This window comes from Aegilops tauschii, chromosome 3, assembly GCF_002575655.3.
Source record: "Aegilops tauschii subsp. strangulata cultivar AL8/78 chromosome 3, Aet v6.0, whole genome shotgun sequence".
NCBI classification, from domain to species: Eukaryota; Viridiplantae; Streptophyta; class Magnoliopsida; order Poales; family Poaceae; genus Aegilops; species Aegilops tauschii.
In genome coordinates this window covers 566,817,891-566,889,979 of record NC_053037.3, presented here as the reverse complement: position 1 = coordinate 566,889,979, position 72,089 = coordinate 566,817,891, and the positions used below count along the sequence as shown (strand labels likewise).

The 72,089-nt window shown below is 49.6% G+C and overlaps 2 protein-coding genes across 2 annotated transcripts; both read left to right on the top strand.

Annotated features, from left to right (window-relative positions):
• Positions 1-51,928: 51,928 nt before the first annotated feature.
• On the top strand, positions 51,929-54,288 carry LOC141020678 (uncharacterized). Its single transcript, XM_073495606.1, has 3 exons — positions 51,929-52,304; positions 52,391-53,442; positions 53,929-54,288. The coding sequence occupies exons 1-3, from the start codon at positions 51,929-51,931 to the stop codon at positions 54,286-54,288; spliced, it is 1,788 nt and encodes a 595-aa protein (XP_073351707.1).
• Positions 54,289-58,568: 4,280 nt separating this feature from the next.
• LOC141020677 (uncharacterized) lies at positions 58,569-59,072 on the top strand. The gene has a single exon (XM_073495605.1). The coding sequence runs from the start codon at positions 58,569-58,571 to the stop codon at positions 59,070-59,072; it is 504 nt and encodes a 167-aa protein (XP_073351706.1).
• Positions 59,073-72,089: the final 13,017 nt, after the last annotated feature.

The window sequence follows — 72,089 nt, the reverse complement described above, 5'->3', positions numbered from 1 at the left end:
GCTCACCGGATCCTATACTAGCCAGGATGCTCGAGCACGCACCTTATCAAGTGCCATCAGAGGGAGACGAAGGGAGGGATAAAGAAGCCAAAAGCAGGCCTCACACATTACACATCCAAACCGGGGGAATTAGTGTCTCCGCGAAGGAGGATAATCGGGGGGAAGAATCTAAAATTCCCTCTGCCCAAGGAAGGAAAAGGACTGCCTCTGAAGACTCGGAAACGAGGGTTTCCAAACGAGGGAAGAAACCTTTGTCAGGGGGCCTTGCCCCGGAGGGCGTCCTTACCGCACTGTGCCCGCAAGGGGGTCAGCCCTCCACCGAGTTGTAAGTGAATAAGAGTACTTTTGATAAATATATAATGCTTCATCTCTAAGGACAATAACCGAGACATATGTCTTGCTGTTCGGATCGTAGCCCTTCTCGACAGAGTTCATCTTCGGGGGATCTTCTTCTGGAGATGATGGAGAGCGAAACGCCTCCCCTTATCTCCCCGCCTCGAGGGGCGGACGATCCTGAGGTGTCGTCACGGAGGCTTTCTCCTAATCCGCCAGGGCCAGAAGGTAACCCCTCGACCGCCCGAAGTCCGTAGTATTCGGCTCCTAAGGAGAGCAGCAAGAAGAGTCCGGGGCTGTCCGGTGCACAACCGGACGCGCTGACGGGTCTTCTGGAGCAAGCGGCTATCTCAGAGGCGCATCGTACTTTAATGGGTACGGTGGTTGAGAGGATTTCATCCGCCAAAAGTGGATTGCATGAAGCTTTCATGAGCCTGCTAAGAGGCTTTGAGGTATGCAAAGTATGTATATTTTTACGGTACCAAACATGCTAGATGTGCTCTCCACAGATAGTAGCCTATGAGACTCTGGTTGCTGTCCAAAGGCGGCAAACAAAGGATCATAGTCCCAGGTAATGATCGCGCTGCTGACATGTGCAGGCGTCTGAGGGTCCGGAGGCTGGCCGGACTGAGTTTGCCGAACTTAGGCGGCAGCTTGACACGGCAGATGCCGACATCGCGCTTGTTAACAAGCGGCTTGACGAGGCACAAGGTATGTATTTTCGGGTGGTCAACAAATATTAAGAGGAGCATGATGCTAGTATCTATAATATGTTGTTATTGCAGATGGAGCTGCCGCCGTGGCGACCCTTTGGGCGGAACTTGCCCAAGCCAAGGAACAAGCCAGGAGAAGTGATGCGGCCGCCCTAAAGGCGGCCGAAGAGCTGAGAGCCGAACAGGCTGCTCATCGCCAGAGCGAAGATAGAATAGCCAAGATGGCTGTTGAGCTGAAGGTGTCGCCGACCGGTATGAGCTTCTTGAAAAGGAAAGCCAAGCGAAAGCGGCGGACTTGAAGAAGGCCATGGTAGTAGCCAAGGTAACCCGCTCTAATATCAGAGCGGCGAAGGAGGAGCTTCGCCAAGCCGGAGATATCACGGCTGGGAAGCCCTTTTTGTCGCGGACGAAGTTCGAAGATCCGAAGTATGCCCCTCTGGATCAATTATGGAGTGTTGCGGTCGCGTACTTGGACTTGGCAATGAGTGCTGCTGATGCGACTGAGTTTTTCAAAGATCAAAAAGATCATGAAGTGGAAAGATTGTTCTGGTCGCAGTTCGGTGCTCCCACACGTCCACTGCTGTTAAATGAAAAAATGGCTGAGTGGGCTGAGCTCCATAGATTGTCGACTTGCCATGAGGTCTGTTGTGGATCATCTTTGGCCAGAGGGACCAAGGCCGAATAGTTATTTTGGTTTAGTGCAACGATTCCTTGGTGTTGTGCCGCATATCGACGCTGTAAAGAGGTCGGCGTGCATAGAGGTTGCGCGGATGGCTCTTGCCCATGTTAAGACATACTGGGCAGAGATGGAAGCCACCGCTATTGCAACCCAGGGTCCGACCGTAGGCCAGATCTCAGCCGAGCACTATTTTGAAGAGGTCCTAGAAGGTGCTCGTTTAATAGAGGCTCAGTGCTCGAAGAGTATCATGTTCAAGTGACATGTATCCCAATTGTAAAAACAATGCTATTTTGATTATAAAGCCTGTGTTTATACTTTTGCCTGAAAGTATTTATGATGTCTCCTGTGCGGCCGTTTATGTATGTATATAACCTAAAAGTTTGCGGTCGTCGGCTTGAGACCCCACGCATATTATGCGTGGGTGTTCGAAAAAAAGGCGTGTATTCACACTTGATCCAACGTCTTGGTCCATTAAGGAGGTGATAGCGCGGCGAACAAGGCAATCGGACTATATAGCTTTAACACTTTCACTTAGCCATAGGAGTTTGACGGTGGGGCTACTATATAGCCCCTGGTATGTCCGCGCTCATCCGAATATGGGGCGCGTACATACATGACCGTGAAACCGGCCCTTCGTTAATGCGGAGGAATCGCGAAGATTCCGCTGGGTCATGGAGTGGTTGACCAGTCTCGCGCTTTATCATGACAGTCCGTTTTCGGCTTTTTCTACTGAGGTGCTCATCCAGATGAACCAGGGCACAATCGCAGTAGTTCTCCCGGTGCCACCTTAGTCGATAGAGCGGAACGTAAGGTAGAAAAACACGGGAGCCAGGCAAACCCAACTATTGACCAAAGACATGATTCGGAGCTGATGCATATAAGGCCAAACTCGCGACGCCAAACACTCCCTAAGGTACTCGGACTTTACAACATATACCGGGCTGAGTAACGCCCTTGATAATGAACCCTGAATTTCCAGGTACGTGCATTAGTCTGACGTGGCGAAATGCCAATAACGCCAGCATCTCTCTCGGTTGTGTTGAGTATCCGGAGGGTGTATAGCAACAAGAGACAGTAAGAAAGGTTTACACAGGGTCTTAATCTAAAAAGAAACCTTTGAGCGGGGCCCTGCTGCACGTCTGCGCCTGTGTCTCCGTTGTGCCGTATCCTAGAAGGGTGTAGCACGATGATTATCTGTAAAAGAAAAAACCCAGGTGAAAGTCTTCGTGCGAAAAATTGGTATTTTTAATAAACCATTAAAATGCAATCTAAATAGGGTCAAGTCAAATTGTAGCCCTTTTTACATGCGGGAAGCCCCTAGCACCACCTATGGGGGTACATCTATCGACCCAATCTCAGGTTTATCTGAGCTGTTACAACTTAGTGGTGTGCCGGACTCGTCTAGCCGTGTCCGCGGTCTTGACGACCGATCATTTATTCTGCCTGGAGAGGCCGTTCAGTGTTCGGCTGCTAGAGCCGCCACACATTCCTCCGTACGTAAGGAGCGCTTTTAGTTTCCGCTAACTATGATGATGCCACGTGGACCGGGCATCTTAAGCTTAAGATAAGCGTAATGCGGTACTACATTAAAACGAGCGAAGGCCGTTCTTTCGAGTAGTGCGTGATAGCCGCTTTGGATGGAGCGATGTCGAAGGTTATTGCTTCACATCGGAAGTTGTCGGGAGAACCGAATACAACCTCTAGTACTATAGAGCCCGTGCAACGGGCCTTTGGGCCGGGTATTACTCCTTTAAAGGTAGTATTGCTTTGGCTGATTCTTGTCGGGTCTATCCCCATTTTGCGGACGGTGTCCTGATATATCAGATTAAGACTACTACCTCTGTCCATAAGGACTCGGGTGAGATGGTATCCGTCGATTATTAGGTCTAGCACCAAGGCAGCCGATCCTCCGCGCCGGATACTAGTCGGGTGATCCCTGCGATCAAAATTGATCGGGCAGGCCGACCAAGGGTTGAACTTGGGGGTGACGGGCTCTACGGTGCATATGTCTCGGAGTGCGCTCCTCCTCTTTGTTACATGAATCATGTTCACTGTTTTGACCTTTGGTGGGAATTTTTTCTGTCCCCTAGTGTTTTGCTGGTGAGGCTCATCCTTGTCTTCACTTGGTGTCTCCCTCCCCTTGTGTTCGGCGTTTAGCTTGCCGGCCTGATTGAAGACCCAGCATTCTCTGTTGGTGTGATTTGCAGGTTTGTCGGGGGTGCCATGAATCTGACATAATCTGTCTAGAATCTTATTTAGGCTGGACGGTCCATCTCTGCTGCCTTTAAATGGCTTTTTCCGTTGACCGGGTTGAGAGCCCCTGAATCCGGCATTTACTGCCGTGTTATCTGGGCTGTCTTCATTGTTTCGACGCTTGTTTTTATTGTGTCGCGGTTTTCCATTGCAATCCCTAACTTCGGATGTGCCTGGGTCGCTGGTGCCGCTACGGGCCAGCCAACTGTCTTCGCCCGCGCAAAAGCAGGTCATAAGGCTTGTTAGGGCTGCCATTGTCCTCGGTTTTTCCTGGCCGAGGTGTCTGGCGAGCCATTCGTCCCGGACACTGTGTTTGAAAGCCGCTAATGCTTCGGCGTCCGGGCAATCGACAATTTGATTCTTCTTAGTGAGGAATCTGTTCCAAAGTTTTTGGGCTGACTCTCCGGGCTGTTGAATTATATGACTTAAATCATCTGCATCCGGAGGTCGGACATAGGTCCCTTGGAAATTAGCCCTAAAAGCATCCTCAAGCTCTTCCCAAATTCCAATTGAGTTTTCGGGGAGGCTCTTCAGCCAGTGCCGGACTGGTCCTTTCAACTTGAGGGCCAAGTATTTGATGGCGTGGAGATCATCTCCGCGAGCCATGTGGATATGAAGGAAAAAGTCCTCAATCCAGACCCCAGGGTCTGTCGTTCCGTCGTATGCCTCTATGTTCACGGGTTTGAATCCCTCTGGAAATTCATGATCCAGCACCTCATCGGTGCAGCATAGGGGGTGTGCGGCACCCCTGTATTTGGATGTGTCATGGCGTTCTGACGGTTGTAGTGTTTGGTTTTGGTTCTGTGCCGGAGCGCGCTTCCTAGATCCGTAGATGGACCTGGTTATACCTTCTTTTTGGCGCGAGTCCTCACGTAAATCGTGTGCTGACTTATGTGCGGCATCGTTAGCCACCCTATCGCGGCCATGGGGTGGTCGATCCAGCTGATCGACTCTCTTGTTTTTCGGCTGAGTGAGCTCTAAAGCCTCGTCGTCAAATTCAGGCAGCAGCTTGCGTTTTGGATAGCTCTTTGTGTGGCGACTGCCACCGTACTTTTCTTCAGTGTCGAGCACTATGTTCCATCTACTGTTGAGTGTATTTTGTGCGGGCTTAAGCCTTTGCTTCTGCTTCTTCAGACTCCTCGCGGTGGCAATTAGCCTTCTATGGAGGTTCTCTTGCTCCAAGTGCCTTTCCGGGATGATGTGTGCATCGTCGTCCGGACTGTTCTCCTCTCCGGAGACAAGTTGATGAGCTTTACCCTCGGCGTCGCCGTGATCGGGCAGCGGCTCCGTACTATGTTCGCCGTCCGCTGGCTCATCCTGCTCTGTTGCTGGGTCCATGTGGTCGCCATTTCCTTTGGAGTCAACCGGGGTATTATTCTGTCTTGCGCTGTTATCGCTGTTTTTGCCGAGGCGGGATTTGGAGCGGCGCCTACGTCGCCGCTTTGGTTGCTTCTCGAGGGGATTATCCTTCGCTGCATCCTTCCGTTCCTCGTCATTGTTTTCTTTGGGTGTATCCACCATATATATATCGTCTGATGAAGTGGCTGCCTAGCGCCATGTGGGCGGTGGTTCCTGTTCCTCTCCTGCATCGTCGTCCATATCGTCGATGTCTTCGGAGTCAAAATCAAGCATGTTGGTTAACTCGTTGACAGTGGTTATAAGTGGGTGGTGAGTGGGGAACGAATTTCTTCGTCATCCGCTTCCCACTGAAGCCGGACATATTTCGGCCAAGGGTCTCCTGACAAGGAGAGAGACCTTAAAGAATTTAGCACGTTGCCCAGGGGCGAGTGCTGAAAGATATCCGCGAAGGAAAACTCCATGATCGGTGCCCAATAAGATTCGATAGGCACGGACGCAGGCGGTTCAGAGCCCGTGGCCGGGGACGAATCCAAGTGTCCGGCAACACAGGTCTCATAGGAGGTGAAGTCAGCATTCGGCTCTATCGCCGCTGAGTGTGCGGCCTCCGTGGCGGGGTCCATCCACCTGTCCTCGGATGGCGCGATCTGCTCCGGATTGGAGGCCAGAGTGGCCACAGGTGTGATCTCCTGAACACCGTCCGACGGCAGAGTTAAGTCATGCTCATCGTGACTGTGCGGCGCACCTGACATGGGCTCGAATCCGTCGAAGATCAAGTCTCCACGGATGTCGGCAGTATAGTTTAGGTTTCCAAATCTGACCTGACGGCCAGGGGCGTAGCTCTCGATCCGCTCTATATGGCCAAGCGAGTTGGCCCGCAGTACGAAGCCACCAAATACGAAGATCTGTCCGGGAAGAAAAACCTCACCCTGGATCGCATCGTTGCCGATGATCGAAGGAGCCATCAAGCCTTTATCGCGACGGCACAGTGGAACTCTCAATGAAAGCACCAATGTCGGTGTCAAAACCGGCGGATCTCGGGTAGGGGCTCCCGAACTGTGTGTCCAAGGCAGATGGTAACAGGAGGCGGGGGACACAATGTTTACCTAGGTTCGGGCCCTCTCGATGGAGGTAATACCCTACTTCCAGCTTGATTGATCTTGATGATATGAGTATTACAAGAGTTGATCTACCACGGGATCGTAGAGGCTAAACCCTATAAGCTAGCCTATGATTATGATTGTTGTTGTCCTATGGACTAAACCCTCCGGCTAGGGTTACCCAGAGTCGGTTACAAGGGAGGAGATCTACATATCCGAACTGCCAAGCTTGCCTTCCACGCAAAGGAGAGTCCCACTCGGACACGGAACGAAGTCTTGAGTCTTGTATCTTCATAGTCCAACAGTCCGGCCAAAGTGTATAGTCCGGTTGTCCGAGGACCCCCTAATCCAGGACTCCCTCAGGCGGCTTGCTGCTGGACAGCCTTCTCCTCGGCCTCGCCCAGGGCCTTCCTCAGGGCCTCGACCTCGGTCGCGGCTCCTGCATACATTTCGACATTACAGTCAATACACAGCGTCTCCGCTTTCCGAACACACAGCAAGAGATTACTTACCTTGCTTCTCCTGCAGCTGCACTCTAACCTCGCCGAGCTCATTCTCGGTCCGCTCCACCCTCTGCCTCAGTTGAGAGACTTCGGCAGCATGTGAGGTCGCGGCCAACAGCGACGCCTACTCATGCACACATATCACGTTAGTCTCCTTCACTAGAGGATTGATCCTCTGTCCGGTTCCTCTTACCGAGCACCGGACAGTGTCTCAGGGGCTAATGACTATATGGTTTTTTTTCTGTTATTTACCTCGAAACCTGTCAACAGGTTCCTGCAGGCTATGTTCAGTCCACTCTTGGCGGACTGAACCTTCTCGATCACCGCGCTCATAAGAACACGGTGCTCGTCCATAACGGAGGCGCCTCGTAGCCTCCATCAGGTTATCCGGCGCCCGTGGATGGACAGGGGCCACCGGTGGAAACGGTGCACCCCCTCCTTCAAAGGGGGCTGCCCGCCCGACTCCGGAGCTATATGGGTCTCCGGAATCATATCTGGCTGAGGGCCAAGCTGGATGCGGCCCTATTCGCCAGTCTCCATGGGGATCGTCTCCTCCATGTGTCCGGCAGTGGAGGCTTCGCCTCGTGGCGCCTCCCGGACAGCGTCCTGGGTTCCTCCCCGGCTCGGATCGGCCCTCCAGGACAGCGCCTCGGCATCGTCCCCGGCCCCGGGGGAGTAAGTAGGCGGTGGAGACTCGCACGCCATCTCCGACGGAGCCAACGAACTTCCAGACGAGGATCGCTGGATTAGGTCGCGGGTGGGCTGCAATAGTACATCTAACTACATCAAGATAATGGAGAGAAAAGGCTGGATGTGCGCAGAAATAAGCCATGTCACTTACGATGCGGCCTGGGGCTTTGTGCGGGGGGGCGTCGTTCCGGACTACTATCAACGTCCCATGCAGTGTTAGCCGCCGGAACGCCCTTCCCCTTTTTAGGCGCCTCCGCCTCCAGATGCGTCGGAGCCACCCTCTTCTTCTTCCTCTCCTCGGGGGGAGGATTGTTTTCTTCCTCCTCCTCCTCTCCCCCGTCGTTGTCCTCAGGGACAGAGGAATGAGTTTTGTCATCTTCGTACGTCGCGTACGAAATACCCTTGCAACGGAGGCCGCTCTTGGCCCCCTTTGCCTTCTTGGCCTTCTTCTCCGACGCCTTATACGGCGCCGGTACTAGCATCTCCGCCAAGCGCGGGATGACTGGTTCTTCCGGCAGCGGAGCCGGACACTAGATCCGCTTCGCACTCTCCATCCAGTCCTGAAGGGGCGATAACAAAAGCTCAGACATCATCCTCGAAACAATTAGGTTGAGGACTCGTTCGAAATAACATACCTTGCTGGCGGGGTGTGTACAATCGTGACCACGGTCCGAATCCGTGGCCGGTGGTTTCTCATTGCCCTTGAAGAGCAATTTCCATGTGCCCTCGTGCATAGTCCCGAAGAGCCTCACCAGGGTCCGGTGCTTCTTTGGATTGAACTCCCACAGCGGCCGGCTTCGGTGCTGGCATGGAAGGACCCGGCGAACTAACATCACCTGGATCACATCAACGAGCTTGACGCTCTTGGTTACTATGCTCTGAACACGCGTCTGCAGCTCTATCAGCTCGTTAGGAGAACACCAGTCCGGACTCTTCTCGACTCAGGAGGTGAGTCGCATAGGAGCACCGGAGCGGAATTCGGCAGCCGCGGCCCAGGAGGGGCCGCTTGGTTCTGTGACGTAGAACCACTGCTTCTGCCACTCCTTTATCGTATCCACAAAGGTGCCTTTGGGCCAAGAGACGTTGGACAACTTACTCACCATTGCCCCTCCACACTCCGCGTGCTGGCCATCTACCACCTTCGGCTTCACGTTGAAGACTTTGAGCCACAGTCCGAAGTGGGGGTGGATGCGGAGGAAGGCCTCGCATAGGACCCAGGTAACCCAACCGTGCCATTTACACAGCCCTGATGAGAATCCCGTGATAAGGGGACACGATCTCTGCTTCAACAAGACGCACCAATAGCAACCGCGTCTTGAAACGTGGGACAAACGGTTCGTAATTATGACCGAACGGACGTAACGTCACATTGCAGAAAGTTGTCAGCGGATGGGACTCGTGTAAAATATATATTCTCTCTGTGGTTGTGCATAGTGTGTAACAGGTCCGGATACAATCGTCGCATCCGAAGACTATCTTGGAGTTCGGAAAAGGGGGAACCCGCCTTGCAATTCCGAAGACAATCTGCGCGCCGGACTCCTCGTCATTGAAGCCAGGTTCAGGGGCTACTGAGAGAGTCCTGGACTAAGGGGTCCTCGGGCGTCCGGCCTGTTATCTGTTGGGTCGGACTGATGGGCTATGTAGACATGAAGGCCGAAGACTATACCCGTGTCCGGATTGGACTCTACTTGGCGTGGAAGGCAAGCTAGGCGACCGATTATGAAGATTTCCTCCTATGTAACCGACTCCATGTAACCCTAGATCTCTCTGGTGTCTATATAAACTGGAGGGCATAGTCCGGATAGGGGAGATTCATTACCATATACTCATAGTCTAGGCTTCTAGGCTTTAGCCATTACGATCTCGTGGTAGATCAACTCTTGTAACACTCATATTCATCAAGATCAATCAAGCAGGAAGTAGGGTATTACCTCCATAGAGAGGGCCCGAACCTGGGTAAACATTGTGTCCCCCGTCTCCTGTTACCATCGATCCTAGACGCACAGTTCGGGATCCCCTACCCGAGATCCGCCGGTTTTGACACCGACAACTGCCATTTAGGTCATATTGGTGTAAAGCGCATGAAGAAACTCCATGCAGATGGGATTTTGGAATCACTTGATTATGAATCATTTGATACTTGCGAACCATGCCTCATGGGCAAGCTGACTAAAACTCCGTTCTTCGGAACAATGGAGCGAGCTAATAACTTATTGGAAATAATACATACCAATGTATGCGGTCTGATGAGTGTTGAGGCACGCGGCGGGTATCATTATTTTCTGACCTTCACGGATGATTTGAGCAGATATGGGTATATCTACTTAATGAAACACAAGTCTGAAACATTTGAAAAGTTCAAAGAATTTCAGAGTGAAGTGGAGAATCATCTTAACAAGAAAATAAAGTTTCTACAATCAGATCACGGAGGCAAATATTTGAGTTACGAGTTTGGCCTTCATTTAAAACAATGTGGAATAGTTTCACAACTCACGCCACCTGGAACACCACAGCGTAATGGTGTGTCCGAAAGTCGTAACCTTACTTTATTGGATATGGTGAGATCTATGATGTCTCTTACATACCGATTTACCACTATCGTTTTGGGGTTGCATTAGAGACAGCTGCATTCACGTTAAATAGAGCACCATCTAAATCCGTTGAGATGACACCGTATGAACTGTGGTTTGGCAAGAAACCTAAGCTGTCGTTTCTTAAAGTTTGGGGTTGCAATGCATATGTGAAAAAGCTTTAGCCTGATAATCTCGAACCCAAATCGGAGAAGTGCGTCTTCATAGGATACCCGAAAGAAATTGTTGGGTACACCTTCTATCACAGATCTGAAGGCAAGATCTTTGTTGCTAAGAATGGATCCTTTCTAGAGAAGGAGTTCCTCTTGAAAGAAGTGAGTGGGAGGAAAGTAGAATTTTATGAGGTAATTGTACCTTCTCTCGAATTGGAAAGTAGCTCATTGTAACACCCCGGATGTAACTTTCCATATTTGTAACTCCGACTCTTGCCATTTTCGGCTATGTGTTATGATATTCCCTTCGTGGTCGGGTTTTGTGTTCGTTTTGCAATTTGTTCATGTCATGCATCTCATACCATGTCATCATGTGCATTGCATTTGCATACGTGTTCGTCTCATGCATCCGAGCATTTTCCCCGTTGTCCATTTTGCAATCCGGCGCTCCCACCTCCTCCGGTGCACCCCTCTTGTTTCTTTTCGTGAGCGGGTGTTGAACATTCTCGGAATGGACCGAGGCTTGTCAAGTGGCCCTGGTATACCACCGGGAGACCACCGGTCAAGTTTCGTTCCATTTGGAGGTCGTTTGGTACTCCAACGGTTAACCGGGTAACCGCAGATGCCTTCTGTGTGTTGCAGCAAAACCCCCTCTCTAAACAGCCCAAAAACCCAGCAAAGTCACTTCCATGCTGTAGGTCGTTCGATCACGATCGTGTGGGCGAAAACCGCACCTCATTTGGAGCCTCCTAGCTCCCTCTACCTATTTATGTGCGAGTCCTCCCAAAATCGTTCGCAGTCCAAACCCTAACCCTATCCCTCCGCGCCGCCGGACAAGTCCGCCGCCGGCCGGACGCTCCCACGCCGCGCCGGAGCCGCCCACCGGCGCCTTCTCCGCTCCGCGCCGTCGCCTCCTCCCGCCACGGCCCCGCCGTCCCCGGCCGGCGCCGCCCTCCAGCGCCGCACGCCGCCCCGCCGGCGTCCCTGTCCAGCAGCTCCGGCGAGCCACCGGGCCGATCCGATCTGAACAGAGCCCGAGGGTTGACTTTTTCTCTCCCCACCGGAACTTCGAAGTCTTTTATTTTCACAGTATATGCCCATGTTCATCGCATCATAACTCTCTGCATATAGCTCCGCTTCGCGCGTGTAATATATTGAATTGTTCGCCTCGTGATGCTCTTAATTTTGTTCCATTTCACCATGTCCATTAGAGTCCATGTTGTTGCCCAAATCACTGGTGCAAGAGTGCTACTTGCTGTTATCTGCTATTACTTAGCAGAACATGGAGATTTGTTATTTTTGTTGCATTTAATCTATGCATCTTATGGGCATGAGCTCTACATGTGTTTTGTTGTATGCCATGCCATCTTTAGAGAGGTGTATGCCATGTATTTTTGTGATCTCTGTGGTGACTAGAACAAGCATGCAAACTAGGCTCCGTAATGTTTCTGATTTCAGAGACTTCGTATTTTCCCTGTCTTTGTCTGCTGTTATTTTGTTGCCATGTAAACTTGATGCTACAGAGAGATCCATGCATATTTTGGAGATATTCAGTAAGGATGTTTTGTAGATATTGTTGTAATTGATCCATTCCTACCCTTGGTTGCAATTATGGAGTGCCATAGCATGACTCAATCTTGCTCTACTTTTGCAATAAAATATTTCTGGCAGATTGTTTACGTTTTTTTCAATTTTGCCAAGCTTGTTGTAGTTGATTCATTCATGCTATGTACTTGCTTTTGCCATGGGTAGCTTCATAAACATGCCATATTGCTGCAGGTATGCTTGTTTTGTCATGCTTTGCTTTGTGGTGAGTGCATCAAGCTCACAAAGATGCCTTCATATTATTGTTTCTGTCATGCTCTGTTTTCTGCCAAGTCTGAAACCTGTTAACGAAACTTGCTATATTTACATGGTTTCCATCATATCTTCTGTTCCTTTTTGGCTTATGGTCAGTAACGGACTTTTGTCATATGCATCTAGTAGAATACTTTCATGCCTTGTTTTGCCAAAGTTCCTGTAGCATGTTGATTTCGTGCTCTGAACATTGCTACCTGATGTTGTTTCAGCCATGTCCAGTAATTTCACCAAGTCTGTGACCCTGTTATCTTTTGCACTTTGGCCATGCTTGTTTGAACCTCTTATGTTGTGATCTAGCCGTAGCTCAGTGTTCATCTTTTGACAAGCATCTCCTGTAGATTACTGTGATATGCTTTGTTGCTATGTTGGGGTGCTGTAGCGTTGTTACTTGTTGCATTCTAAGTGCTATCATGCTGTTAATCGCAGATTCGTGTCATTCTTGTTTTGCTTGCCATTTGCAAACCGTGCATCCGTTTCCGGTGATCTTTATATCGATCTCGACCGAAATCATCTCATCTTTCCAGTTGCATGCTTGCTTTGCCAAGTTACTGCCTTGTTCATCTTTTGTCTTCCGGAGCACGCATATGCATCGCATATCATACATGTTTTGCATCATGGTGCTTGTGCATTTCTCGTGATTGATTGTGGTTCCGTTGCTTGTGTTCTTGTTTTGGGTAGAGCCGGGAGACGAGTTCGTGAACGAGGAGCCTGTTGAGTACGCTTACAAGGATCTAGCTTTCGACAACTCTGAGAACCTTGCCGGCAAGATGACCATACCCTCGAAATCACTTCTATCTTTGCTTTGCTAGTTGTTCGTTCTATTGCCATGCTGTGCTACCTACCACTTGCTATATCATGCCTCCCATATTGCCATGTCAGCCTCTAACCATCCTTTCCAAGCAAACCGTTGTTTGGCTAAGTTACCGCTTTTGCTCAGCCCTTCTTATAGCGTTGCTAGTTGCAGTTGAAGTTGAAGTTTGGTTCCATGTTGGAACATGGATATTGTTGGGATATCACAATATCTCTTATTTAATTAATGCATCTATATATTTGGTAAAGGGTGGAAGGCTCGGCCTTATGCCTGGTGTTTTGTTCCACTCTTGCCGCCCTAGTTTCTGTCATACCGGTATTATGTTCCTTGAGTTTGTGTTCCTTACGCGGTTGGGTGATTTATGGGACCCCCTTGACAGTTCGCCTTGAATAAAACACCTCCAGCAAGGCCCAACCTTGGTTTTACCATTTGCCACCTAAGCCTTTTCCCCCGGGTTTTCGCGAGCCCGAGGGTCATCTTTATTTAAAACCCCCGGGCCAGTGTTCCTCTGAGTGCTGGTCCAAACTAGAGCCACTTGCAGCGCCACCTTGGGGAAACTCGAGGATTGGTTTTAGTTGTACGTAGTGTTCATCCGGTGTGCCCTGAGAACGAGATATGTGCTGCTCCTATCGGGATTTTTCGGCACATTCGGGTGGCTTTGCTGGTCTTGTTTTACCATTGTCGAAATGTCTTGTAAACCGGGATTCCGAGACTGATCGGGTCTTTCCGGGAGAAGGTTTATCCTTCGTTGACCGTGAGAGCTTATGATGGGCTAAGTTGGGACACCCCTGTAGGGTATTATCTTTCGAAAGCCGTGCCCGCGGTTATGAGGCAGATGGGAATTTGTTAATGTCCGGTTGTAGAGAACTTGTCACTTGACCCATTTAAAATACATCAACTGCGTGTGTAGCCGTGATGGTCTCTTCTCGGCGGAGTCCGGGAAGTGAACACGGTTTGAGTTATGTATGACGTAAGTAGGAGTTCAGGATCACTTCTTGGTCATATTTAGATGACGACCGTTCCGTTGCTTCTCTTCTCGCTCTCTTTTGCGTATGTTAGCCACCATATATGCTAACTGCTTGCTGCAGCTCCACCCAATTTCACCATCCTTTCCTATAAGCTTATATATTCTTAATCTCGCGGGTGTGAGATTGCTGAGTCCTCGTGACTCACAGATTCTACCAACATAGTTGCAGTTGCCGACGATGCCAGTGCAGATGATGGGATCGACCTCAAGTGGGAGTTCAATGAGGAACGTGGTCGTTACTATGTGTCTTTTCCTGATGATCGGTAGTGGAGCCCAGTTGGGATGATCGGGGATCTAGCATTTGGGGTTATCTTATTTTCATTTGGATCTTGACCGTAGTCGGTCTATGTGTGCATTTTGGATGATGTATGAATTATATTTATGTATTGTGTGAAGTGGCAATTGTAAGCCAACTCTCGTTATCCCATTCTTGTTCATTACATGGGATTGTGTGAAGATGACCCTTCTTGCGACAAAACTACAATGCGGTTATGCCTCTAAGTCATGCCTCGACACGTGGGAGATATAGCCGCATCGTAGGCGTTAAACTCATCACATAAAACCGTTCCCGTGATGCCTACACCAACTAGTGAGGAAGCTAATGATAATGATCATGAAACTTCGGATCAAGTTACCACCGAACCTTGTAGGTCAACCAGAGCACGTTCCGCACCAGAGTGGTATGGTAATCCTATTCTAGAAGTCATGTTACTAGACCATGACGAACCTACGAACTATGAGGAAGCGATGATGACCCCAGATTCCGATAAATGGCTTGAGGCCATGAAATCTGAGATAGGATCCATGTATGAGAATGAAGTGTGGACTTTGGTGGACTTGCCTGATGATCGGCAAGCCATTGAGAATAAATGGATCTTCAAGAGGAAAATGGACGTGGATGATAGTGTTACTATCTACAAAGCTCGACTTGTCGCAAAAGGTTTTCGAGAAGTTCAAGGTGTTGACTACGATGAGATTTTCTCACTCGTAGCGATGCTTAAAGTCTATCCGAATCATGTTAGCAATTGCCGCATTTTAGGAAATCTAGCAAATGGATGTCAAAACTGCATTCCTTAATGGATTTCTTGTATGTGATGCAACCAGAAGGTTTTGTCGATCCTAAAGGTGCCAACAAAGTATGCAAACTCCAGTGATCCATCTATGGACTGGTGCAAGCATCTCGGAGTTGGAATATACGCTTTGACAAGGTGATCAAAGCCTATGGTTTTATACAGACTTATGGTGAAGCCTGTATTTACATGAAAGTGAGTAGGAGCTCTGTAGCATTTCTAATATTATATGTGGATGACATATTGTTGATTGGAAATGATATAGAATTTCTGGATAGCATAAAAGGATACTTGAATAAGAATTTTTCAATGAAAGACCTCGGTGAAGCTACTTATATATTGGACATCAAGATCTATAGGGATAGATCAAGACGCATGATAGGACTTTCACAAAGCACATACCTTGACAAGATTTTTAAGGAGTTCAAAATGGATCGGTCAAAGAAAGGGTTCTTGCCTGTGTTACAAGGTGTGAAGTAGAGTAAAACTCAAAGCCCGACCACGGCAGAAGATAGAGAGAGAATGAAAGTCATTCCCTATGCCTCAGCCATAGGTTCTATAAAGTATGCCATGCTGTATACCAGACCTATTGTATACCTTAGCATGAATTTGGCAAGGGAGTACAATAGTGATCTCGGAGTAGATCACTGTACAACGGCCAAAATTATCCTTAGAGGACTAAAGGAAATATTTCTCGGTTATGGAGGTGATAAATGAGTTTGTCGTAAAGAGATATGCCGATGCAAGATTTGACACCAATCTGGATGACTCTAAGTCTCGATCTGGATACATATTGAAAGTAGGAGCATTTAGCTAGAGTATCTCCAGGCAGAGCATTGTAGACATAGAAATTTGCAGAATACATACGGATCTGAATGTGGCAGACCCGTTGACTATACCTCTCTCACAAGCAAAACATGACCACATCTTAGTAATATTTTGGTGTTAATCACGTGGCGATGTGAACTAGATTATTGACTCTAGTAAACCCTTTGGGTGTTGTTCACATGGCGATGTGAACTATGGGTATTAATCACATGGTGATGTGAACTATTGGTGTTAAATCACATGGCGATGTGAACTATATTATTGACTCTAGTGCAAGTGGGAGACTGAAGGACATATGCCCTATAGGAATTAATAAAGTTGTTATTTTATATTTCCTTATGTCATGATAAATGTTTATTATTCATGCTAGAATTGTATTAACCGGAAACTTGATACATGTGTGGATACATATACAAAACACCGTGTCCCTAGTAAGCCTTTACTAGACTAGTTCGTTAATTAAAGATGGTTAAGTTTCCTAACCATAGACATGTGTTGTCATTTGATGAATGGGATCACATCATTAGGAGAATGATTTGATGGACATGACCCATCCGTTAGCTTAGCATAATGATCGTTCAATTTTATTGCTATAGCTTTCTTCATGTCATATACATATTCCTTTGACTACGAGATTATGCAACTCCCGGATACCGGAGGAATACCTTGTGTGCTATCAAACATCACAGCATAACTGGGTGATTATAAAGATGCTCTACAGGTGTCTCCGAAGGTGTTTGTTGGGTTGGCATAGATCGATATTAGGATTTGTCACTCCGAGTATCGGGGAGGTATCTCTGGGCCCTCTCGGTAATGCACATCACGATAAGCCTTTTAAGAAATGTGACTAATGAGTTAGTTGAGGGATGATGCCTTACGGAATGAGTAAAGAGACTTGCCGGTAACGAGATTGAACTAGGTATGAGGATACCAACGACCGAATCTCTGGCAAGTAACATACCGATGATAAAGGGAATAACGTATGTTGTTATTGTGGTTTGACCGGTAAAGATCTTTGTAGAATATGTAGGAACCAATATGAGCATCCAGGTTCCGCTATTGGTTATTGATGGGAGATGTGTCTCGGTCATGTTTACATAGTTCTCGAACCCATAGGGTCCGCACGCTTAACGTTCGATGAAGATTTGTATTATGAGTTATGTGTTTTGGTGACCGAAGATTGTTTGGAGTCCCAGATGAGATCACGGACATGACAAGGAGTATCGAAATGGTCGAGAGGTAAAGATTGATATATTGGATGATGATATTCGGACACCGGAATGGTTTCGGAATGGTTCGGGTATATTTCGGAGAACCAATGGGTTACCGGAACCCCCCGGGGAAGTATTGGGCCTACATGCACTACTAGGGAAACCCTGGTAGTAGCGCGGGTTTTGAGGCTATCACCAGCGCGGGCAGCCGCGCTACCAATAAGGCGCTACAGCTAACTGTTAGTAGTAGCGTGGTCTATACCCGCGCTACTACTATGGACTGTATCAGCGGCGCGTTTCAGGAACGCGCTACTATTAATTAGCTGTAGCGATTTCCTGGCCCCGCACTACTGCTATATCTTTCATCATTTCCCCCCGGCTTCCTACCCCGTTTCAGTTTCAATAAACTGCAATTTCCAGATACTAGGTACTACTAGATATCAATTTCATAAAGCATTATAGGTACTAGGTAGTACTCCCTCGGTTCCAAATGACTCGTCGTGGTTTCAGTTCAAATTTGAACTAAAACCACGACGAGTAATTTGGAACGGAGGGTGTACTAGATAACAATTTCGTATATACTCAACATGCATCCTCAAGCAGTACAAGGTGATATCGACGACGATCATCATATGTAGTTCTAGATGATATCGACGACGATCATCATATGTAGTTCTACATGATATCGACGACGATCATCATATGTAGTTCTAGATGATATAGCCACACACACATATGTAGTTCTAGATGATATCGACGACGATCATCATCCCCAAGCCTGCGCGGTGGGTGAGGGAGTCCTGGATTAGGGGGTCCTCGAACAGCCGGACTATATACTTCGGCCGAACTGTTGGACTATGAAGATACAAGATTGAATACTTCGTCCCGTGTCCGGGTGGGACTCTCCTTTGCATGGAAGGCAAGATTGGCAATTCGGATATGTAGATCTCCTCCCTTGTAACCGACTCTGTGTAACACTAGCCCCCTCCGGTGTCTATATAAACCGGAGGGTTTAGTCCGTATGACAAGAACAATCATAATCATAGGCTAGCTTCTAGGGTTTAGCCTCTACGATCTCGTGGTAGATCAACCCTTGTAATACTCGTATCATCAAGATCAATCAAGCAGGAAGTAGGGTATTACCTCCATCGAGAGGGCCCGAACCTGGGTAAACATTGTGTCCCCCGTCTCCTGTTACCATCCGCCTTAGACGCACAGTTCGGGACCCCCTACCCGAGAACCACCGGTTTTGACGCCGACATTGGTGCTTTCAATGAGAGTTCCGCTGTGCCGTCATCATCAAGGCTGTATGGCCCCTTTGATCATCGGCAACGATGTGATCCAGGGTGAGGTTTTCCTCCCCAGACAAATCTTCATATTCGGCGGCTTCGTACTCCTGGCCAACTCACTTGGCCATCAGGTCAGGTTTGGAAGTTTGAACTACACTGCCGACATCCGCGGAGACTTGATCTTCGACGGATTCGAGCCCATGTCAGGTGCGCCGCACAGTCACAATGAGCATGACTTAGCTCTGCCATCGGACGGTGTTCGGGAGATCACACCTGTGGCCACTCCGGCCCTCAGTCCGGAGCAGATCACGCCGTCCGAGGATGGGTCGATGGACCCCGGCACGGAGGTCGTACACTCAGCGGCGATAGAGCCGAATACTAACTTCACCTCCTATGAGACCTGTGTTACCGGACACTTGGATTCGTCCCCGGTTACGGGCTTCGACCCGCCCGCGTCCATGCCTATCGAATCTGATTGGGCACCAATCATGGAGTTTTCCTCCGCAGATATCTTTTAGCACTTGTCCCTGGGCGACGTGCTAAATTCATTAAGGTCTCTCTCCTTGTCAGGGGACTCTTGGCCGAACTATGTCCGGCCGGAGTGGGATGCGGACGACGAAGAAATTCGTTCCCCACACACCACCCACTTAATAGGCACTGTCGACGACTTAACTGACATGCTCGATTTCGGCTCCGAAGACATTGACGGTATGGACGACGATGCAGGAGACGAACAGGAACCACCTCCCACAGGGCGTTGGACTGCCACCTCATCATATGATATATACATGGTGGACACCCCCAAAGAAGGCGATGGCGATAAGGCAACGGAGGATAATCCCTCCGAGAAGCAATCATAGCACCCGCGTCAGCGGCGCCGCTATAAGTCCCGCCATAGCAAAAGCAGCGATACCGGCACAAGACATAATAACGTTGCAGATAATGCCGAAGACAGAGACAATCCCCTCCAGCCAGGCTTCGAGCAGGAGGATGGGCAAGCTAGCCCTAAGGAACAGGTAGCAGACGAAGAGTCAGAGGATGATAATTACATGCCTCTCTCCGAAGACGAGGTGAGCCTCGGCGATGAAGAATTTATCGTGCCTGAGGATCCCGTCGAGCAGGAGTGCTTCAAGCACCGGCTTATTGCCACAGCAAAACGTCTGAAGAAAAAGCAACAACAGCTTCGAGCTGACCAAGATCTGCTAGCGGATAGATGGACTGAGGTCCTGGCGGCCGAGGAATACGAACTCGAGCACCCAACCAAGAGTTACCCAAAGTGCAAGTTGCTACCCCAACTCGATAAGGAAGCATTAAAACCTACACTACCAGCGTATGATGCGGATGATCGGCCACCTCGTGGCCGAGAGACAGAGCGGCATATCAGCCCGAAGTCCAGCCCGCACCCCGTCGCCAGTCAAACAAAAACACCAAGGGTCGGGGCAACACGCAGGACCTGTGAGACATATTGGAAAACAAAGTAGGACATACAAGATCGATCTACGGATCACGGGGGCGCGCCCCAACGCGTGACGACGATCGTCACGCCGGATATACTAAAAGCAAACCCGGCCGGGCCGAACACAGCAGGCAAGACTCGTATGAGCTGCGTCATGACATAGCCCGGCACAGAGGCACCGCACACCCCCTATGCTTCACTGATGAAGTGATGGATCACGAATTCCCAGAAGGATTTAAACCCGTGAACATTGAATCATATGATGGTACAACAGACCCCGCGCTATGGATTGAAGATTTCCTCCTCCACATCCACATGGCCCGCGGTGATGATCTACATGCCATCAAGTACCTCCCACTAAAACTCAAAGGACCGGCTCGGCATTGGCTGAACAGCTTGCCAGGAAACTCCATTGGCAGTTGGGAGAATTTGGAAGACGCATTCCTTGACAACTTCTGGGGCACTTATGTGCGACCACCGATGCTGATGACTTGAGTCACATAACCCAATAGCCAAGGTAATCGGCCAGGAAATTCTGGACCCGGTTCCTAACTAAAAAGAACCAAATTGTCAACTGTCCGGATGCCGAAGCCTTAGCGGCATTTAAGCATAACATCCGTGACGAGTGGCTCGCCCGACACCTCGGCCAAGAGAAGCCGAAGTCCATGGCAGCTCTCACGACACTTATGACCCGCTTTTGCGCGGGCGAGGATAGCTGGCTGGCTCGCGGCAACAACACATCAAGAAAGCCTGGCAATTCAGATGCCAAGGATAGCAACGGCAGACCATGTCTCAACAGACACAAGCGCCGCAACAACGGCGACAACGCCGAAGACACGGCAGTCAATGCCGGATTCAGTGGCTCTAAATCCAGTCAGCGGAAAAAGCCGTTCAAAAGAAGCAATCCGGGCCCGTCCAGTTTGGACTGCATACTCGATCGCTCGTGTCAAATTCACGGCACCCATGATAAGCCAGCCAACAACACCAACAGAGAATGCTGGGTGTTCAAACATGCCGGCAAGTTGAATGCCGAAAACAAGGAAAAGGGGCTGCATAGCGACGACGACGAGGAGCCCCGGCCACCGAACACAGGAGGACAGAAGAAATTTCCTCCCCAAGTGAAAATGGTGAACATGATATACGCAACCCATATTCCCAAGCGGGAACGGAAGCGTGCACTAAGGGACGTCTATGCGATGGAGCCAGTCGCCCCGAAGTTCAATCCATGGTCTTCGTGTCCGATCACTTTCCATCGCAGGGACCACCCTACTAGTATCCGTCATGGCGGTTCTGCCGCATTGGTCCTTGATCCCGTCATTGACGGATTTCACCTCACTCGAGTCCTTATGGACAGTGGCAGCAGCCTGAACCTGCTCTATTAGGATATAGTACGCAAAATGGGTATAGACCCCTCGAGGATCAAACCCACAAAAACCACCTTCAAAGGTGTCATACCAGGTGTAGGGGCCTGTTGCACGGGCTCAATCACACTGGAAGTGGTCTTCGGATCTCCGGACAATGTCCGAAGCGAGGAATTAATCTTCGATATCGTCCCCTTCCGCAGTGGCTATCACGCACTACTCGGACGAATCGCATTTGCTAGATTCAATGCGTTACCGCATTATGCATACCTCAAGCACAAAATTCCAGGACCTCGCGGGGTTATAACAGTTAATGGAAACACAGAACGCTCGCTCCGCATAGAGGAGCACACTGCGGACCTCGCAGCGGAAGTACAAAGTAGCCTTCTGAGGACAACCGCCAATTCGGCGAAGAAGCCCCCGGACACCTTCAAGCGAATCCGGAGTACCCTGCAACAGGATCGCCAGGCACGTTCAAAGCTCGCCTAGCAATTCGGCCTCCGTCCTAGTCCCAGTCAAGCGGCGAAATTTGTGCCGCGCGTACATAATTACGCACTCAAGATACCATGGGCATAGGAGGAGGCACGACTATGGCACGGTCCACAATGCGGCTCAACCGCCTCAGGACCCGAATATCTTTACCATTTTCTTCCTTTCAGGACCCTATTCTCTGGAAGCCCTTTCCGATAGCCTGATTATCGGACCCATTACGGGAAGGAAATACCAAGGAAGCAAGAAGCTCTGTCGTACAAGGAAATCCCCAGGTGGTCTCTGATAACGATCGATATACCTGTTTTACATACCCATACGCAGCTTGCCCTTGGATAGGACATGTCAAATAGTCCTATTTTTTGCTTATTGCACTACTTGTATACATACGCTTCGACGTATCATTTAAATAAATGTATAGCGTTAGCTTATTATTGCATTTCCTTTATTTTTCTTGTCTTCTTATTTACGACAAATTGCACCTGTACATTCCGGTACGTCCAGTGCGCCAGGGGCTTCACTGCATGAAAAGCCCGAACACTTTCGACAGTGCGGCACCCTGAACTTATAGCATTATATGCATCAGCTCCGAATCATGTCTTGGGTCAATAGTTTGGTTTGCCCGGCTCCCATGTTTTGGTACCTTACATTCCGCTATATCGGCTAAGGTAGCACTGGGAGAACTACTGCGATTGTGTCCCGGTTCTTCCGGACGAGCACCTCAGTAGAGAAAGCCGAAAACGGACCGTCATGATGCGGCGACAGCTGGTCGCAATATGAGAGGTCTCAAATCCTTAAAGATTTTTTCCGCTTCGGGCGAGGAGTCGGCCTTGTCCGATTTAGGCGTACATAGCGCCCCAAGTTCGGCCTTCCGAATACTAGGGGCTTCGCCAAAATTTAAAATTGTAGACTTCAATGGCTAAGTGAGACTGATAAAGCTTTATAGTCGGATTGCCTGGTTCGTTGTGCTGAACACCTCCTTCGAAGGACCCAAAACTGGGATAAAGAGTGATCAGGTTTATCCCGAACACCTTAGTACTAGTTACATGGCGGCAGAAGCCGACAACTGTCCAACTCTCAGATTTTATAAACGGCCGCACAGAAGGTAATATTTTAAATTAACAAGCGTTACATAGTGCACATGAACTCGTTTCATATTACAGGATCACATGAGTACATTCATTCAAATATTACATCCCTAGCACATTCCTCTGCCACAAGGAAAGCACCCTTCAGGACACTGTCATAATACTTTTCGGGGTGGCGATGCTCCTTGCCCTCCGGCGGCCCCTCTTTCACCAGCTTCTCGGCGTCCATCTTTGCCCAGTGCACTTTCACCCGGGCAAAGCCCTGCGCGCACCATCAATGCAGATGGGCCGCTTTATGACTTCAAACCGTGGACAGGCATTCACAAGCCGCCTTACAAGACCGAAGTAGCTGCCAGGCAGGGGCTCGCCAGGCCACATCCGAACTATGAGACCCCTAATGGCCTGTTCGGCCGCCTTGTGAAGCTCGACTAGATGCTTCAACTGGTCGCTCAAGGGCATCGGGTGTTTGGTCCCAGTATACTGAGACCAGAACAACTTCTCCGTCGAGCTCCCTTCCTCGGCCCGGTAGAACTCCGCGGCATCCGACACACTGCTGCGTAGATCTGCGAATGCTCCTGGAGAGCTCCGAACTCGGTTAAGTAAAAGGAAAGTTTCCTTTACATGCTTGCTTTGCATAATGAATGCCTTACCCGCCGCTATCTTCTTGACCTCCTGAATCTCCTGGAGGGCCTTTTGGGCTTCGGCCTTGGCATTTTGTGCGTTCTCGAGGGCCTTCGCAAGCTCGGGCCCTTGCGTCTTAGAGTCACGCTCCAAGGACTCGTATTTCTTGACGAAATCCTGGAGCTCTTGCTGAACCTCGCCGACCCGGGCCTCTTGCTTCTCACGCTCGGCTCGCTCCTTGGCCGCTTTGTCTTCGGCCTCGGACAGCGCCTTCTTCAGGGCCGCCACTTCGGTCGTGACTCCTAGCAAAATTCATGACGATCATATGATTTGACAACCACCTTCTTTTTTCTTTATCAATATACAGACGGGGTATCACTTACCTTTGTTCTCTTCGAGCTGCCTCTTGGTAAGGCCGAGCTCTTCCTTGGAACGCTCAAGGTCCCACTTCAGTGCGGAGACCTCCGCAGTACGAGCGGCAGCAGCCAGTAGCGAAGCCTGCTTATTCAGATAGACATATTCTGATTAGACTCCTGTGATTATTATTTGATCCGCTGTTCGGCTTTTCCTTGCGAACGCCAAACAGAGCATCAGGGGCTACTGTCTATGCTCTGACATTTTCTTATAATTTGATTACTTATCTCAAAGCCTGTTAGGAGGCTGGCACAGGCTTCAGTCAGTCCGCTTTTGGCGGACTGAACCTTCTTGACCACCGCACTCATGATAGTGCGGTGCTCTTCGTCAATGGAAGCGCTGCGAAGCGCTTCCAGCAAATTGTCCGATGCCTCTGGATGGACAGAGGCTGTCAGCACAGACGGCTTGCCCCCCTTGCGAGGGGTCGCCCGACTGAATCCAGAACCACTGGAGGTTCCGGCGCAGTATTCAGCTGGGGGCTAGACTTGCTGCCCCCGGCATTAGTGCCCATGGGAGTCTTGCCCCTCCTGCGCCCAGCGTCTAGAACGTCGCCTTGGGGCGCCTCCAGAACTACCTCCCCTTGGTTCGGTGCCCTTTGAGACAACACCGTGACGTCGTCTGTAGGGCGAGGGGAGGAGGCGGTCCGGAGTGAATCGTTGTTCATCTCCGACTGGCCCAAAGACTCATCCGAAGAGGATACGTCGATATGGGCTTTGGATGGACTGCATGATCATGTTCGGCATGATAAGAGGCAATAAGACGAAATATACCAGAACTATTATGGTGTCCGGATACTTACGACTTCGCCAGGGGCTTGTCCCTGGGTAGCCACTCCTCGTCGCTGAAAGCGGCTGCTGTGGAGCAGTCCGGAAGGAGGGTCCTTCCCTTCTTGGACCCGTCGGCCTCCCCAGATGGGGCGGCCTTCCTTTTCTTGTCTTCCCCGGCTGGGGGGGAGAATTTTCCTCTTCCTCCTCCTCGTTTTCATGGGAGGAGGGTGCTTCGGTGTCGTCGGACGATGAGTCCGACACAACCTTGCGCCGGAGACCTTTCTGTGTCCCCGCGGCCTTCTTCTTGGCCTTCTTCTCCGGCGCCTCATAAGGCGCTGGAACCAGCATCTCTGTTAAGAGAGCATCGGCTAGATCTACAATCGATCTGCTCCGCTGTCGCTACCCAGTCCTGTTAAAATGGCATGGAGGCTCAGACCCCTCACACGGTTATGCTGAGCAAAAGGAACATTTTGTGAGATATAAAACACTTACCGGGTTGGCAGGGCGCTTTGCGCTGAGTCCGCGATCCTCAGTAAAGGGAGGAGCTACCTCGGCGCCCTTGAACAACACCTTCCAGACGTCTTTGTGCGTCGTGCCGAAAAGCTCTCGTAGCGTTTGGTGCTCGGCTGGGTCAAACTCCCACATATTGAATGCCCGTCTTTGACACGGGAGGATTCAGCGAAAGAGCATGACTTGGACCATGTTGACAAGCTTCATTTTCTTGCTTATCATATTCTTGACACATTTTGGTCGTCCGGTGAGCTCCACCGATGAACCCCAGGACATGCCCTTCTCTTTCCAGGAGGTGAGCCGCATGGGGATGCCGGATCAAAATTCGGGGGCCGCCACCTAGTTGGTGTCGCGCGGCTGGTGATGTAGAACCACCCCAATTGCCACCCCTTCAAAGTCTCCACATAGGAGCCTTCGAGCCAGGTGACGTTGGGCATCTTGCCCACCATGGCGCCTCCACACTCTGCCTGCTGACCGACCACCACCTTTGGTTTCACGTTGAAGGTCTTCAGCCAAAGGCCGAAGTGGGGCTGGATGCGAAGGAAGGCCTCGCACACGACGATAAACACCAAGATGTTGAGGATGAAATTGGGGGCCAGATCATGGAAGTCCGGCCCATAGTAAAACATGAGCCCGCGGACAAACGGGTGAAGGGGAAATCCCAGCCCGCGGATGAAGTGGGTAAGGAATACAACCCTCCCATGGGGTTCTGGAGTAGGGACGATCTGCCCCGCGTCTGGGAGCCACTACGTGATGTCCGTGGCTAGCTATCCGGCTTCCCGGAGCTTCGTAATGTCCCCCTCCGTTATGGAGGAGACCATCCACTTGCCTCCCGCTCCGGACATGTTTGGAGTGGTTTTGCGGAGAAAATGCGAACTTGGGCGCTGGAGCTCGAGTGCGCGAGAATGGATGGGCAGGGAAGAAGAAGCTGTGGGTGAAAAAGAGGAGTCCTTGTCCGTTTATAAGGGCGGTACAAACTGTGCACCTCCCCACTTGCCTGGTAAACTCGCTTATTCCCCAAGTGCGGTTGGGTTACCCACACCCGTATTGATGAGAATCCCGTGATAAGATGACACGATCTCTGCTTCGACAAGACGTGCCAAGAAAACCGCCTCGCAATATGTGCAGTAGCTGGTTGAGAAAAACGGTTCGAATAATGACCGGGTCGTGGCGTGATGTCACGCTATAAAAGTTATCAGTAGATTAGGTTTGTGGAATATTCTACTCTCTACGGTGGTATGTGGAATTTGTTTTGCAGAGCCGGACACGATCCTTGTGTTCAAAATCTTCTATGGAGTATTTGGAGGAGGAACCCGCATTGCAATGCCGAAGACAATCTGCGCACCGGACTCGTCCATTGAAGCCTGGCTCAGGGGCTACTGAGGGAGTCCTGGATTAGGGGGTCCTCGGACAGCCGGACTATATACTTCGGCCGGACTGTTGGGCTATGAAGATACAAGATTGAAGACTTCGTCCCGTGTCCGGGTGGGACTCTCCTTTGCGTGGAAGGCAAGCTTGGCAATTCGGATATGTAGATCTCCTCCCTTGTAACCGAATCTGTGTAACCCTAGCCCCCTCCAGTGTCTATATAAACCGGAGGGTTTAGTCCGTAGGACAACAACAATCATAATCATAGGCTAGCTTCTAGGGTTTAGCCTCTACGATCTCGTGGTAGATCAACTCTTGTAATACTCATATCATCAAGATCAATCAAGCAGGAAGTAGGGTATTACCTCCATCAAGAGGGCCCGAACCTGGGTAAACATTGCCCCCGTCTCCTGTTACCATCCGCCTTAGACGCACAGTTCGGGACCCCCTACGCGAGATCCGCCGGTTTTAACGCTGACAGTGGGTGTTCCTGATAGTAATTAGGATGGCCTGTCCAACACGAAGATTCTTGCCAACGAGGAATCTCTTCCACCCAACCGAGTTTAAGTGTGTGCGACCGTCTGTGTCCATGTGGTAAGTACAGGTGGTGACGAAGCCCCTTGCGGTAAGGCGTAGTCCAGCTGAGCCTTCTTCATCAGGCTCGATACCACAACTCACAGATAAGTTCTTTGGCAATTTCTGAATAAGAAAAACATATCAATTAATAAATAGCCTCGCACATACTCTTGCAAATATATTTCTATTAAGTCTAGATTTCTAGACTATCAAAAGACACAGTACTACGCATTTGTACTAACTAATCATGAATTCTACTAATAAGTATATCTGGATTATCTACACTATTAATAGTTCCTTGGATTCTACACTAATAAGCATGTGATCAGACTCTACACTAAAGCATATCATCGACTAGATTCCACAAAGCATATCATTGGACTCTACACTAAGCATATCATCGGATTCACTAAGCATATCATCGGATAATTTGCATTTGTAAGTATAACAATAAAGCATATATATATATATATATCATCAAATTACTACAGTCAGTACGTATAACATACCATTTCATGCCGATCGACCATGGTACTTGTCAGGCGGGTCACGAATGGCACCCCGACCAAGTCATCACGTGGCGGAATTATGTCCCATAGGTTGCACACCTCCTCCTCGCTGAGCCTCATTCTTTGAGCTACGATGGCTTCATGAAGTGGGTTCTCATCATCTTCATCGAGTGGGTCCTCATTATCTTCATCATCTTCGTCATCTTCATCATCTTCCACCAGGTTGAGATAAATGACAGCCAGCTTGGGTCTTTCTGCTCTGAAGGAGAAGCTGATCAACTCACCACCAGTAAGACGCATGCGGGCAAGGAAACGGGCCCATCCATCTCCTCCAATCTGTGACATATTGCGTCCAGATACGTGCCCAACGTATCTATAATTTATGAAGTATTCATGCTATTATATTATCCATCTTGGATGTTTAATGGGCTTTACTATGCATTTTTATATTATTTTTGGGACTAACCTATTAACCCAGAGCCCAGTGCCACTTTCTGTTTTTCCCTTGTTTCGGTGTTTCGCAGAAAAGGAATATCAAACGGAGTCCAAATGGAATGAAACCTTCGGGAGCGTGATTTTTGGAACGAACGTGATCCAGGAGACTTGGAGTGGAAGTCAAGGAAGCTTCGAGGTGGCCACGAGGCAGAGAGGCGCGCCTGCCCCCCCTTGGCGCGCCCCCACCCTCGTGGGCCCCTCGTGGCTCCCCTTACCGACTTCTTTTGCCTATATATATCCATATACACTAAAAACATCGGAGAGCATAATAGATCGGGAGTTCCGCCGCCGCAAGCCTCTGTAGCCACCAAAAACCAATCGGGACCCTGTTCCGGCACCCTGCCGGAGAGGGGGGATCCCTCACCAGTGTCCATCTTCATCATCCCGGCGATCTCCATGACGAGGAGGGAGTAGTTCACCCTCGGGGCTGAGGGTATGTACCAGTAGCTATGTGTTTGATCTCTCTCTCTCTCTCGTGTTCTTGATTCGGCACGATCTTAATGTATCGCAAGCTTTGCTATTACATTTGGATCTTATGATGTTTCTCCCCCTCTACTCTCTTGTAATTGATTGATTTTTCCCTTTGAAGTTATCTTATCGGATTGAGTCTTTAAGGATTTGAGAACACTTGATGTATGTCTTGCATGTGCTTATCTGTGGTGACAATGGGATATTCACGTGATCTACTTGATGTATGTTTCGGTGATCAACTTGCGGGTTCAGTGACCTTGTGAAGCATAGGGGTTGGCACACGTTTTCGTGTTTACTCTCCGGTAGAAACATTGGGGCACTCTTTGAAGTACTTTGTGTTGATTGAATAGATGAATCTGAGATTGTGTGATGCAAATCGTATAATCATACCCACGGATACTTGAGGTGACATTGGAGTATCTAGGTGACATTAGGGTTTTGGTTGATATGTGTCTTAAGGTGTTATTCTAATATGAACTCTTGAATAGATCAATCCGAAAGAATAACTTTGAGGTGGTTTCTTACCCTACAATAATCTCTTCATTTGTTCTCCGCTATTAGTGACTTTGGAGTGACTCTTTGTTGCATGTTGAGGGATAGTTATATGATCCAATTATGTTATTATTGTTGAGAGAACTTGCACTAGTGAAAGTATGAACCTTAGGCCTTGTTTCCTAGCATTGCAATACCGTTTACACTCACTTTTATCATTAGTTACCTTGCTGTTTTTATATTTTTCATATTACAAAAACCTATATCTACCATCCATATTGCATTTGTATCACCATCTCTTCGCCGAACTAGTGCACCTATACAATTTACCATTATATTCGGTGTGTTGGGGACACAAGAGACTCCCACGGATTGATAAACCTTAGTGTCGGTTCAATATCCTGTGTATCTCATAGTAGGGGTCCTAAGCTAGGCGTCTGGGAGCGATGGTAACATGGACACGGGGTTTTACCTAGCTTCGGGCTCTCTTGATTAGATAATACCCTACATGCTGCTTTTGATTGTATTCATATGGGTGTAGTACAGAGTATATGTATCTACCACGAGATTGTAGTAATGAATATGAGATTGTCTATTGACCAGCCTGGCCTCGGTTTATATAAGACACCGGAGGCCTAGGGTTTTAGGAGAGTCCTTGTCTTGGGCGCCAAGTCTTGTAGAATCCTCCTTGTATGCGGCATGGGCTGTCCGAACTGGCCCAATAGTGAACCGCCATGGGGGTCCTCGGCCCGATCCAGCTGGTCGGGAGACGACGTGGTGAGTACCCCCTAGTCCAGGACACCGTCGGTAGCCCCCTGAACCGATCTTCAAGTTGGGGACGCTCCTCGATTCTTCCGAACTGTTCTTCATCTTCGATCTTGAGGATCGCCGAAGTGCATTCGAAGAGTTTACACGTCAGGTATCCGAGGAGTCCCTTTAAGTTTCCGGTGTTTATCAGTGCCCTGTTATTTTTACGCCACCCCATGGGTTTGAAGTTGTTCCCGGGCGGCAGTGTCCTCTTGCATCCGAGCTCCAACGCCGGACTGCATTCGAGGTATCTTTTGCAGCTGGGCACCAACGCTGGACCGCTTCCGAGTTCCAACGCCGGAATGTATCCGAGCTTCAACGCCGGATTGTATCCGAAGAGTATTGTTATAGTCGAGCTCCAACGCCGAACTACATCCGAGCTCCAGCGCCGGACTGTATCCAAGCTCCAACGCCGGACTATGTCCGAGGTGTCATAGATCACCTTGGTTCAAAAAAGTGTTAGCCGAGCTTAATGCCGGAAATGCCTTCTAAGGAGCCAGCCACTTGCATCCGAGCTATATGCCGAACTGCTTCCGAGGTGGCTCAGCACCTCGGTCATGGGCTGATTGTTTGCGGATTTTATTTCCGATGCGTATAAATTTATTTGCTGACGAGATGTATTGCCAGTAGCCCTCAAGGTGTCTATCAGCCTAAATTCCGAGATGCACCTGAAGGAAAACATAAAACTGCTGATCCTGGTAGCCCTGAGACGTAGGTCGTGAAATCGGCCTGAGGATCAACTCCTAGCTCGGCAGCATACATAGGAATAGAAACGTAGTGTAATATATTATAGGTAATAGTGATCGGCGGACGGGCCCCTGAGAGAGGGTAAGTCGTCGTGATATATCAGCTTGATGCTGGATAAGTCCCATATGGTACTTATTGTCGTCCGAAGACGCGCTTGTCCATAGTTCGGTTATGCCAAACACTGAGCACTTTGAATTTTCTGCATTGAATAGGCAATGCAGTAGCCCCCGAGACACTGGTCGGGTGGCAACACCAGATTAGGGGATCGATGTGCCCCTTTAATATTTGTATATAATGAGCGCAAAGCCCAGTAGCCCCCGAGCCTTAATGTGGGCATGGGTGGCCGAATTAAGGATCGATATCCGTTTGACAGAAAATTTTGTTGTGTTTAACACAAACTTCTCAGAAAGAGAATAAAGATCTCTTAAAAGAGTTTAGCGCTGGTCGAAATCCGAGCTCACCAAGGTAGGCCCCAAGGGGTTTAAAAGATGGATTGCAGTAAATGGATTTTAATCGCAATTTTTATGTGTAATGATTCTATGTATCCAAGTACTTTTCATCATTAATGCTCAAATCCGCATTGTACAAAACTTTGTTGACCGACCATCGGCTTCAACCTCCTCGCCCAGTAGCTGGGGAGTGTTTGTCCTACTTTATAAAGCCGTTATAAGGGCAAAGTTTTATGGCAAACAAGGCAATCCGGTCATACGGTTTTATAAACAAAGGTACACGGAGAGATATGTTATATTACATTTTAACGTAAGAAACATCTTCCAAAGAAAATAGTCCCGCTATCGGTTCCTTTCTTTGGGTCGTCATGCTTATCATGATCATGAAAACTCACCTCCGATCAATGTGGGAGGAAAATATTGAGGATTTAGTTCGGCGAAAGTTCCCGAACTCTATGGTATTAATGAACCAAAAATTTTACTTCCGCCGTTGCCGACCAATGTGATCCTTTAAGATTGCTAGCTTTCGGCTCCACCCAGCCTGAGGTACTAACTCGGATGACCCTGTAGTAACAATCACAGAGGTGCTCCCTTTACCGCCTAGCCGAACAATCGGGAACGTAGGGGTAAGCATAGGAGCCAGGCAACCCAGCTTGGCGAAAATCTTATATACAAACGCCGATGATATGTTTATTTTGACTCCGTTGCGACCGTTTATCAGTTGAAAGTGGCCCATCGTCGGCTTCCGCCCCATTGTAGGTGCTACACAGGGTGTTTTCGCAATAACAAAACAACCCTTAGCCGACGTCTCGGTGCCCGAAGGCGGTTGTGTTAGCGGAAACGAGGCAATCAGATATGCGGGCTTTATAACTTTCACTTAGTCATAGGAGCTTTAAATTGGGGAAGCTAGCTACGAGCCCCCAGTTAGTGTTCGGCAACAATCGAGGTCAAGCCATAAACACTTCGGCCAATGTTATGAATGGCCCGTCATTTAACATAGTCATCGGATCACTGACCTTTTTCACTTATTGTGACAGTCAATTTTCGGCTTTCTCCACTGAGGTGCTTAACCATGCGAGCTGGAAGCACAATCGCAGTGGTTCTCCCTTTGCACACCTAGCCGAAGAAAGCGGAACATAGGAGGCAAGAACAGGGGCCGGGCAACCCAACTATTGACCGAAGACACAATTCGAAACCGATGCATATATAGCAATATCCGAGAATGTTTTTGCCGAATCTCTAAAGGTATCCGGCGTTGCAATATGAGACTTATGCTGGAAACACACAAATAGTTTAAATGTGCCATAGGCTTGGAGAACCAAAAACTTCAGTAAAAACTGGACTTCCGAACTAGATCAAGTGTTCGGTGCCAAATCGAAAATTGGTCTTAGAGAGAAAAAAAAGGTGCTTCGTCGACACATCCTATCACAAGACTTCAAGCGGGTCGGCCTATGCTTCAACCTCCCATCCCGAAGGCGGAGTACTTCTCGTTGGGCCAGTTTAGCAAACTAAACTCTAGCGACTTTGAGAATGAAATTAGGCTCCTCGGTTATTGACCATACACTCGAGTCGAAAAAGGAGCGGTAGAAAAAGACTTTGCAACGATCAAGAAGAAAACACATTTACTATAAAACAACTCATATAAATTTTGAGAGCCCTCAAGTGACTTGGGTAAAAGAATTTTATGTATAATGATTGTATGTACCGAAGTACTTATATCATATCTATGTTCACCCAAACCTTAAACGCGTCTTAACCGACCGTCGGCTTCTCCCTCTTCGGTCAAGGGCCGGAAAGTGTTATGTACTCCACCTGTCGAGAATATCGACGATGTTTCCGATAACCAGGCAATCAGGCCATAAGGCTGTAACAGACAAAGCGCGCTCAAGGAACTTATGCTATATTACTGACGAAGTGTAAGAAGCATCTTCAAAGAAAATAGTACCTCCACCGATACCTTTCTTCGGTTGCTCATTGTTACTATGAGACTTGTGCAATAGATTTTTTGTATTCATGAGTTCTGTTGTGTGCCGACCATGATTGAAAACAATGAGAACGCTAGCTTTCGGCTTCACCCAGTCTGAGGTACTAACTCGGATGACCCGGTAGTAACAATCACGGAGGTGCTCCCTTTACTCCCTAGCCGAACAATCGGGAACGTAGGGGTAAACACAGGAGCAAGGCAACCCAGCTTGCGGAACACTTAAGTCAACATGGTGCATATTGTGGTGTAATACACGAACAAGGAACGAAGCCATACAAGTATAATCATATGCAAGAGGAAATGCTTCATAAAGGAAGCCCCCAAGCAAACGGGGTATTTGAATTTGTGTGTCACAAACAAAGTTTTGACAAGGAAGTTTTCACAAACAAATTTTTGCCAAAAAATGTATAATGCTTAGTCGAACCGAACAAAATTTAAAATTGAAAAATTCTGAGCATAAAAGCGACTTAGCTGGTTAATGTGCTTGGTGTCGATGCACGGCCCGAGCATACGGTGGGATAAGGTCCCAGCCCCCAAGCCGGTCCCGAGGTGGCAGAGCAAAGAGCTCGACACTTCGAAGTGATGACATAGCACTGCCAATGCAGGCCCGCAGTGTGACACCGAAGTCCCCGGCGTGGGTTAATGAAGTGATGACGAAGCCATCGGTCCAGCCGAGGTGACGTGGTATGTCGGTACGCAGAGGTGACAGCGCTCCCCGATCCGGATCCTTTATCTGTGCACAGAAAATAGTGCGAGCCCGAGATAATAATAAATTTTAAAAAAATGTTGCATAATTAATCATTTATGCAAAGTGAGTAATAAAAGACATATGGCCTATCTGCCGAACACTCGATGAGGTAGAGCTCTCTCAACGATGCCGAAGTCCCCGAGGCAACCGAAAACGTCGGTATGGCAACACGACCAACAAGGTGATCACGCGAGCCGATTTAAGCCGATAGGGACGACGGCGTCGGCTTGCCGAAGAGACCACGTGACGTAGTCGAAGTCCATTACCGAACCACCATGTGACCGTCGTTAATGCGGTCACAATTTGATAGACCTGCGTACATATGATGGAACAAACCAGAAAAATAATTTCTTGGGAAAAATAAACCCAAAGAATCAAAAAATACTAGGATAAATAGCACCTGGTTTATTTGTTGTAGCAATCCGAAGAAAGGTGACTCCCAAAATTGGGACTCGATCCGCACACCCATTGCCTGATGGGCGATAAAGCGACGGCATGGCGATGCTGACAAAGGTTGGCTTGCCGAGACAAAGCCCTCGGTCCAGCTAACGTGACGAAGCTGGTCGGCTGGTGATGCCGAAGTCACCGGAGTATGTTAATGAAGAAGTAGCCAAGTCCTCGGTCCAGCCGAGGTGACGGAGCAGATCGGTGAGGAGATGTTGCAGCTGCCATGTCAGCCGAGGTGTTGAAGCAGGTCGGCGTGATGGACATCGGCTTGAAGAAGCAACAGTGCGGCCATGCTGACGCAGGTCGTGACTTGTGACGCGGTCAATGCCAGCTTGATGAAGTGACCATGCGGCGATGCCGGTGTGCCCGCTCCGTGTAATCCGTGGGGCAACGATGTTGGTGATGATTTATCCTTCCCTATGCCGAACTCTTTTTCGGATTGCCGAGATGATGATCGAAGAAGTTGAGCTCGGCTCAACAAAGCAGCGACATGTCTAGCGCAGGTCGGCAGCCATGGAGCCATATTGTCGGACTGGTTTGACACCAGCGTGATGGTGAAGATTACCTCGGAGGAGGCTTAAAATTTTATGGCTATGTGTTTAAAAACAACGCACAATACCCTAGATAAAAATTCCTTCAAAAGGGTTGTTCAATATTCCGTTCATGAAGAAACATGAACTCGGGCCGGATTCGTATTCGCGCAGAAAACAGATCCGAAAATTGGTCGACTCATCGGAAGGTTCCCGGAGTTTGGACCGTCGGATCGAGCTGAAATTTGGTGGGGTGTTAGATATGGGAATTCCGCAGTAGATGAACGGTTGGATCTTCCAAAGGACCTCCGAGCTCGGCTCTGGAGACCACGCCCTAAACTCGTCCAGATTCCCGTCCAGATTTGACAGGGCTCCGGTATATCGTAGATTGCCAGAGATTCCTCCATCGGAACTCGGCGAAATTTGGCATGGTTGTTGTACACTTAATTCCGCACAATTCCACCAAAGGAATCGTCAAAGCGATGTTCGAGGAGGTGGTGGCAGCGGATACAAGTTTGCTGTTCGGAAAAAACAGCACGGCCGCCCGAGGGCAATGTTGACGTTGAGCCCCTGAGCTCCATGGATGATTCTTCCATGATCATGATAGAGATCGTAGTTGATGTTGACGAAGGCCCTCGTTCGAACATGATGATCAGAGGTAGGGCACAGTCTTTGGTTAAGCCAAGGTGGCCAGTCGAGCCGGCGACAAAAGATGCCGACATCGACCATAAAGCTCGGCTCCGGTGCGTAGATCGCGCCGGAGACAATCCGAATTCCCATCGCCCCGTGGCGACCGCCAGCAGGCTCTCAATGAAAGCACCAATGTCGGTTCAATATCCGGCGTTTCTCGTAGTAGGGGTCCTAAGCTAGGCGTCTGGGAGCGATGGTAACATGGACATGGGGTTTTACCCAGCTTCGGGCTCTCTTGATGAGATAATACCCTACATGCTGCTTTTGATTGTATTCATATGGGTGTAGTACAGAGTATATGTATCTACCACGAGATTGTAGTAATGAATATGAGATTGTCTATTGGCTAGCCTGGCCTCGGTTTATATAAGACACCGGAGGCCTCGGGTTTTAGGAGAGTCCTTGTCTTGGGCGCCAAGTCTTGTAGAATCCTCCTTGTATGCGGCATGGGCTGTCCGAACTGGCCCAATAGTGAACCGCCATGGGGGTCCTCTGCCCGATCCAGCTGGTCGGGAGACGACGTGGTGAGTAGCCCCTAGTCCAGGACACCATCACTTAGTTCATCCATTTGAGAGAAATTTGCTACTGTCCTACAAACCTCTGCACTTGGAGGCCCAACAACGTCTACAAGAAGAAGGTTGTGTAGTACACATCACGTCCTTTCTCGATCTCCTTAGTGTACGGACCCCCAGGAGCCTCAAATGTCACAGTGTCTCCTGTCAGCTTGTTGAATTTGAACCTCACATTGCATGGGAGGATCTGTGTAAAAAAAGCAAAATGACACAATGCAGTAATGCCAACACTAAAAATAAAATAGTTGTTCGTTTCATCTAATTTCTTACCGCCACATGACGAAAACTCGGCTGGAAGTAGATGCCGAACAGCGTGCCAGTTGCAAGGCTGCTGGCGCACCTTGATATGCACAGTCGACATAGTGGTGGTGGTGGTGGCGCCATTTTCCTAAAGCAATATGAGCAAAGGATTAACGATTCACTTCACAGGGAAGAAAAACAGTATGTAGCATGTGATATTTGTGGTTCCCCCGCGAGAAGCAATTTTATGGACAATTATAATCCTAAGATCTAGTAACATATTAGATGACAAGGTACCACCTACCAAAGCATTTCGGTGGCACCTATTGTCGAAAAAACTTTTCACAAATATCTACCAAATAAGGGTACCACCTACCAAGACATTTCATCTAATTTGGCCCCTATTGCCTAAGATAATTGATTAAAAAAACAAGTGGTAAATTTAACTAAATTGGCACCTACATTTTGCCAAAAATAACTTATTACAAAAAAACAAAAGCATCTATCTATTCATGTACAGAAAAAATAACAATAAAATGGTGCATACTAAATCAACTAAATCAACTAGCCTACTAAATCAACTAGCATACTAAATCAACTAAATCAAAATGTTCTAAATCAACTAAATCAACTAGCCTACTAAATCAAAATGTAGCAGGGAGGAGGGGTTGTGGATGGAGGAGGGAGGAGGAGAAGGAGGGGCGACTCGAGGAGGGAGAAGAGAGTAGGACGGAGGGGGAAGATGAAGCGAGGAGGGGCCGGCCGGCGGCGAGTGGAGGGAGGACGGAGGAGGAAGGCGGAGCGAGTAGGGGCCGGCCAACGGCGACTGGAGGGAGGACGGAGGAGGAGGCCGGTACCGAGTCCAGCGAGGAGGAGGAGGTGACGGCGGCGCAGATCGGAGGAGGGGCGATGGGGAGGACCGGCGTGGGGGGTTGAGGGGGAGATCGAGTGAGTGTGAGTGTGAGTGGATCGGATAGAGAAGAGTGGGCCGGGGGGAGATGGAATGGCTTAGCAGTAGCACGCGATAGCAAAAGGCGCTACTGCTAAATGACCTTGTAGTAGCGCCTTTCACAAAGAACGCGCTACTGCTATGTGTCAGCATGTAAAAATAGACATCAAAAATACATTGATCATCAATGATCTTTTTGTGTACAATCTGAGATGTCAATATGAGTCTTCACCAGATTAGGAACTGGTGAAGACTCATATTGCGGCCACAAATTCTACACATAGAGTTCAATGAAGACCAAGTGTTTGTGAAAGTTTGAGAAGTAACATATTTAAGGTGGTACATACTCTCTTCACGGAGCGAGGTGGGACTAAATTTTTGTAGTAAACATCGCAGTAGCGGTTATTGTGTAAATGCGCTACTGCTATGATCCGTAGCAGTAGCGCTCTTCATATTAACGCACTGCTGCTAGAACTAGCCTCGCGGCGTCGTGGCAATTATAGCAGTAGCGTGTCTTAGAGCGGGCGCGCTACTGATACATTTATTCAGCAGCGAGCTTTGTGCACGCGCGCTACTGCTAGTCAACAACAGCGCCTTATTTTAAAGCGCGCTGCTGGTAAGATTATGTGTATAGGCTTTTCCCTAGTAGTGATGGGCCATAGGAGAGAGGGGAGGCAGCCCACAAGGGGTGGTCGCGCCCCCCTCCCATAGGGAGTCCGAATTGGACTAGGGGAGGGGGCACACCTCCTTTCCTTCTCCTCTTCCCTCCCCCTTCCCTCTTTCCCCCTCCATGAGAAGGAATAAAGGGGGGGCGAATCCTAGGCTATGGCAGTTCTTGTCACGATACCTAGCAAGGTTTCCTCTTCCTCTCTTTGCTTCCCCACCAAATAAAGGGGGGGGCGAATCCTAGTAGGAGGAGTGTAATGACAAGAACTGCCATAGCCTAGGATTTCGTGATATTGAGCTTTTTAATTTGGCTCTTTTGGCACGACAAGCTTGGAGGGTGCTCATGGAATATACCTCTCATAGTGCACGCATACTAAAAGCAAAATATTTTGCCTCATGTGATTTCTTGCAGGCTGAACTAGGAGGCTCTCCGTCACATATTTGGCGATCTATCATTGATGGAATCACACTCCGCATATAACGCATACATTGACCGAAGGGCTTATCAGACGCATAGGAGATGGGAAAACAGGAATATGTGGAATCATGATTGGTTACCTTGGGATTTTAATATGTAGCCGATCGTGAGTCTTGTTGCAAATCCGCCACAGATGGTCAGTGAGCTAATGACAATCAATGTAGACTGGGACACAAATCGGTTAGCTCAAAGTTTTTGCCAACTGATGCTGAGACCATTCATTCCATGCCAGTGTGCACAAGGCAGATCGACGAGTTCTGGTCCTGGGTCCATGAGAGGAATGGCATCTTCACCGTTTGTTCGACATACCGTATGCTAGTGTCAATGAAACTGCGCCGTGAGGCTTGGCTAGAGGGTCGCCCGGATTCCTCTCACTTAGAAGGTGGCATGAAATTATGGACTAAAATGTCACTAGTAGAAAACAGAGCTTTGGTCCAAGCTCAATCTACACATCAGTCCCGGTTGCATTACGAACCGGGACTAATGTGAGCATTAGTCCCTGTTCGAGCGGCTACGGCGCCGGGCATGCATTTGTCCCAGTTCAAATGGGACCTTTAGTCCCGGTTTGAGACACGAACCGGGACTAAAGGGTGCGATGCCCTTTAGTCCCGGTTCGTGGCTCCAACCGGGACTAAAGGCGCACCGCCTTTAGTCCCGGTTGGAGCCACGAACCGGGACTAAAGGGGTTTTCAAATTTCTTTTTTGTTTTTCCATTTGTTTTTTGTGTTTAGTTTCTGTTTTAAATTGCTTATATCTTTTAGGATATTTGATTTTTTTGAGTGATTCTTTTTCCATTAGATTCAGAAAATTTTCTAGTTTTTTTTGTGCCATCATTTTTCAAATTTGAATGATTTAAATATGAATTTGTTCAAATTTGCTTCAAACCCTAGATTGTGAATAATTTGAGTTTAAAAATGGTTTTTAATTTTATTCTTTTTGCTCCTAGTCACATGTTAGATTGTTGTCACAATAAGATTAATTTGGTTATTTTTAGAATAATTTATTTAACGATTTTAACTAAAACTGTATTGTTTTGCTTATATAGTTGTTTTAGTCATTTAATTGTTGTTTTTAATTATTTTTAGTTAGTTCTTTCTGTAGATTTTAACATGTTGTAGTATGCTTCTGTTAGACAACTGTAGATAATTTTTTATAATTAATGAATATTAATTTTGCTAAAGTTTTGTATTAATAGTTGTTTAGCCTTTAATAATAGTTCATAGAATTAGTTTTGCTATATTAAAAGTAATTCTTTTTGCCACTTTAATAGAACGTGACACTGGCTTGGGTAACCTTAGTTGTGACTCTGGCTGGGACGGTTCTAGCAGATGTAGTCGACGGTAGGATTAGATGGACACCATGTTGTAGTATGCTTCTGTTGTACACCATCAAACTCTAACCCCCCCCCCCCCCCTCCCCCTCTCGCCATTTCAGTTTTGAAAAAAAACAAAAGAAAATGGTAAAAACTTTAAAAAACAAAATCCTTCGAGTTGTAGTTATGTTACATCTACTAGTTAGGAAAATTTAAAAGCATAAATTTCGACATATTTTGCAAAAAAGTGTTACGAAAAAGTAAAACGGCTATAACTTTTACATACGATGTCGAAAAAAACGAAAATCCGGTTATGTTACTACATCTACTTTTACATATATCAAATTGTTCAGCACGAAAATCCGGTTCCGATTTTGACTGCCGTAGGCCGTTTTGCAAATTTTTAGAATCCTCAAATTCTGAAGGGAAAAAAGTTATCCTCAAATTTAAGTTTTTTTGAATTTTTTGTCAATCTCTGGTCAAACTGTGATCAAACTATGGTCAAACTACTTATTCAATAAATATTAGTGCTACTAATTAATTATTGTTTTTTAGAATAATAGTTTAAAACTCAAACGGTGCTTCATGCTCAAGTTCAACTCCTAAGGGTTAATGGGATTGACAGCTTACTATTGTCAGGAAAACAACAAGTGCAGACTTGGAAACTAGGGAGAATAGAACTTGGAAGTTAAGCGTGCTTAGGCTGGGGTAGTGAGAGGATGGAGCCGGGAAGTTAGACGATTTGGAATGAGTGGTACATACTTGAGCAGTGATGGGGATGATTAGAGATTAAATAGTCAAATAATTCAGAAATTTGAAAATAAAAAAAACAATAAAAAATTCAAAAAAAATCTATTTTTTTCTTCAGAAAAACCAATTTTCAAAAAAAATCCTTTAGTACCGGTTGGTGTTACCAACCGGGACTAAAGGTGGAGCTCCAGAAACTGGCCACGTGAAGCTCCTTTAGTCCCGGTTCGTAAGCAAACCGGGACTAAAGGGTTTGGGCTTTAGTCCCGGTTCCAGAACTGGGACTAAATGCCCTATGAAACCGGGACTAAAGGCATGTTTTCTACTAGTGTGTGGAACACCGACGACGTGCCAGCGAAAGTTAAAATTTATCTCTGGAGATTGTCCCAACAATCACTACCGACTGCAGACTTACTGCATCATCAAAAGATGACGACACACCAGTTTGTGCATAGTTATATTAGAGAGCTCCGAGCTAGTCTATACCTACTAATAAAAGAAATAGGTATTCTTAGTCCGTTTTGCTATTTTATAGAAACCCCCCTAATGTCTTTAACATTAAACCCGTAGTACATATCAAATGTTTTTTAAAGTACTCATATCTTCTAAACCGTAACTTCAAATTTGACATGTTATATATGAAATTTGATTAGAAAAATATGTATAATCTGAATATGATGTTAGTTTACCTGTTAGAAATTTAAAAAATACTAACTAGGCTGCAATGTTAATCAATAATGCATTATCCATCTTTTTTCATACCGGTAGTAATTCAGATTGGGGATGAACACCTCAGCAAAATCAGGATTGGACGTGAAATTAAAAATAAATTTTCTAGAGACACCCAATAAATAAGGACATGCATGGCAAGAAATAAAAGAAGGACCCAATTAAGATGGGATGTCCGCTATAAAAGAAACAAAAGAGAAAATGCAAAGCAGATCCGACGGAGATAATATGTTGTACTATTCTCCTATGTATAAGAAGAAGCAAAAAGAGGACATGCAAGAACAAAAGTAAAAAGTAGGCATGCATGACAAAAAATAAAATAGAAGACAAGTTTGATAAGATATAAATAGTGATGAAACAGGGACCAATACCTCGGACATGTATGGCAAGAAATAATGATGAAATAGGGGCGCAAGTACCTGCGTCCATAGGAGAGCATACAAAAATGTTCTTTTCCAGACAATTTTTTCATGATTAAAAAATCATGTACAACCTTTTTAACAACTCTTCGTGTATCTAAGAAATATGCACGTGAAAAAAAGTGTTCAAGAGTTACTCTAAGTTGGTGATTCTTAAACTGAAAACTGTCATTGATGCACACATGTCTCTGTAGTGTGCTAATGTGTCATCGTTTATTTTTGTCGTTTTTCTTTACTCGCTCGTGACAACACCCATTCCGAACATGACATAAATAAATGCATGATCACTTGCCTGTTTCTTTGTACGGATTAAATCTACATGCAAACGGCGTTGAAATAGAACACTGTAAAAATCTTAAACTGCGTTCTTATAGGTTAAGACCATCTTTGTTCCAGTCATAACTACAAATTCTCAGATTATAGACGAATTTTTTTGTAAATTAAAAGCGTGTGGTTTTTTCTCTCCCGTTGCAACGCACGTGCCTTTTTGCTAGTAAACCAAAAAAGAACATTGCTCCTGCCACTGTAGCTGCAGCCACAAGGCGACGATGGACCCCTCCTGAACCAGATTTTCTAAGATAAAAGTTGATGGGGCTGTTGCTCGGAACTCTTTGGAAGGATCATATTCCGCCGTTTGCAGGGATGATGCAGACACGTACTTAGGATCCTCGACATTCAAATGCTCGGGGGTCTTAGATCCAGCGACCTTGGAATCCTTGGCGTGCAGTGAAGCCCTTTCTCTTGCCCTTGATCTTTCTCTATCACATGTGATCATAGCATCGGACTGCAAAGGGTGTGGTCAATGATAACAAGGAAGGCACGGGTGGGCAGTATGCAAGCATTATCAAGGAGATTAAAGCGACATCAGGACAATGAGTGTGGTTTTTCTACACCCCAGCTCGGTGCACCAACGGTGCACCCACGCAAGAAAACATAGCAAAACACTTCAAAAAATTCTGAAACTTTGTGTGAATATTTATCAAAAAATGTTATGGGCGCTTGCAAAATTTGCTGATCAAATAATATTCAAGGAGGTCTGTACAAAAAGACAAAATCACGGAAAATTAGTCAAAATGTGAGTGCATTGTTTGAGCAATTTTTGTAATTTTGTTATTGTATAGAGCTCCTCGAATGTTATTTGGCCACCAAACTTTGCAAGCGCCCATAACATTTGTTGATGAACATTCCCACAAAGTTTTAGAAGTTTTTGAAGTGTTTTGCTATCTTTTCTTGCGTGGGTGCACCCACGGTGCACCGAAGGTGGGTGCAGCCACTACTTTTCCCAGGACAATTCACAAGATGCTCCTTCATTTATGAAGGACGCGATACCAATATTGAGGCACATAGCATCGCTAAACACTCTCTAGGAGTTTCTTTGAGACGCCATGTGTGGCTCCTTAAAACTCCAGATCTAAATTGTATTCCTATAACCTAGTTATTGATTAGTAATAAAGAGTGTGGTTAGACTCGAAATAAAAAATGTACTTGGTCGTGGACCGGAGTAGGATCCATCACCGCGACTCGCGTCAACCCAAACGATGGACCGATTGATTAGGTCTTCGAGAAGCTGTCACTCGTCTTCATGACTCTCAGGAGGATCGAGCGGTCGAGCCGCCAGCGTAAGGCTGGACAGTTCATGTTCTTCTTGTCTTCTAGGCCGTCGATCGGCAACGCTGCAGATAATACTTTTTTATTCTCCAATCCGGATCTACAATGTTGAGTACTTGGGCATGTCGTCGTTGTCGCCTGGACAAGCACAATTCTCGAGGGAGCCCCGAACCTTGAGCGCCTCGCTATGTTCTTCGAACCACCGCCACCGGAAACACACCATGACGGACAACACTCCGTCCGCGACCGCAAAAGAGTGGAGCTCCTCCACGCTCATCATCTTCACTACAACCAGTATGACAGCCTGGGCAACGCGCTGCTGGCGAGTGTACCGATTGCGCCGTGCCTGAGGGGCGGAGTGAGAAGGATCAACCTGCTGCATTACCAAGGCGGCAGAGCGCAGAGGATGCTTGCCAGGTTCTTGCTCCGCAACGCTATGCTTCTTGACAAGTTGTAATGTGAGTTCGCGCAGGGACCGATGTGGATTCAGACGGAGCTGATGCGTGAGATGGAAAGCTGGTGGTGAACGACACAGCCAGGAAGGTGTTCCACTGATCTGTGCATATATATGCCATCGCAATAAGTCCAGCTTATGTAATCGTCTTGTGAACGTGATTCAGTGGGTAGACGCTGGAGTAATGGAAATTCAATTTGGTTCCCGGGAGCATGTGCTCCTGGACCAAAATGTAATTTTTCAAATGTCAACAAAATCAAGACAAATTTTTTATGTGTTGTTAGTCACATCCAAATGCTACCTGTAGATTTTGAGGCAAAAAGGTTAAACATTTTGGACTGTGCAGAAAAAGGATGAACATCAAATGTTACCTCCAAATGTCACCCAAAAATTGTTTTTCACTGACGAAACACTGCCATTCCGTTTCACATGAAAATTGTCAAGCATGCTTGCGACACTAACACTAACATCCACAAGCATGTGCACCCGCGAGCCAAACGCCCCTCCCCGGAGTAAAGTGTGAAATCATCTTCTTATATTATCATAGCTCCTCTAAGACTTTTATTCATTAGATGAAGCCTACTATTCTACACAATAATATTTGGTCTTGTTAAAAAATCTAAAAATTGTTGTTTCACATACTAAAATAGATTGAGTGAAATAAGTTATCTAAAATGTTGAAACTAAAATGTGTTTGTGGTGGTACCTTCTCGAGTACTCCCTCCGTAAAGAATAGTCACTACAGGAAAAACATTCTAAGTCGAGTATGAAATATACACGGCAAAGGCCATTTTAACCACGGCGAAGTGTAACCCGAGTGTTACACTCGGCGTAGTGCACAAGGCTTAGAATATTTTGGCTTAGAGGTTATAAGTCGAGTGTCAGTTGCCGGGGATACGGCTTATAGATAAGCCGGGTATAAAAGAGCGGTCCACCGCAAACAAATTCGGATCACGGCCGACAACATCTAACGAACGTGCCATGTGGCCTATCTATAAGCCGTGTGTCTTTTAAGCCGTGTGCTAGGAAGAATACACGGTTTACCCGTAAGCCGTGACAACTAGCTTAGCCGTGTATTGCGGGGAGTGCACGGCTTACAGGTAAGCCCTGCATAAGCAAATAAGCCGAGAGCCCTTTAGAAGTCACAGCTTATGTATAAGCCTTGTGCTAAGTGTTAACTACTGTTGGAGCAGTCGGAGGAGGAAGAAGACTCTCACACACGCAAGATAGAAGAACACACATAGGAGCTTGGCACCGCACATAACTTATGCCACTTGTCTGTATTTCATCTCACACTTGCAATGCAATTACATGATGGCTTAAATAGCCGGAAGCACACGGCTGAAACGCAGCCACTCACCCACTAACTCCATGCACACACACGCACAGGCCACAACTGCGTGGCCCGGTTACTACTCAACTAACCCACGTCTAGATTGAGTCACTTCCACGTTTTCTGCAGATCAACTAAGAGTTCACACAGCCGGCGCATGCCACAACTGATTTTACCCGCTTCTTTCTCCACCTCTTTCTGCTACACAGCTCGGCCGCTTGGACTCCACGGAACTAGACGCATGCAGCTAGCCTATCCATGCAAACTACTAACAAACTCGACGGGATACACTACTGACTTGCATATACACGCGTGATCTCTTCTCTACGTGAGTACATGCCCACAGCCAGGTAGGTTGGACGTGACAACATGCATGACACTGCTAAATAAATATGATGAAAAACCAAAAACAGCAAAGGTTAATTCTAACAATCACCCCCTTAACCTTGTTGTCGTTTATTCGGAAACCTCCTTGTTGGCCTTCAAAGCAGCGCCGGCTCGTCGGCGGCGATCGCGGCAGCGAGATGGGCCTGCTCCTTCCTTGGCGCCGTGCAATCCCTCAAGAAATGCCCGTAGTCTTGGCAGTTGTAGCAGCGAACCTTGCGAATGTCGAAGGTGCTCTTCTTGCCGGTGCCACGGCGGTTCTTGTCGCGAGCAAGACACTCCTCCTCCGTGAGGAGCAGCCGAGTGCCGCCATCGCTGCTGCCTGCCTCGCCCATGTCGAAGCTCTCCTCCACAGCCAAGAAACGGCCCGTGAGTTCTTCAATCGTCAAGGTCTTGAGGTCGAGTAGCGACTGGATGGAGTGCACGAGCTGCCGGTAGCGCTGCGGCACGCAGCGGAGAAACTTGAGCACTGCCTTGTGCTCGGTGATGCCGTCGCCAAGGGCTTCAAGGTCGTTGACGATGCCGGTGAGGCAGACAGCAAACTCCTCCATCCTCACGCCATCCTTAAACCGGAGATTCTCGAACTCCAATCGACGCATTTGTGCCCGGGCTCCGCGGACACGCTCGGACCCCATCCTCAAGGTCTTGAGGGGTTCCCAAGCCTCCTTCGCCAAGTCCTTTGCAGCCAAGGAGCGCAACATCTCCGGCGGCACAGCCTGGAGGATGATGCCCAAAGCTTCACGATCGTCGCGGTAGTCGATGACGGCGCCATGCTCGACCACCTCCATGACGAGCGCCCACTCGGTGTAGTTCGTGCGGGTCAGCGGGGGGAGCTGCACCATCGACGAGGTCTGCCGGACGATGCGCTCGACGACGCGAACCTCGCCGCAACCGCTGCTGTCGGTGAGCCGCGCCTTCGGTGGAGTGGCCGGCTTCCCCTTGGCCAACTCCGCCACCTTCGACGTGTCTTCTTCCTCCTCCGGCTGCTCCAACATTTAGAAGTCCTGCATAAGCAAATAATCTGAGAGCCCTTTACAAGTCACAGCTTATGTATAAGCCTTGTGCTAAGTGCTAACTACTGGCATTCTACCACTGGATGGGGGCTCGCGCATCTGCCACGTGTCACGTGTAAACCGAGTATGTGATGGAATGACACTCCGCATATAAAGCATACAATATTCGTAATATAATAGCATAAAACAATTGAAAATTATAGATACATTGAAGTCGAATCATTCACCTGTACATAGATGTCAAAATTAATATAGCTAAATTTAGAAAAAAGGGATATGAGATGGCCCTATGACAATACATGTAAAGCACACCTAAACCTAATCATCGTGTCATAAATCGAGACATGAGTAGCAACTGAGATTGACATTATTCTTGAGCAGCCCTCCATGTACCATATACATCTATGTTCATTGTTGTAACATAGGAAATCATATATCACAATTTACAAAAAGTCTAGAAGAACATAGCATAGCATTCTCAAATGCAGATTGCTCCCCGCTTGAGCTACCATACTTTGTTGGATTTACGACAGACCCCAACAACAGTAGGATGGAAAAAAAAACAAACCTTAATTCATCTATGGTACTGTTCAAAAAATCATCCGATTCAATGAAAAATCATCCGATTTATCACTACTCGGGGGGTGATCGACCGATAAGATTATATGGACATAATTATACTTCATCCGTTCCTAAATATTTGTCTTTTTAGAGATTTCAAATGGACTATCACATACGGATGTATATAGACATATTTATGAGTGTAGATTCACTCATTTTGCTCCGTATGTAGTCACTTGTTGAAATCTCTAGAAAGACAAATATTTAGGAACAGAGGGAGTAGAAGGCATGAAAAAATAGCGAGATAATAGATGAGTGTTAGGAATGGAGCCATAGTGGAATTAGGAACAGCCATTTAAGAATCAAATGTTGAGAGGGTTTGAGAGAGAGGTACCATCAGAGAGAAATCCAAATTTATCTGAGCGCTATGTAGCACGGCAAGCTTAATTTCAGAGATTTAACGGCGATTAAGATAAGGGAGTAGTTACCTGCTGAAATGGCAAGGACCTGGGCGCCATCAATGGAAAGATAGGAGTATTATTGTAAGTTTGTAACCCTGTATTGCATCTGACCAGTACATCTTTATAGTCAAACAATATCATCACCGCAGCCCCAAACACATTTATTGTCCTTTGTGTAATCATAGGTCTCAGTAGTTTCTTCTCAACTGCAATGTAAGTTTTTATGAATAATAACTAATTAAACCAAGACTTTAGGTTTCTACTGAGACTTCAAGTTAACTACTATGCGTGCCACATCATTAGGGTGGAAGTATTGGGAGTTCCTTTTGCGAAACTTAGGTTGCGAATTCATCCGACCACAAGGTAATGGACTGCCGCGATCCCCTCAAGTGCTGCGCGTGCCTTGGCAATGGTCACCGCGCTGCAGACTGCCGCCTCCTCTCATCAGCCCCTCCCACCATGGCGTCCCATCCCCATCCCAATGACCACATCCCGCCGCCATCCACCCCACCAGCGCTTCCCGGTCACCCCCACTAGTAGAAAATGGAGCTTTATTACCGGTTCGTAAGGGCCTTTAATGCCGGTTCTGCAACCGGCGCTAAAGGGTGGAGACTAAAGGCCCCCCCCTTTAGTACCGGTTCGGCACGAACCGTCACTAAAGGCCCACCACGTGGCGTGAGTTCGCGCCGTGGTATGGGGGACCTTTAGTACCGCTTGGTAACATCAACCGGTATTAAAGATTTTTTTAAAAAAAAATTGGAAAAAGAATTGAATTTTTTATTTTCTGAATTATTTGATGATTTAGTCTCTAATCATCCCTCTTAACTGCTCAAGTATGGATCACTGATTTCAAATAGTCTAACTTCCCGGCCGGTCATCCATCCTCTCACTACCCCAGCCTGAGCACGCTTAACTTTAGAGTTCTATTCCCCCTACTTTTCAAGTCTACACTTGAAATTTTCCTGACAAATGTAAGCTGTCAATCATATTAACCCTCAGGAGTTTAGCTTGAGCATTAGGTCACACGTTTCACCGTTTGAGTTTGAAACTATTATTCTAAAAAAAGTAATTATTTAGTAACACTAATATTTCTTGAATAAGTAGTTTGACTAGATTTGACCAAAATTCAAAAAACTAAAATAATTATTTAGTAACACTAATATTCTTGAATAATTATTTAGTAACACTAATATTCTTGAATAATTATTTAGTAACACTAATATTTCTTGAATAAGTAGTTTGACCACAGTTTGACCAAAATTCAAAAAAACTGAAATTTGAGCATATCTTTTTTTTCTTTTAGAATTTAAGAATTCTAAAAATTTGCAAACACCGGCACTAAAGGGGCTCATGGGGCTCCGGCCTGACGCCAGCCTGCCACCACCCCTTTAGTATCGGTTCGTGGCACGAACTGGTACTAAAGGTTCAACACGAACCGGCACTAATGCATAGCTCTTCGAACCGGCACTAATGGTCACATTAGTGCCGGCTCAAATACAACTGGGACTAATGAGTTGAACATTTGACCCTTTTTCTACTAGTGCCCCCACCCCTTCGCCCCCGGCCCCGTCCCCGTCCCACCATACTTGCCAATCACCCCCAGAGCGAAGATGACACCACAGACTCGGACGCGCCGCCGTGCAGCCGCCGCCCAGAGCAGCTCGACGTCTACATGCCTCCGGTGGACATGCGGGACTACGAGCGCTACGGCTTCGCTTACGTCGACCCCGAGGCGACGTCCCCTGGGCCTCTGGTCCGCTCTGCGCTCCTGGCTCAGATTCCCCTAGGCATGGAGGCGCGGACGGCGCAGAGCTCCCATGGCACCGCGCTCGTCCTTTTCCGTTCTGCGGTGGCTCGCGAGTTTGCTGTGGATGAGAGCCCGTTCCCGGTCCAGGAACACAATGTGTACTTCGAGCGGCACGAGGAGGCGCCAAACCAGCTCCGTTTCACCCACCGTGGATATGCGGCGCTGGCCCTAATTGGCTTCCGCATCGAGTACTGGAACAGGCCACATATACGCGCCTCGGTGGGTGGAATGGGCAACCCATGGAGATCTCGGAGATATGCTTGTCCGGCGGCGACTATGCTGCGGTTCTCATGATGATCAAGTACGAGCGCTACCTCACCATCCCTCAAGAGTCAAGACCTCAACGTCAAGAACTCCGACGGGCTCTACACTGTGGTCGAGGTCCAGCGCGTCCGTCGCTGGCCTATCGATGGCGCGGTGCCTCCGCATCCACCGCCGCCCGCCCCGCACGGCGGCGGCGGCGGCCCTGGCGGGCCCCCCGGTGGCTGTGGCGGCAGCGGCCCGAGCCATGGATCGCGTGGTGTGTCCTGGACTTGGCATCACGGCTCCACTAGCCCGTGCAACTATGCCCGCGGTGCTGCTGCCTGCGTCCGGCTCCGGTGCGCCTCGCCACCGCTCCATCCCCGACGAGGCCTGCTACCAGATTGATGTGTCTGCCGACGACGCTTCTGTGGAGGCTCCCCCGTTCTCTGCCATTTCCCCCGGCGGGGTCTCGCGCATCGAGGACATACAGATCGCTGTGTGTGATGGCGCCTTCCACCTCCTCGTCAAGGGCCCCGGTGGGCTGGGCTACTTCCGTGTCCCACAGGGGCTGGTCCGCTCCTCAGTCCATGGGCCGCGCGGCCTCGCGCATATCAACTTCGTCTCCGGCATAGTCGGTGTGATCAACAAGATCACCGTGGAGAGGGGCGTGATTAGGGCTGGACGTACGAGCGAGCATTTTAGCTCGGCTCGAAGGTCGTTCTAGCTCGGCCCGACTGGGCTCGGCCCGACAACTAAAAAGGATGAGCCGAGCTGGAAATATAGGCCCGTTCAGCGACCGAGCCGAGCCTGTTTTCGCTCGCTCCAGCTCGGTGGCCCATTTCGTCGAACACTCAAATTTTAAGATTCCGTAGCCCAGCGCTACACGAGCATGCCAAGCCCAATACAAAGCAAACCGTTGTTCTCTGACCTACACGAGCAGCACGCACCCACGCACCCCATCCAGCACCATCCCCGCCGCCGCCGCCGGCCGCACACATCGGTCGCCCCAGCCTCCCTCCTTGCAATCTCTTCTTCTTCCCGACGCCATCCATCGATCTGCCATTCTCTTTCCAAGCAAGTTGAGGAGGGGCTGACGTTGCGGCGGCGCTGGGCAACATGCCGCACGGGCACCTGGGGCAGGACAACGCGACCACGCTGGACGCCGCGCCTACGCATGCCGTCGTCGGCGCGCACGCACGCACGCCGGTGCTCGCGCGCTACCCACCCACGTCCTTCTCTGCTCCTAGTCCTCCCCAACGTCGGCCGCTGCGTTCCCGAAGCTGTGCCGCCACACTGTGCACGTCACTTGCCGTCCCGTCACGAGCCGCTCGGGTTGTACCGAGTCAGTGAAAAAACGAGCCGAGCCACCCATATGCAGCTCGTTGGTTTCACGAGCCGAGCCGCTCTAGAGCGAGCTAAAGCGTGGCTCGGACCTAACTCGGCTCGGCTCGGCTCGGCTCGTGTCCAGCCCGAGGCGTGATGACGGACATGGTGGTGGACTTGCTTGTGGATCCTATTGTCGCGGATGACCCGCTGGTGTTTGCGCCATCACGTCTTGGTGGCGCGGGCACGACCGTAGACCCCGTGGTGCCGGTGGCGCCATCCCCACCTGCTCCTGAAGCTCCTGTTGCCCCGCTACGCTGCTCGCGTGTGCGCGTCCGGGCTGATGCCCCCACGCGTGCCAGCGCGCGTCTACGCAGCCAGGGTCCGTCCCTGCGGGCGACTGTTCTTGAGCGCGCTGTCATGCTGAAAGCTGCCCAACGCGGCGACGGTCCGCCGGTTCAGCCCGGCGCCCTGCATCTCTTCGCGGAGCTAGAGGTCAAGTCTGCTGCCGGGGCGTGCAATCTCCCCGCGACTGCGACTGACGCGGTCATTGCTGCTTTCCGGGTGCCGCCTGCTCTCCCATGATCAGTACCCCCGCACGCGTACGCTCCAAGTCTGCCTCTTTGTTCTGCGTTGGTCTGTTTGGTTGCGATCCAATTTTGTTCTTGTGGCACCAGGCTGGTCGGCGACCCTACGTCGCATTTTGGGCGTCCCTTGTGGATCGCAGATCCCCCCGTGCTAGTGTGTGTGTGCGCGCTTCTATGTACATGCATGTAGGTGTGCGTTCTTGTACCTTGGGTCTGTGGCCTGCGTCTCACCGCTCGTTGTGGTTTGAATTTGTAGTCCGTGGTGTTGTTTCAGTGTACTTATGGTTGTGAACCCCCTGAAGAAGCTCTCCCTTTGTACCTGGAATGTAGGTGGTCTTAATGACCCAGTCAAATGCCTCGATGTGAAGAAAAACCTCGACGCTCAACCTCTTCACATCGTTTGCCTCCAGGAATCTAAGTTGACTCATGTGCCTCGGCAGAAAGCAGCCTCCTTCCTTCCACCGGGTTTTTCGTCGGTGTCCTTCAAAGCTTCGGAGGGCGCCTCCGGCGGTCTGGTGACTGCCTGGAGTGATGGCATGGTCACCCACCGTCGGGACATGGAGCTCGCCTTCACTCTGACCTCATTCTTCGAGTTCGCCGCCGACGCCGCTCCGTTCGCCGTGACAAATGTTTATGCCCCGTGCACCCCTGAGCGGCGCCCCGAGTTCCTTGCTGAAATTCGCACTATTGCTAGAACGTGTGTTCTGCCGTGGATCCTGGTTGGTGACTTTAACCTTGCTCGCTGCCCCGATGAAAAGAATTCCCCCAACTTCGACGCGGGTGCGGCTGCGGCGTTTAATCTAGCCATCGAAGACTTGTCCCTGCAAGATCTCCCGCTCGTGGACCGTCGCTTCACCTGGTCAAATTGTAGGGCCGATCCGACTCTCGTCCGCCTCGACCGTGCACTGATCAACCTCGAGTGGAGCTCCTGCTGTTTAACACAACCCTTCGCTCCGCCACCCGCACTACGTCGGATCATGTCCCGCTCGTTGTGGAGGCCGTCTCTCACGCGCCGGCAGGTTCGCTCTTCAGGCATGAGCGTTGTTGGGCCTTCTCCGAGGACTACCGCACTCTCATCCGCAACGTCTGGGCTCGGCCCCAGAACCGGAGAGGGCGTGTTGCACAACGGCTCTCCCGCTCGCTTAAGTGGGCTAGGTGCGCACCCAAGAAGTGGGCCAGGGCGCGGAAGCGCCCCGGTGAGGTGGTCTCTAACTGTCGAGCTGTTATTGAGCTCCTGGATTTAACGGAGGAGGTCCGCGCCCTCTCAACCCCTGAGCTGCTCCTGCGAGCATTTGTTAAGGAACGTATTTCAGAGGAGCACAAGAGGCTTGACTTCTACTGGCGGCAGCGGTATGCTTACCGACTCTGCAAGTTGGGGGACGGCAACGCTTCTTTTTTCCACGCTGGCGCCTCTGCCCGTCTTTGGAAAAATCAAATCCAGGTCTTGCATTCTGATGGGGTCGCTCACATCAATCATGGCGACAAGGCCCGGCTACTGTCGGATTTCTACACGTCTGTTCTGGGCACTACCGTTCCTTCCTCTTGGGGCTTTGACCCTCGTATGTACTTGGAACGCGTGCCCCACCTTGACGAGTTAGAAAAACCTTACACCTTGGAGGAGCTGAAGGTTGCGGTCTGGTCTATGCGTGCGCGTGCGACCAGTAGCCCGGGTCCGGATGGGTTTGGCCCCGCTTTCTTGAAAACCTTCTGGGACACAGTCGCGCACGATCTACTGGACTTCTTGAATGATTTTTATTCTGGTGTAGCAGACTTGGATGGCGTTAACCGTGCTTTCATCACCCTGCTGCCAAAATGCGACGTGGTGCTCTCCGCGGGCGGGTTCCAGCCCATTTCCCTCCAGAATTGTGTCATGAAGATTATCTCCCGGATCTTGACCACGCGGCTGCAAAAGTTTATTGAGCTCCTGGTGTCCTTTGAACAATCTGGTTTTATTGCCGGGAGATGCATCACCGATAACTTCCTGTATGCTGCCGATTTGGTTCAGAGCTGTAGTCTCCGCAAAACACCCACGATCGCCTTGAAGTTGGATTTCAAGAAGGCCTTTGATTCAGTTAGTTGGGAAGGGCTAGATCCGATTATGCAGGCACGTGGCTTTGGTGACCGTTGGCGCTCTTGGATCCGAAATATCCTCGGCACCGGTAAGACTGCGGTGTTGCTGAATGGAGTGCCCGGTAGATGGATTCAGTGTAAAAACGGGTTGCGCCAGGGGGACTCGTTGTCGCCTTTCCTCTTCTTGATCGTTGCAGACCTTCTCCACAAGTTGATTGTCAGGGATGCATCCCCGTCTAGGTTGCTACATCCGCTTGTCGATGATTTGCCGTGTCCTGTTATTCAATATGCAGATGACACTCTCATATTGGTCCATGCTAAACAGGGGTAGCTCGCGTGGCTCAAGTCTATTTTGGATACATTCTCTGCTGCTACGGGGCTGTCTATCAACTTCCACAAAAGCACCTTCGTTCCGGTTAGCGTTGACCCCGCTCGTGCCACTCTCCTGGCTGCGGGGCTTGGCTGCCCGCTGTCAATGTTCCCACAGACATACCTCGGCCTACGTCTCTCCGATGCGAAGCTGCCCGCTAGCGCCCTGGACTTTTTGCCGATCAAGATCGAGCGGCGCATCCCCGGATGGCGCACCCGTTTCCTCGACCGGGGGGGTCCTTTGACACTCACCTCTGTGGTGCTCTCTGCGATCCCTACTCATGCCATGTCGGTGCTCCCCCTCTCTACGGCATTGTGGCCAAGGTGGACCGCCCCCGTAGGGCCATGTTCTGGAAAGGAGCGAGTGAGTGCTCTGGAGGTGATTGTCAGGTTGCCTGGCAGGACGCCTGTCGGCTCCGCTCAGAAGGGGGGCTTGGCTTTGTGGATATTGGCGTCCAGAATACCTGCCTCCTTCTAGTGACAGTCCATAAAATCTTCAGTGGTGCACTTAACCCGTGGACCGTTTGGGTTCGCCGTTGGTACATGTGTGATCATCCGTCACCCTCAACCCCAACTTGGAGAGCCTTTGCCTCACTTGTCCCTCTATATCATTTGCTTACATCAATGAGGGTTGGCAACGGCGAGCACACCTCCCTCTGGCATGACAACTGGACCTTGCTGGGTCATTTGGCGGCTGCTCTCCCCGCGGCTTATTCACACTGTCTCCGCCCCGAAGCAACCCTGGGGGACTTTGGTCGGTTTGGTGCTGATGCAATCCCCGTGCACGATCGTTTGTCCAGAACTGCAGGATTGGAACTTTGCTTGCTTCGATCGGCCCTCGATCGTGTGCAGTTCTCCGAGGGGGGTGATGAGCGAATTCTAGCATGGGTGAGTGTCTACAGTTCAAGGCGAGCGCGGTGTACCGTATGATCAAGCTTTTCGGATGTGAGCTCCCCCTGCATGACCTCAATTAGGATGGCTTCATGCCCATCAAAGTCAAAGTGTCTGTCTGGGTTCTTCGACACGGTAACACTCGTACGCGGGGCTTCCTGCGTTAGATAGGCTTCCTCGAACATGATGACTACCCCTTTTGCCCCGGCCAGGCTGAGACGATCATGCACCTGTTCTTCGAGTGTCCCCGCTTGCATCCGATGTGGGAGCGCGTTCTCGGCCGCAGCAGTATGCCCGTCGATTGTTGGGTCGATTTTGTTTGGCGTGCCTTCACCGCCTGCCACCCCTCCTGGGCTCGTCCGTTTCTAAGCACGGCGATGTTGTGTCCTTTGGGTCATCTGGAAGACCCGGAGCCGGATGGTGTTCGATAACATTCGGAGCTCCGATCTTGACTTGCGGCATTCGGTCCAGGAGCACCTCCGGTTGTGGGTGGTCCAGGCCCCCTCCCGCGTTGACTGTGCCCCGTTACTGCTGTGGTGTGAATCTATCTGTAGCTGATTCCCCCCTTCTCTCTCGTCTCTCTCCCTCTCTCTCTTTCTCTCTCTGCTCCACGGAGCTATGTAATCACAGATCTGAATGTCTTTATTAATACAAAAATGAGTTCAGGTGGGCGATCGCCCCCCATTGACTGCTCAAAAAAATATGTACTCCAAGCATCCGACCAGCAGGATCCGATTCCCTACGCAAGAGAACTACACAACCCGAGGTCCAAGGATAACATGTTGTAGTAGGAGTAATACAGGGATCATACATGTTGCCACGTTGGAAATTCACGCAAAGTTAAATCCAACGGTAGTGGTCTCAGGAGGAGTTTCTTCTCAACTGTACCAAAACGTGTTGTCTTTATGTTTCTACCGAAACTTTAATCCCGACTTTAAATTAACTACTGAAGCGATCCAAGAAATGAACACAGTTGTCAGATTGACGATCCAATATTGAGACATACCGTCTGTGTACACCGACGGCGATGGCGAGCGTGGAGCGACGACAGGATCGTCGGGCGCCAATAGCTGCTTCGCGTCCCACTGGTTCTTTTGTACCTAAGTGCGCACAGATTTTTTTTTTTAAAAGGAGGATGACCCCCGGCCTCTGCATCTGGGAGATGCATACGGCCACTTTATTGATTATTCTCGAGGACCGTACAAAGTATTACAACAATGTGTCTGAATCCATCATCTTGGCAACATATGCCGCTACTCCTATCCAATATGATGAGGGGGTGCTAGCTGGGCCACTACCCAAACCACTCACCTAAGCCTAACATCAAAAGCCGGAAGCCGAAACTCATTCGGAACCCCCAGCCGAGCCACATACCTGGTCTGGGGCACAATCCGGTCAGACGCACTTGTGTGTCGTCGCCGCCATCTTCCACAGGTCCGTCTTCAGATCATATTGAGGCTTCTACCTTGTCTGGCCACTCTGCCATCGACGTCCCCATGACGCCAGACAGCTTCCTCCTCCTGCACGAGTCCATCTCCGCGCATCAGACGCCGAGTCTCCACAGCACCATGCCGCCGAGATCCGCCACCATCAATGTGAAAGATGAAGCACCGCTCCACCAAAGTCGCCGTCCTCTAGTCCCTCGAGCCCGTGTGCACCTCCAAGAATGACGCCCCCAGGGGGGAAACGATACCAGAGAGCCGCCGTCATCCGGTCTACTGATCTAGGGTTTCCCCCGGAGGTAGCAGAGAGTGGCCTTGAACTTCTCCACGACGATGCCTTCAGGAAGGGAACGACGCAGACAGCGTCGCCATCGCCGGCCTTGGCAATAGCCAATAGCAGGTTTTCACCCAGATCTGATCGAAGACCTCCATCTCTCGTGCATGGGTCGCCGCCATCCTTGCCGGGATCTGGAAGATCCCGCAAGCCAGATCTCAGCAGGGAGAAGCCCCCCCCCCCCACCGCGACCCGCCGGCCGAGCAGGGGAGGCCGAGGCCGCGCCCACAGGAACAGATGATGAATCCATGCCCGCGCCGCCGCCCCGGAGTCAGCCCCGCGCGCCAAGAGGCGAGAACCACCACCATGACGCCCGCCGCACCGCCGCCAGGAGCTCATCGCCGACCACTCCGCAGCACGCCGTGCCGCCGCACCCGCCAACCAGTCCGGCACCCAGGCCCGGCGGATCTGGCCCGCGCCTGAGCACCCGCGCGAGGGGACGAAGGAAGCCCCGCCGCCGCCTGCGCAGACCGGGCTTCGCCCGGCCGCGCCCTCCAGCGGCGGCGAGGGGAGTAGGGAGGGAGAGGGGGCCGAGCGGAGGAGATCGGGGGGCCCTCCCCGGTCGCCTCGCGGGTGGCGGCGCGGGAGGGATAACTCTTTACCATCAACTCAGCCATGTGGTGAGGGTGATGTGCAGAGTGGCGTACCATGTGGTGATGCAGTCGATGGACTAGGCCATGGCCAATGCGGGCGGGCAGTCGCTGAACACTGCCAGGTGGAGGAGGGAGACGCCACAGGCGGTGGCTGCGCTAGAGGTGGCGCCTCCCACTGACGAACGGCTGGTTGAAGAAGCTTCCAGCCTCCTCCTCCTCCTCCTCCTTGAGACCTTGTACCAGCAGGTCGCTCTATTGGTTATAGGGGATTCAACCCCATCTGTTATTCCTACATTAATTTAGTGGGGAGTGGAAGAAGAAGAAATAGAGTTGGGGGAGTTAATTGGGGACACTGACTTGGCCATGGCACCGCAGCCGCCGAGCCGGTTAGGCAACTATCTTTTGCGTGGGCACTCAAAAAGAGCCATGTAAGGGAAACAGACTAATTGGTTGCTCTTTGCAAACTGAATGATGACATGGTATAAAGCTGATGTGGACAATGAGCATGATGAGAAAGAATAGATAGTAACGGGGGATTAATTTTTTAAAAATGTAAGATTACTTTAGTGTCTACTCACTCAATCACGTTTACGTCACTATCACAGAAGCTGGACTTATTGCAATTGCGTATATATGCACGCATCATTGGAACACCTTCCTTGCCGTGTCGCTCACTACCCAGCTTTCCATCTCGCGCATCAGTTCCTTCTGAATCCACATCGGTCCCTGCGCGAACTCACAGTACAGCTTCTCAAGAAGCAGAGCGTTGCGGAGCAAGAACATGGCCAGCATCCTCTGCACCCTGCCGCCTTGGTAATGCACCAGGTTGATCATTCTTGTTGAGTATATATTTTGTATCGTACGTGTATTGCAGTTGTGGCCTACCTGTTAGTCTTATATAGTTAAGGTAGAGGCCTTTCCTTGTAATATATATACGTGTACCAGCACCTTATCAATGCATCATCGTTGTATTGCAAATTATCTCTCTACATGGTATCAGACTCTTCGGTCTAACCCTAGGGTCAGCTGCCGCCGCCACGCCTCCACGTGCCGCCGCCGCCGTACCCCATCACCGCACGTGCCGCCGCCGTGCCCCTCTCTCTCCTTTCCCGCCCCGCCGCAGCTGTGCTTGCTTCCGCTCGTTTCCCGATTGATATCGCCGCCCGCCAAGTCGCGCGCCCCATCGATCCAGCCGCCCGCCAAGTTGCGCACGTGCCTCCCTGCTGCTCGCTCTCCTACCGCGCGCCTCGCTCCACGCCAACCACGCCACCCCGCGCGCGTACCTTCCTGCCGCTCGCTTTCCTGCCGCGCGCCTAGCTCCACGCCAGCCGAGCCGCCCTTCGCTTCCCAGGTCCCAGCCGAGCCGCCCGCATCCCGCCCGACCGCTGCTTCCCTGCATCGCTGTCCCGCAGCCGCACCACCTGCCGCTGCTACCGCCTCCTCTCTACTCCACAAAACCCTAACCCTAGCCGTCCCTTCGCACCCGCACGTCGCCGCCATGTCGTGGCCCTCCTCTCCCGGCTCCTCCACGACTCACTCGTCCAACCCCTTCGCTGGCCCCGAGCCCTCCGCCGCCGCCATCCGTGACCTCAATATTGAGGCGCGGTTCCCTATCCTTCTCGACAGCTCCAGCACGTCGTACTACGCATGGAAGACCTACTTCAACCTTGTCTTCCGCGAGTACTATCTCACCGAGCACATCGACGGTTCCGTGGACAACGCGTACATGCGCGGCGACCCGGAGTGGTCCGCCATCGAGGCCACGATCATCCGTTGGTTCTACCAGATGGTCTCGAAGGACATCTTCCACACTGTCGTCGCCGAGGACGACGACGCCTGCACAGTGTGGGGCAAGATCAACTCGCTCTTCACCGACAACAAACTTCAGCGCCTTGTTTTCTTGCAGCAGGAGTTCTTCGGTTGTCACCAGGACAACTCCACCATCGATGAGTACTACATGAGGCTCAAGATGCTCGCCGACGAGCTTCGCGATCGGCGCTAAGGTCTCTGACGACCTCATGCTGACCACCCTCACCGCCGGTCTCAATGAGGACTTCGGCAACGCGACGTCCAACCTCACCCTGCTGCCACAACCCACCTTCCAGCGCGTTGTCGCATACCTCAAACTTGAGGAGCGCTGGATGACGAAGCTGAAGCAGCGGGTCCAGCACACCGCCCTCGCCGCCGGTACCACCCGCGGCGGCCCCGCTCCTCCGGCAGCCCCCCGTCCGCCCCGCCACCCGCGCCCACCGGCAACTACCCGCCGCCGCCCGCGCCCCCCGCGCCTTCCCAGCAGCCGCAAGGTGGCGGGGGCCGGCGCAAGCGGTGGGGTGGCGGAGGCCGCCGTCAGCAGCAGCCGCAGCAGCAGCAGGCGCCAGGTACAGGGGCGCCCCGCTTCCAGCAGCCGCCCCCGCCGTGGGCCGCCGGGCAGAACCCGTGGACGGGCGTCGTCCACGCCTATCATATGCCCGTCCCACGAGCTCCTGCACCGGGTCTCTTTGGCCCTCGTCCCGCGGGCCACCAGGCGTTCGTCGGTGCCACCTACCAGCCCTAAGGTGCCCCGCTCGCGCCGCCACCCCTCGGTGGCTACGGCGCACCCGCCCAGGCGCCGCCCTATGGAGGTCAGCTACCACCGCCGGCACCTGCACCATGGGACCCCGCCCTCCTTGCCGCCCTACACTCGGCGCCGTCGCCGAGCACCTATGGCGGTGGAGGCGACTAGTACATGGACTCGGGTGCTACTGCGCACATGACAGCTCATCCCGGTAACCTTTCCTCCTCCACTCCTGTTCACACTCCCACTCGCATCACCGTTGGTAACGGTTCCTCTTTACCCATCACCCATGTCGGTAGCACTAGTTTTCCTTCTAGTTCCACACCTATCACTATGTCTAACGTTCTTGTTTCATCTGACTTAGTCACTAGCTTAGTCTCTGTTCGTAGTCTTACTCGTGAGAATCCTCTTACTGTTGAATTTGACGGTGTTGGCTTTTCTGTGAAGGACGCCCGTACCCGGATGGTGCTTCACCGATGTGATAGTCCTGACGAGCTCTATCCCGTGCACGCCGGCGCCTCCACTTCCACACCCGTCGCTCTCTCCGCTGGTGTCGACCTTTGGCATGCTTTCTTGGGCCACCCCAACCCGGCAGTTTTGCGTCAGATTCTTAGGAGTTTTTCTTTCTCATGTAATAAGCTCGACGAGCATACTTGTGAGGCTTGTCGTTTGGGCAAGCACGTGCGTCTTCCCTTTAGTGCGTCTACTTCAGTGTCCACTTTTTCCGTTTCAGTTGATTCATAGTGATGTTTGGACGTCTCCCGTTGCGAGTAACACGGGCTATCTATACTATTTGGTGATTTTAGATGATTATTCTCATTATGTGTGGACTTTTCCTCTTCGTCGTAAATCCGATGCTTTAGCCACACTCACCACCTTTTATTCCTACGTCACCACTCAGTTCGGTCGCCCCATACTTGCACTCCAAACTGATAACGGAAAAGAGTTTGACAACGTCGCTCTTCGCTCACTTCTCGCCTCTCACGGCACCACCTTCCGTCTGACTTGCCTCTACACTTTCTAGCAGAACGGCCGCGCCGAGCGCATTCTCCGCACTTTTAATGACTGCGTTCGCACGTTGGTCTTTCACGCTAACGTGCCCGCTCGGTTCTGGCCGGATGCTCTCGCCACCGCCTCTCTCTTAGTCAACATTCGTCTGTGTCGTACCCAGTGGAACTACACCCCTCACCACCTTCTTTTCGGTACACCACCATCCTATGATGGTCTTCGCATATTTGGGTGTCTCTGTTATCCTAGCACCGCGTCCACCACGCCACACAAGCTTGCACCCCCGCTCCGTCCCATGCATCTTTCTTGGCTACCCTCCCAACACTAAAGGTTACCGGTGCTATGATCCTGTCACTCATCGTGTGTACACCTCGAGGCACATGTACTTCGTCGAGACGGTGTTCCCTTTTTTTCAGGTTCCTCCGGCCGCGGCTCCCTCGGCCCCCGCGCCCCCTACTTGGGGCGATGCGCGGCGGCTCCCCCGACCCGGCGCCTTCTGCCGCCCCCTCCCGGGTTCTCGACTCGCTCACCTGAGGTTGAGTCCGACCGGGCCCCTGGGTCCCCGGCTCCCTCGCCCGAGGTTGAGCCAACAGGCACCCCACCCGCCACCCCCGGCGACACTACTCCTGCGACGGGCTCGACCTCGACCTCGCCCGTCGCCTCCTCTGCGGCTGGCTCGGCTGGCGCCGTCGCGGCCCCTGACGCCGCGGCCCCCGCCGCCGTGGGCGCCCCTGTTGTGGCTGCGACCCCCGCCGCCGCGGTGGCCCTCGCTGCCGCGGCACCCGCCGGCCCGGTCACCCGTGCCCGTGCAGGTGTGCATCGGCCGAGCACGTGCTACTCCTCCGACGAGTATGCGTGCGCTGCCTCGACATCGACGCCATCACCCATCCCCAACTCCGCTCGTGCCGCCCTTCGGGATCCCCATTGGCTGGCTGCGATGCAGGAGGAGTTCGATGCCCTTCAGCGCAACCGCACGTGGCAGCTTGTTACGCGACCCCTCCGTGCCAACATCATCTCTGGAAAGTGGGTGTTTCGCCACAAGACGGTTCTCTCGAGCGCTACAAGGCTCGATGGGTGGTTCGTGGTTTTCGGCAGCGTGCGGGTGTGGACTTCACCGACACCTTTGCCCCGGTTGTGAAACCGGGCACGATCTGCGCCGTCCTTCAGCTGGCCGTCTCGCGCGCCTGGCCTGTGCATCAGTTGGACGTTTCCAACGCCTTCTTGCACGGTCATCTCGCCGAGCAGGTGTTCTATGAGCAGCCTACTGGTTTCGTCGATGCCGAGCACCCCGACTTTGTGTGCTTGCTTTCCCGCTCTCTTTACGGGTTGAAGCAGGCGCCTCGGGCTTGCGTATCGCAGCCTTCCTGCAGTCTCTGGGCTTTCGGTCCACTCGCTCCGATGCCTCACTCTTTGTGTATCATCAGGGAGCTGACACTGCATATCTACTGCTCTACGTCGACGACATCATCCTCACGGCATCTGCCCCGATCTCCTTCAGCGGCTGACTGCTCGTCTTCATGATGAGTTCGCCCTCAAGGACTTGGGCCCCCTGCACTACTTTCTCGGCATCGAGGTGATCCGCCGGGCTGACGGTTTCTTTCTGCATTAGCAGAAGTACGCCCACGAGCTTCTTGAGCATGCCGGTATGCTTAATTGCAAGCCGGCACCCACCCCCGTCGACACGAAGGCGAAGGTCTCTGCTTTGGAGGGGTCTCTCGCATCCGATGGAGCGTTTTATCGCTCTATCGTCGGTGCTTTACAGTACTTGACGCTGACTCGCCCCGACCTGCAGTACGCTGTTCAGCAGGTGTGCCTTCATATGCACGCCCCGCGTGACGCTCACTGGACTCTGGTGAAGCGTATTCTCCGTTACATACGCGGCACCATATCCTTGGGACTCACCCTGACGGCCTCTGCCTCCACCGACCTCGTGGCCTACTCGGATGCTGACTGGGCTGGCTGCCCCGACACGCGACGCTCTACGTCAGGCTACTGCGTCTACCTTGGGCCCTCGTTGATCTCTTGGTCATCGAAGCGGCAGCCCACGGTCTCCCGCTCCAGCGCCGAGGCAGAGTATCGCGCCGTGGCTAATGCCGGGGCCGAGTGCTCTTGGATACGTCAGCTGCTTCAGGAGTTGCTTTGTGACGTTCACAAGGCCACTCTTGTCTACCGCGATAACGTCAGCGCGGTCTACCTCTCCGCCAACCCGGTGCACCATCGACGGACGAAGCATATTGAGCTCGATATTCACTTCGTGCGCGAGCAGGTTGCCCTTGGCCGTGTTCGGGTTCTCTACGTGCCGATGACGCAACAGTTTGCTGATTTGATGACTAAGGGATTGCCTACTCCTGTTTTCGAGGAGTTCCGGTCCAGTCTCTGTGTCTCCAGCGACGCTTCGACTGCGGGGGGTGTTGAGTATATATTTTGTATGCACGTGTATTGCAGTTGTGGCCCACCTCCTAGTATTGAATAGTTGAGGTAGAGGCCTTCCCTTGTAATATATATACATGCACCAGCACCCTATCAATGCATCATCATTGTATTGTAAATTATCTCTCTACACTTCTCACCCGGCTCCTCAGGCAGGGCGCGATCGGTACGCTCGCCCTCAGCGCGTTGTCTAGGCTGTCGTACAGGTTGTAGTGAAGATGGTGAGCGTCGAGGAGCTCCACTCTTTTGCGGTCCCGGAAGTAGTGCTGATGGCGCCCCTCATGGTGTGTTTCCGGAGGTGGTGGTTCAAAGAAGAGGGTCAGGCGCTCAAGGTTCGGAGCTTGCTCGAGAATTGTGTTTGTCGAGGCGACAAGGACATGGCCAGGGTCGTTGTGTAACGCACGCCCGTTTAGCTGGAGGTAGCGGAGGCCCGGGAACGCGGGAAGCTCCACAAAGCAGGAGCCCATGCAAACGGAGGACAGGTGAAGGTATTTCGCCAACGTGAACTGTTGCAGGAAGGAACCGAGCATGGCAAACTGTTCTCGTGACGATGCCTCATCGACGCAGACTGCGCAAATGTCGAGTTTGCATGACGTGATGGACGGAAAACCACCGCCCCCCGGCACGGTGAGAAACGATTTGCCTGGGACACCGCCACGGTACTCCAAAGATCGAAGCTCTGTCGGGTCGACGGTGACGGTGGCAAGCTTGTGGGTTGTGGCAGCACCGGATTGTAAGCCCGCGGAGACGCGTGTTGTCGAGGAGGGAGAGCGTGGTCACCGTGGCACAGGCCTCCAGCGTCAAATCAGCGAGCAATGTGCACGCGGAGATGAGCCTCTGCACGTGCTCCTCCTCGTCGGGGACGTGGGTGAGGTGGAGAGCTCTGAGCGCCGCCAGTCTGATGGTCGCCGGCGGGCAGAGCCTGCAGGAGCCAAGACAGAGTGCTCGCAACGCGGTGGAGGAGAAGAGCTGCCCGGGGACGGTGTACACTGCAGGCGGCAGCTGCCAGTATTGTGGAGCCGACTCGTCGGCGCTAGAGGCGACATCGTCGTTCTCATCGATAGCCTCGGGAGCAACGGGAGTCTCGCCGACGTCCTCGTCTGAGCTAGCAGCGTGGTCCTTGTCTGAGCCAGCGGCGTCGTGGATGGGGTCAGGTCGGAGGCAGACGGGGACGCGGCGGAGGCGGAGGTGGACCTGGAGCTCTGGGCCGGCATGCATCAAGGCGCCGGTGACCCACTGGTCCACCGTGGAGGCGTCGCCGCCGGCGTAACTTTCCAAGGCGACGCGGAGCGCGCGCAGCGGCACCGGTGCGGCAGCGGGGAACGGACGGCGGCTGCGGGCGCAGAGGGCCTTCTGGACGACGAGGTTGAAGGGCGGCGGCGGATTGGGGTCGTAGTATCCACCGTTATGGTCGTAGTCGGGGACGGGCTTTTCCGGCTCCTCCAGGGCGACGGTGTGGACGCTGGCGAAGATGTCGCGCCACCGCGACGAGAGGGCAGCGGCGCGCGCGGCCTCCTTGGTGCCGAGGAAGCAGAGGATGTGGCCGAGCACGCTGTCGCCTAGCTTGCTCAGGCGGTCCTCACGAGCCTGTCTGGCGTGGCCGGCGGTCTGCCGATGATCCATCGCGCGGCGTCGGCGTGCGATCTGCGGATCTGCCAAGGTTTATGTCTTGCGTGGGGACCAGGACAGGGTACAAATAACCGACGTACGTTGCCTTCCGATACGTATACGAGTTCGTGTAGAGATGCTTAACGTGTCAAAAAAGAAGTGTCCACGCAACAACAGAAAAAGAGTAGGTACCTAAGCGCATACAAGTGTTCAAGCAATGTACTGATTTCATGCCCATAATATTTTTGAGGGAACTACGGCGGGCAAAGCCAGCCTGAACACTTTATTAATTTTGGGGTTTTACAGAGAGAATGTACAAAGAAGGTGGGGAGGGGGAGAGGAAGGAGAAAACAAAAGAAACTCTATGCTACATCTAGCTGGGACAACATGATCCCCCAATCGAGCAAGATTTGCTTTCGAGCAGCTTTAACACACCTACTGGACCAAAGAAAAATGTCTTGAGCAGCACGTCGCAGGACAAGACCTACGGATGCATCTTCGTTTCTCAAGACTTTAGCGTTTCGTCTTTTCCATAAGCTCCAGAGGAGAGCTATAATAACCGTGTTGCGAACCTTGCATTAAGGTTGAGGCCCAGGTAAATCTTCTATGGAGGCGCAGCCGTCAGGGTTGACGTTAAGAGAGTCAACCGCCGACCAGACATCGGCGGCAGCAGAACAGTGGAGAAGCATGTGGGCCGTCGCTTCTGTGGTCGTGCAGAAAGGGCATAGGTCGGAGTCTGTCAAATTCCATCGGAATCGGCGCTAGTTGGTGAACAACCTGCAACGGTTAGTCGCATAGTTCTTCCCCCAGATAAAATCTGCGAACAGATCCTCCGGTCTAGAAGAGAAAGCAGATTCATAAGCATAAGCAACAGACAGGGGCTTGTCATTGACCCTACATAATCTTTCATCCGGTGCGTGCGGCATTAAGATAACAGAGGCTAGCAGGTCCCGCATGGATTGTAGTTCGGACGAAGCGGCGTTGGACAAGCGTGGTTGTAGCGAAAGACGTAGGTCAGCAGCAGAGAGCACGAACGCGACAGAGGCATTAGGTTTGGTGGTGTGAGAGAAGAGGCACGGAAAGCGAACATCGAGGGTGACTAGGCCGATCCATTGATCAAGCCAGAAAGCGGTAGAGACGCTATTACCAAGTCTGACATGGGTGATCGACTGGAAAAAGGAGAGGCCGAAAGTTAGGTCTTTCCAGACGTTAGTGTGCATTCTAGAGCAGTCACCGATATAGTGGCCACCCTCCCATCCGTAGGAGTTGGCAAGCCAGGATTCCCAAGAGCCATTGCCGGGGGAGTGAATTTTGATAAGGGATTTGAGGAGAAGGCAAATGTTGTGCGTGCGGAGGCAGCAAAGCCTAGCACCCCTTGGCCAGAGGAGCGCAGACATCGGACCAAGCTACCTTGCATTGCCCTCCATTGACATGATCGTCCCCGGCCCAGAAGAAAGCGCGACACCTCTTATCAATTTCAAGGATGGTACCAACATGGAGGAGCCCGGATAACAGATTTAACCAAGACGGCCCGACCAGCCGCAGATAGAAGGTGGCCATGCCAGCCGGCCAACCGTTTGTCTACCTTATCGATGAGAGGCTGAAAGTCCAGGAGGCGTAGTTTGCGGGTAGATAGGGGAAGGCCGAGATAATTTTGAGGGAAGGAGGCCACCGAGCATCCCGACATGTTGGCCATATGGGCAGCAGAGAGAGGATCTACATGGATCGGAGCAAAAGTGGTTTTACCGTAGTTGATTTGGAGACAAGTGGCTAGAGAGAAGTCTTGAAGAACAGACTTAGGTTTGCGAGGTGGTTCTCGTCTGCCTTAAGGATAATTAGGGTGTCGTCGGCATACTGCAGAACGGGACAAGGGGAGTTGGGCATGATGGGATGCTCTAAGAGGTCGTGGGACGCAGCATCGAGAATCATGCGTTGGAGGATGTCGGTGATGATTATGAATGGGTAGGGGGATAAAGAGTCGCCCTGTCGGAGGCCACGTTTGCATTGAATCCAAGTACCGGGGGTATGATACGTCTCCAACGTATCTATAATTTTTGATTGTTCCATGCTATTATATTATCCATCTAGGATGTTTTATATGCATTTATATGCTATTTTATATGATTTTTGGGACTAACCTATTAACCTAGAGCCCAGTGCCAGTTTCTGTTTTTTCCTTGTTTTTGAGTATCGCAGAAAAGGAAAACCAAACGGAGTCCAATTGACCTGAAACTTCACAGAACTTATTTTTGGACCAGAAGAAGGCCATGGAGCAAAAGAGATGGGCCAGAAGAGTCCCGGGCTTCCCACGAGGGTGGGGGGCGCGCCTCCCTACCTCGTGGACAGCCCGGAGACCCCCCTAACTTGTTCTCGATGCCAAAACCTCTTATATATACTGAAACCTCCAGAACATAACCTAGATCGGGAGTTCCGCCGCCGCAAGCCTTTGTAGCCACCGAAAACCAATCTAGACCCGTTGCGGCACCCTGCCGGAGGGGGGAATCCCTCTCTGGTGGCCATCTTCATCATCCCGGCGCTCTCCATGATGAGGAGGGAGTAGTTCACCCTCGGTGCTGAGGGTATGTACCAGTAGCTATGTGTTTGATCTCTCTCTCTCTCGTGTTCTTGAGGTGGTACGATCTTGATGTATCCCGAGCTTTGCTATTATAGTTGGATCTTATGATGTTTCTCCCCCTCTACTCTCTTGTAATGGATTGAGTTTTCCCTTTGAAGTTATCTTATCGGATTGAGTCTTTAAGGATTTGAGAACACTTGATGTATGTCTTGCATGTGCTTATCTGTGGTGACAATGGGATATCACGTGATCTACTTGATGTATGTTTTGGTGATCAACTTGCGGGTTCCGTGACCTCGTGAACTTGTGCATAGGGGTTGGCACACGTTTGCGTCTTGACTCTCCGATAGAAACTTTGGGGCACTCTTTGAAGTATTTTGTGTTGGCTTGAATAGATGAATCTGAGATTGTGTGATGCATATCGTATAATCATACCAACGGATACTTGATGCGACATTGGAGTATCTAGGTGACATTAGGGTTTTGGTTGATTTGTGTCTTAATGTCTTATTCTAGTACGAACTCTATGATAGATCGAACGGAAAGAATAGCTTCGTGTTATTTTACTACGGACTCTTGAATAGATCGATCAGAAAGAATAACTTTGAGGTGGTTTCGTACCCTACCATAATCTCTTCGTTTGTTCTCCGCTATTAGTGACTTTGGAGTGACTCTTTGTTGCATGTTGAGGGATAGTTATATGGTCCAGTTATGTTATTATTGTTGAGAAAACTTGCACTAGTGAAAGTATGAACCCTACGCCCTGTTTCAACGCATTGCAATACCGTTTACGCTCACTTTTATCATTAGTTACCTTGATGTTTTCATATTTTTAGATTACAAAAACCTATATCTACCATCCATATTGCACTTGTATCACCATCTCTTCGCCGAACTAGTGCACCTATACAATTTACCATTGTATTGGGTGTGTTGGGGACACAAGAGACTCTTTGTTATTTGGTTGCAGGGTTGTTTGAGAGAGACCATCTTCATCCTACACCTCCCACGGATTGATAAACCTAGGTCATCCACTTGAGGGGAATTTGCTACTGTCCTACAAACCTCTGCACTTGGAGGCCCAACAACGCCTACAAGAAGAAGGTTGTGTAGTAGACACCAAGCAGTTTCTGGCGCCGTTGCTGGGGAGGTGAGTGCTTGAAGGTATATCTTTAGATCTTGCAATCGAATCTTTTCTTGTTTTATCACTAGTTTAGTTTATAAAAGAAAACTACAAAAAAATGTAATTAATGGTGCATCATATGCTTCATCTTTTTAATGTCTTTCGTGAGAATGATGGGAAGGAAAATTATTCTCAAGTACTAGAAGAAGAATTACATAGAATGCTTGACATACAATATGGGAATGATGAGCATGATTGCAATGTTGTTAGTATGGATTCTTTGAATACCCATGATGCTAATGATATGCAAAGCCACAAGCTTCGGGATGCTATGTTTGATGAAGATGATATGTTTTGTCCCCCAAGTTTTGATGAGCAAATTTATTATGATGAAAGCATGCCTCCTATCTATTATGATTATCGTGATAACTTGTATGCTATTAAGAATAATGATAACCATGAAACTTGTCATCATGATTTTAGCTTTCAATTGGATTATGCCTCACATGATAATTATTTTGTTAAGTTTGCTCCCACTACTATTCATGAGGTGCAATTTGCTTATGTGGAGAGTAATAAAAATTCTATGCTTGTAGATCATGAAAACAATGGTTTATGTGATGGTTATATTGTTGAATCCATTCATGATGCTACTGAAAATTATTATGAGGGAGGAATATATGCTTGTAGGAATTGCAATAATATTAAGTTTCCTCTCTATGTGATGGAAATTTGAAGTTATGCTTGTTTTGCCTTCCTATGCTAGTTGATTATTGTTCCCATAAGTTGTTTGCTAACAAAATCCCTATGCATAGGAAGTGGGTTAGGCTTAAATGTGCTAGTCACATTCTTCATGATTCTTTCTTTATGTTTCAATTCTTATCTTTTATGTGAGCATCATTGAAATCATGATGCCTAGCTAGGGGCGTTAAACGTTAGTGCTTGTTGGGAGGCAACCCAATTTTATTTTCATTCTTTGCTTTTTGCTACTGTTTAGTAATAAATAATTCATCTAGCGTCTGTTTAGATGTGTTTTTATGTTTTAAATTAGTGTTTGTGCCAAGTAGAACCTTTGGGATGATATGGGTGAAGTCTTTATGATCTTGCTGTAAAAAACAGAAACTTTAGCGCTCACGAGATTAGCTGCCATTTTTTACTGGAGAGTGCTTTTAGGTTGATTCTTCTTGAAGATGATTAATAGAGAAATTCCCAACGTCCAGAAATTTATTTCTGAATTTTTGGAGTTACATAAATATTCGAATTATACATATTACTACAGACTGTTCTGTTTTTGACAGATTCTGTTTTCTATGTGTTGTTTGCTTATTTTGATGAATCTATGAGTAGTATCGGAGGGTAAGAACCATAGAGAAGTTGGAATACAGTAGATATTACACCAATATGAATTTAGAATGAGTTCACAACATTACCTAAGTGGTGGTTTTATTTTCTTATACTAACGGAGCTTACGAGTTTTCTGTTGACTTTTTGGGTTGTGAAGTTTTCAAGTTTTGGGTAAAGATTCGATGGACTATGGAATAAGGAGTGGCAAGAGCCTAAGCTTTGGGATGCCTAAGGCACCCCAAGGTAATATTCAAGGACAACCAAGAGCCTAAGCTTGGTGATGCCCCGGATATCATCCCCTCTTTCGTCTTCGTTCATCAGAAACTTTATTTGGAGCTATATTTTTATTCACTACATGATATGTGTTTTTCTTGCAGTGTCATTTTATTTTATTTAGTTTTGCTTGCTGTTTTAATAATATCCCAAGATATGAAATTCTTAAATGCTAGTGAATCTTCACATAGTTGCATAATTATTCAACTACTCATTGATCTTCACCTATATCTTTCGGAGTAGTTTGTCGTTTGCTCTAGTGCTTCACTTATATCTTTTTAGATCACGGTTGTGGTTTTATTTTGAAGAAATAGATGAACTCTCATGCTTCACTTATATTATTTTGGGAGTCTTTAGAACAGCATGGTAATTGCTTTGGTTATGAAATTAGTCCTAATATGATAGGCATCCAAGATGGGTATAATAAAAACTTCCATATAGAGTGTATTGAATACTATGAGAAGTTTGATAATTGATGATTTTTTTGAGATATGAAGATGGTAATATTAGAGTCGTGCTAATTGAGTAATTGTGAATTTGAGAAATACTTGTGTTGAAGTTTGCAAGTCCCGTAGCATGCACGTATGGTAAACGTTGTGTGACAAATTTGAAGCATGATGTGTTCTTTGATTGTCATCCTTATGAGTGGCGGTCGGGGACGAGCGATTGTCTTTTCCTACGAATCTATCCCCCTAGGAGCATGCGCATAGTGCTTGGTTTTTGATGACTCATAGATTTTTGCAATAAGTATGTGAGTTCTTTATGACTAATGTTGAGTCCATGGATTATACGCACTCTCAACCTTCCATCATTGCTAGCCTCCACTACTAGGGAAAAGCCTAGCAGTAGCGCTGGTTTTTGGCCTATCAGTAGCGCGGGTAAGCGTGCTACTGATAAGGCGCTACAGCTAATGCTTAGCAGTAGCGCCTACTGGCACTCGCTACTACTATATCTACTTAGTACTAGCGCTTTCCAAGTCAAGCGCTACTGCTAATTACTAGTAGCGCTTTCGAAAACAATCGCTACTACTATTATTCCCTATTCCATTTCTCTTGAATTTTAGGTCGTATTAATATACCTGAATACAATTTTTCATACAGTAGCAATTTAGAGATTGTTTTTACATCATAATGAGTTATTAAATCACTAGGTGAAAGAACCTTGGACTAGTTTCAAGTGCATGGATCCAAAGTAACCATTGGTTACTTTGGATCCATCCATTTGGAACTAATCGGCGGTTCTTTCACCCAATGACATAATAACTTATCATCATCATCATAATATCAGTAACAACTTATCATCATAATATATCATTGTCATATAACTCCTCATAATCATCATTTTCGTCCATGATGGGACATCATATAACAACTTCGTCACTAGTTATAATAACAACTCCTCCTCATCATCATCATAGTACTCATAATCACTACTCCTACTCAACATCACCATCAAGTCTAAGATATTGTACTCATATATAATCAACACTAACTAATTGTTCTTAATACTTAGGACCTACTCCTCTCTCCTAGCTAAAATACCATAAAACAGATAAACCGGCTCTTCACCATAATGGAGCATGGACATAAACTTATCTCCAACTTGTGGCTTGCGCACATTCATTTTGTCTCCAATTATTTGCGTGTGCGCATTCATCACTTTGCTCCATTCTTTGATTTTGAGCCTTCCATCATTTGAAGAAATTGAGTATGCAGTATGGTAAGCCTCCGAAGGAGTTGGTCGTAAGCTAACCATATGCATATCACCTTCGGTAAATAGCATGTCAGGCACAACCTGCTTCGGGAGCCTCTGTTCAAAAATGAAATAGTAACATATATAGTTAGCAATGGTTTACTTAAGAATAATGTATGCAATGAAGTTACCATCATTAACAAAATCTTACCAAGTTTTTGGCAATGAAGTTATCATCAAGCAATAATTTGGGTTGATAGATGACTGGTTTTGAAGGCCTCAACATCTTCTATGAATGAGATAAGATAACCTTTATCCTCACAATTAAGCTTGGAGTCATAGCTGTAGTATGTGTTGTCTACTACCTTCCGAGTATTTCTTGAAAATAAGAAATAAGCTGAAAATTCTAAAT

Coding starts and splice junctions, on each gene's coding strand:
- LOC141020678 (XM_073495606.1), top strand. CDS start 51,929: ATGGAGCTCGCCTTCACTCTGACCTCATTCTTCGAGTTCGCCGCCGAC. Junction 52,305..52,390: donor CCTCGAGTGGAGCTCCTGCT/GTTTAACACAAC, acceptor ACGCGCCGGCAG/GTTCGCTCTTCAGGCATGAG. Junction 53,443..53,928: donor TCAAGAAGGCCTTTGATTCA/GTTAGTTGGGAA, acceptor ATGTTCCCACAG/ACATACCTCGGCCTACGTCT.
- LOC141020677 (XM_073495605.1), top strand. CDS start 58,569: ATGTCGTGGCCCTCCTCTCCCGGCTCCTCCACGACTCACTCGTCCAAC.